Source organism: Tenrec ecaudatus, unplaced genomic scaffold, assembly GCF_050624435.1.
Source record: "Tenrec ecaudatus isolate mTenEca1 unplaced genomic scaffold, mTenEca1.hap1 Scaffold_521, whole genome shotgun sequence".
NCBI classification, from domain to species: Eukaryota; Metazoa; Chordata; class Mammalia; order Afrosoricida; family Tenrecidae; genus Tenrec; species Tenrec ecaudatus.
The window spans coordinates 40,695-112,783 of NW_027459435.1; the positions used below are offsets into that span (position 1 = coordinate 40,695).

The following is a 72,089-nucleotide window of genomic DNA, read 5'->3' on the forward strand; positions in this document are numbered from 1 at the left end:
AAAAGTCTTTGACTTTGGTTAGTAAGTTTTGTGTCTATTTAGATTATTAATTCTTTTTTACATTAATTGGTATATATTACAGTGCTCATTTTCTTATATTAAATCAACTCTAGGATAGATTCTACTTAATTATCATGTGTAATTATTTTCATGTGTTTTCTGACTCTATTCCCAATGTTTTCAAGAACTTTTTCATGTAGATCCATTATCAATATTGCTCTACAGTTTTCTTGAAGTATCATTATCTGACCTTGTTTACAGGTTATTACTGGTCTCATAGAAAATATTAATAAGGTTACTCTGACAATTATTGTTATGTTTCACCCAATAACGTGAACTTAGACAAAAAGAATAAAGTGTCTATTCATATTGCGTGAATACTCTCCTGTCTAGCTGCCAGAATCTTCAACTTTAATCTGTCTTACAGTTAGCCTTGAAGTTTCTCATGGAATTGAATTGTGATTCAGTTGATTGTAAACTTTCTGAACATCCTGAAACCCACTCGACTCTCATAGATCACTTGCTCTGGCTGGATCCTCTAGAGTGATAAATGATTTACACCCCTCTTGACGGGACAAATCGTCACTCACACCTGAGACTATGGATGGGACATCCTTGAACCCAAGCCAATAAGCCCACTACTACAGTGTGTGTTGTTTGCCATCAGTCAGCATTACCTAGAAAGCTTGGAATCCAGAATTTAGGTCAAGATGACAAAATGGTTTGATCAGTCATCTCTTTTCTGGATACATCTTGCATTTTTAAGCATCTTCCCTCACCTTGGCTCTTACCATGACCCCTTGCCATTCCATGACTGTAAGCTGCAGTCTTTCCCAAAGGCTTTAAAATCGGACATCTGTAAACACAAGAGCTTAAGAGAGTAGCAAATAAGGATTCCCCTGGCTTGTTTTCTTGTTTAGAATATCTCTATCTTGGCCAAGGTACCTCTAGGATGTGCTATGGGTGTCGCTCTGTCTCTTGTTGTCCACCTGTACAAAAACTTTCTCTAGTTACTACACTATTGTGCATAAATGGGCTACCCAACCATAGGGATTTCTTCACACAATAGATATTGTAAAGAATACCCAGGATGCAAGGGGATTGGAGTAGGTTTTACTTAATGAGAAGCTCAGCCTGAGTTGGAGTGGCAGATATGAGCGTGATTCAGCTTGATCACTTTCACCAGATATGTCAAGGGTTTTGGTCTGAGGTTCCGTTATGGGCTTTTAAAGAACATTCTTCATAAAATATTCCGTTCTTCAGTTAGATTGCTGGTGAAAAGAAGATATTTACCTTCAATGGAGCTTGAGAAATTTGAGGCCTTAAGTACTTCCACTTTGTGGATCCAAAGTTGATCATGATATTTGGGAAATTAGTAAAATTGCTCTGCAAAGATAGAGTGGACCCTTGTTTGATGCAAACCCTCAGCTTTGAGCAGGATTTTGATCCCAGGTGGTGGGGGTGGTCACTATTTAGCGCAAGAAGTACAGGCCAAGAAAGTGATATGCCTTTTTCAACATTGCCTCCTCTTCTGTTTCAGAACAAAGATTTGCCACAGAGAAATACAGTCCAGTCTAGGGAGCTAGAAATCTGGTACTAGTGTCTTGCACATTGAAGCATGACAAGGAAGGACTTCAACTTCTGACTGGGTCGTGAACCAAATCCATTCACCTGACTCCAAGCAGGGTGAGCATCCCTGGGGTTCCTGGGGTCAGCACTGGGCAGAGGAGTTTGAGGGGAAGCAGGAGGGATCTGAGCTTTCTGGGGTCTGAACCCAGGAAACACCAGTGTACAAGAACCCAGGCTGCCCCATTGGTCGGGGTCCGAGCAATTTGCGCATCTCCCGGAATGATAGAATTTGCTGATAATGTAACCATGTATAATTGTATTAGAACTTAAATTGTGAGCACTCCAATTTGCAAAAGGCGGGTGGCATAGTGGTTACAGATTGGACTGCTAACTGCAAGGTCAGCAGTTCAGAATTACAAGTCACCCCTGAGGAGAAAAACAAGGTTTCCAATCTTGGTAAGAGTTATAGTCTCCGAAATCCACAAGGGGCCATTCCACCTCCCTTTAAAGGGTCACTGTAACCAGAATCCACTCTGTGGCACTGAGTTGGGTTTAAGGTTTGCATTGCTGATGACAGTGACAACTCTGTCCATTTGCTGCCTCCCCAGTTTGATTAAGCCTCCATTGAATTCCTTTTGATAATTAGCCAAGAATGTAGATCATCTTACCCTTGCGGAAAATGCCTTACAAAATAGATTGCCTGCACTCCTCTCCATCCATCCCCCTCCAAGGGCCTGCCTAGATGTATCCTTGATGGAGCTCACCTAAGCGAGGACAGCACAGGGGCCATTGTTATGAGTCTGGCCTTGATTGCCTCAGTTTGAAGGCCCTGGACCAATCTTTTAAGTCTTTCTATCTAATAATGTGCATGTCCCAATTATGGTCCCATTCCTGCTGCTGCAGTCCCACCTGTATCTGATGTATTGCTTTGCCACCAATCATGATCTGTGACATGGCCTTTTGTTCTGTGTCCTATTTATCTAGGGTCCCGACTCTGAATCCTCAGTTGCATTTGAACTGCTAATGGCCTCCCTTATCCATATGATGTGTGTGCGTATCTTTTGTTGTCTCTTAAAGTTCAATAAATGCTCTCCTCAAATTATGTTTGACAAAGAAGTCACTTTTCCACCCTAACACACAATTTAGCATCATCAGTGCCTCAAGGTACAGTTCTCTGGGACAGCATCTTGACAGCCGTACCTGCAGGTGAGGTCAGGCCCTACAACCCCCTGGCTTCTGTCCTAAATGTACAAAAATTACAAAGTTCTCTTAGTTCTGCGGATAAATTCTCTCTCTGCACCTTAGCCTTGTACCAGACACACTTAGCTCTATGTGGGTTGGCAAATCTAGTTCCCCAGATAAGAACTCAAATGTACCCCTATTTCACCTCTAACCTCCTGCCCAAAGGCACTTAGCTCTCTTGTTCTGTGGTCTGGGAATGCCACTGCTCTGTCTCAGGCTCTTGGTTCTGCTGCCACCATGTCTCTGTTGCTGCTTCTTCCCTTCATGTCCACTCTTGTGTCACAGCTGCCTGTCTGCTGGATTGAAGAATTTCTGTGAAAGAATCTGGGATCTAAAGGCCCCTACTCCTGGTTCTTTTTTTTTTTTAAAGTCATTTTATTAGGGACTCATACAACTCCTAATACAATCCATACATATATCAATTGTGTAAAGCACATTTTTACATTCGTTGCCCTCATCATTCTCAAAACATTTGCTCTCCACCCAAGCCCCTGGCTTCAGGTCCTCAATTTTTCTTCTCCCTCCTCACTCCCTCCTCCCTCATGAACCCTTGATAATTTATAAATTGTTATTTTGTCATATATTTCTGTGTCCCATTTTTCTGTTGTATGTCCCCCAGGGAGGAGGTCACATGTAGATTCTTGAAATAGGTTCCACTTTTCCAACCCAACCTCACTGTGCCCTTCAAATATCACCACTCACACCACCAGTCCTGAGGGGATTATCTGCCATGGCTTCCCTGCATTTTCAGTTCCCATCTGCACCAGTGTACATCCCCTGGTCTAGTCAGACCTGCAAGTCAGGATTCAGACCATGACAGTTGGAGGGGGGAAGGAAGCACCCAGAAACTTGATCAAAGTTGTATTTTTCATCGTTGCTACATCACACCCTGACTGTTTCATCGCCTCCCCAAGACCCTTCTGTAAGGGAATGTCCAGTGGCCTACAAATGGGCTTTGGGTCTCCACTCCACACTCCCCCGCTGATTCACTATGGTAAGATTTTTTGTTCTGATGATGCCTGATACCTGATCCCTTGATACCTTGTGATTGCACAGGCTGGTATGCTTCTTCCATGTGGGCTTTGTTGCTTCTGAGCTAGATGGCCGCTTTTTTACCTTCAAGCCATTAAGATCCCAGATGCTATATCTTTTGATAGCTGAGCACCATCAACTTTCTTCACCACATTTGCTTATGCACAAATCTGTCTTCAGTGATCATATTATCGAGATGAGCGTGCAATGTAATGACTCTTCTCCATCTATCTTGATTGATAATTTGGCTTGGTAGCGTATTCTTGGGTTTGCATTGTTTTCCTTCAATTTTTTGAAAATGTTACTCCACTCTCTCTTCTTCATAGTTTCTGCTGATAGGTCTGATCATATTCTTATTTGGGAACCTTTATATATGATTGCTTGTTTTCCCCTAGCTGCTCTCATGATTTTCTCCTTTTCCTCAAAGTTGGATAATTTAACTATTATGTGCCTTGATGACTTCTTCTTGGGATCCAGTCTTGCTGGGATTCTTTCAGCTTCCTGAATGGTTGCCTTGTTTTAATTCACTAAGCTGGGGAAGCTTTCCTCCAAGAATTCTCTCACTACTGTTGCAGATGACTTCTTTGTTGTGTCTTCCTCCAGTAAGCCAATAATTCTAATGATGTACCGCTTCATAGCATCAGACTTAGTTCTTAAGTTTTCTTCAGCTTCTCTGATGATCTTATTAGATTTTTGTTCTCGTTTGTTGAAGTCTGCTTGGCTGTCCTCCAAGTCACTGATGCGGGCCTCTGATTCTTCCAGTTGCTTGTCGAGGTCCATGAGTGTGCTACTGGTTTTTGTTATCTCCTCCCTAAGCTCCTGTATTTCTCTTTGATTTATGGTTTTTACCTTTTCTATCATTTCATCATTTTTCTGTATTGTTTCCCTCATATCCCCTGACTCCAAGTAACATTCTGAAAATTTCTTTCTGTGGCAGCTCAATGTCTGCTTCCTCTATGCATGCATTATGTTCAGGACATCTTCTGGCTTTGCCTTTTGTTCCTCTCCTTTTTTTGTTGAGGTTTTTGGGGCTGATGGCTGCTTGTGTTGCATTGTTTTAGATGAGCCAGGTGCCATTTTCCAGGGAGTCGAAGAACACTGGCTCTCTCTGGGAGACTTTGAACTGCCTATAGCTTATTTCACTATGGAATTAACCTACCACTTTGTCCTCCTGTGGCTTCCCTCTCGGGGGAGTGACCCAGAAGGGTTGCCTGCTTTGGTGTTGCAGAGGTTGGGCAGAGGCTCCTGCAGTAACTTTTGTTGAGGAGTGTTGGCCGAGCTGCCTTATGCCCCACAGGCACAAAGGCTGGAAGGAGTTCCCCAGTCAGAAGTTGAGCAGAGTATCCCCTGTTGGGGGCCAGCAGGGATTTTTCCAGCCTGCTAACTACACAGGGTGGAGCTCACCTAGCTGCGTGTGGCTCAGGTGTAAATGCCCTAAGCTAAGGGAGTGGTCTGGAGGTTAGCAGTAGAGTGTGAGAGACCAAGAAAGAGGAAAAGAGGAGAAAAAAAAGTTAAAAAGCAAGCCAAATGTGCCCATGAGGGGCGGGGGAGGGGGAATATAGTGAAGAGATGGATAGAAAGCAACAATGTAGCTGAGCCCTTATCCAGGCCAGAGGAGCTGCAAGGGTTTAATCCTTGTTCGGAGGTGGTAGCAGCAAGCTGTGGCTGTGTTGAGAAAAGGCTGCTGCACAGCCCTCCAAGACTGATAGGGTGACAGAGAGGAGATGCAAAGGTCTAGTGCCTGCCCCAAGGCAGGTGGTGGCAAACTGTGGCTGTGTTGAGACCAAGCAGCCCTACAGGCTCCAAATGGTCCTGGCTCTGGCAGAGACAGTGGCGGGGCAAAGGTCAAGCCCCAGCCGGCCTCCACTGAAGTAAACCAAAAGCCCCCAGCCCCTCAAAACCCCATGGGTCTGTGCCTACTTGTCTTTATGATGCTCCTCCTGCATTCCAGCAGTGTTCAGTTATCTCTAAGTAACTCTCCTAGCTTGAATTCTGTGGAGTTCCTCTGGTGTTTGTTACTCCTTCGCCATCTTGCTGGAAGTCCCCCTGGTTCTTCTTTTTTGTTGGTAGTGAGATCCCAATTTCTGTCTCTGAAATAACTCAATTAGTTGTAACATGAATTCCAAAGTAACTAATCTGTAGGTTAGGTTTCAGACAGTTTATTTACATAACCACAAGGCACAACGGTACCAATGTATTGTTGGCCAAGCTGCCCGATTGTCTTATATGACAGCCCCAGTGGGTTTCCAAGACTGTAACTTTATAACGGAGTAAAAAGCCATGTCACTCATGCTTTCGAGGAGAAATTGGTGGTTTCCAATTGCTGACCTTGCAATTAGCAGCCTGACAGTAACCACTATGAGGGACAACTTTTCCTCGTTCACATTGGCAGGCGACAAACCCAGGTAAATAATTTGGAGGAAGTTAAGGGGGCATAGCTAGACTGTGTACTTGTATAGACCACCTGTCTGACTCAGTGATTCTCAACCTTCCTAATGCTGCGACCCTTTAATGCAGTTCCTCATGTTGTGGTGAAGCTCCAACCATAAAACTACTTTTGTTGCTACTTCATGACAGTAAGTTTACTACTGTTATGAATCAGGCAACCCCTGTGAAAGGGTCCTTCAACCCCTAAAAGGGTCTCAACCCATAGGTGGAGAACCACTGATCTAACTGCATTAGGTACTACAAATAATGGTATATTAAAAACATTATCTATATTGGGATTCAAAAGTGCACTCATTATTGGGGGATATATACTTCTTCATTTACATTTATATGTAATTTATATATGTATAGATATAAATTTCAATCTAATAAATGTCATATAAATGTTTATTATGGAGCCTTGTTTTTGACATGTGTTAAGTGTTGGACTTCTATCCTCAAGGTCAGAGGTACACACCCATTAGCATCCTGTCATGGCTTTAGAATCTTGGAAGCTCTGTACAGCAGTTCTCCTGTGTCCTATCTGCAGCTTATATGTCTAACTCTACTTGATGGTGAGTTTAAAAGTGTTTCTAAAGTTATTTTACAATTTATAGTTCTCCTATAAAATAATCTTTAGTTTATAATAGCTCTTTATATATCCCATGTAAAATGTTTCCAGATGCTTTAATTAACATAATCATCTTAAAGGTTCATTGATTTGTCATTCTCTTTGAGAGTCACACAGTAAGGAATTGGTAGTTTGTATGCTGTGGGGTAGGGATCCAACTCTTTGTTTATTTTTTTATATTTATATTTGATTGCCCAATCTCTATTTGTTATAAAATAATCTTTTATTCACATGTGTGAACATTATGAGTTTTAGATTTTATTGCTCATGGTATAAGCATGTTTCCCATTACTCAATAAGGGCACCGTTAACAGTATTGGGGACTTTGGGTGTTTAGAAGAAGGAAAGAACAGTAACAGCACCTGGACCTATTGGTTATGTGTTACACTGTATTCTCCCATCAGCCTGCCGATGGTGCATCACCAGCAGCTTAGAGGAAGGAGGAAGAGTGCCTTGTATTATTACTTTTGGGATTTCCTCACGAGAGATTGAAATTTGTGAGCATCATTAGAGCTGATCCAGATAAGACAGAGCATCCCAGTTGCCTGTAGTGTCCTAAGGACCAAAGAAAATGGCCAAGGCTCAGGTGCTTCTGATGTGTTTTATCCTTTTCTGTATTTTCTACTGGAATTGTAGGAGCCTGTATAATACTGATTCAGTTCATTGGAAAAGCAGAAATTTGAAATAGTAGAACTTAGAGCTAAACTTTTACTCTGATTTCAACATTTGGCTGGAGAAGATTAGGAATATATTGATCATAGGATTAACAATAAACTATTGACATTGAATATAATATAGCACTGAGGATTCTTTGGATAACATTATCTTCCAGCTCATAATTTATTATTCTATGGCCAGCATATCTTTCAAATTATATGCTATACATGGTTTTTAAGGAGAAATAAAATCACTTCTTTAGGAGAGTTCAGTAGTCCATGGGATTTTTGTTTGAGTAACTTTCTTTAATGCTTATTTCTGAAGGTGATATGTTAAATACTCTCCCACACAGCAGCATTCTCATCAATGCATCTAAAATGGGTCTTGTTGCATTAGTGGTTTAAAAATGAGACAGCATCTCACCTCCTCTAACTAGAGATGCAGGAGAGAGAATTAACTGTCAACATCAGCTCTGATTCATATGAGGCAGAGCTTAGACAGACCTGTACCCTCCAATGGTTTTCCAGTCTGACACCAGTATCTTTGCCACACTCCTCTCCTACTCAGCTGATTCTTTTTTTTTTTTTTTTTGCAGTGGCCATGGACTAATTACAGTCCAGAGTCACAGGTACAAGTTTTACTCAGTAACAGAGTATAATTTGGTACCAGAATTAGTAGGCTACACATTGACTTTCATATTAAAGAACCATGTAGGCACATTTGCTCTTCTTCAGGGAAGGCCTGTTTTCCCTGTCCCCTATCAGACATTTTTCCTTCTAAAGATAGGCTCATTTCTTAGTTCCATCTTTATATGGTCCTCTCAACTACTTTTGGATATCCTCTTCTTGATCTTGCCTGCCTGTCCCACTTTCTTGGCTGAAAAGCCCTTTCTGGACCTGACACCATTGGCTCTGTCACTCTGTCCCTTCTGCCCTGGTCATTGTCTCCATTGGTGCAGCTCTTGACCCATGAATAGTACAGTTCATTTTGCAGGAGCAGCAGTAGACCCATCCCTATGTGGTAGAGGTTCAAGATGGTCCATGATTTGCTCAGCAACATCTCACAAAACTCAAAAGTCATCAAGTAAATAAATCACTCTTCAAGATGTGGAAGCTGGTGAGTTCCAGATCTATATAAAGGTCAGGAATCAGTCTGTAGGTTTTTCCTCATTGATTTGTTTATAAACGCTGATGAACCAGATCATCAGGTCAGACCACAGTCCACTGCCTCACAAAGAGAAGTTGTTGAATCTCGTCAGCTAATAGGTTGCAGGGGCTGAGGAACCCAAATTGGAAGGTCAGACAGCAAGCTAATGGCTCATAGAGTGGAGGAAGCTCTCAAGTCAGGTCACACAGGCAGCTCATAGTTGCCATTCAAGGAAATGCCACATTAATTTTTTGGAAGCTGCAAATCCCTAATCCATGGGTTCATTCTGAACTGTGTGGCTGCAGGGGCTAATAAACCCAAATCAACAGCTCAGATGACAGGATAATGCCTCACTGTCTCCTCTCAAACCATGCCTGCAGGCAGTTCTCTCTCTCCCTCTTAATATGTTGGCTTCTTGGGCCAACCCAGCATCTTCCCTGCCTAGGCAAGATTAGGAAGGCTCCAGAGATCCACCCAGCAGAATTAGGCTGGGGGCGCCTTGGAGAGCATGTGGTGAAAGATGGCAAGTTCAAGAGGACCTTGCAATTAAAGTTAAGATAATTCACTCCAAAGGTGGCTGAGGAGAATTTGTCCTAAGGTTGTCAAGAGGAGCTTGTCCTAAGGTGGCCTTTAAGAGCTTAGAAAGTTGTTCTGCACTCAGTAAGGGAGATAATGTCTATGAACATTCTGATCTTGGTTCTGACTTATAGCTTCTTGTTCCTGATCCCGAGTTGTACCTTGTTCATTAATAGACCACTTTGATCTATTGAGTGTTGTGTGACCACAGCAACAGATTATCAAACCCAGAAGTGAGACAGAGTGGTGTGGAAGGATTGACTTGTTTTAGAGTTGACAAAAAGTGTTGGAGAGTTGAGGTATGTTTGACCTCCCCCATCTGCACTGTTCCCAGTACTTATTGCCACTGAAGGTACCGAGCCTCTAATAATGGTGATGCTGGTAGAAATCCTAATGCCATTTAATAACAAATAGGTCTTTATCTACCTTGTGTGATTATAAAGCTGAGCTATTTCTAGAACATTCAGATAATGTCACTGGAACTCAAAATTCTAATGTTAAGAGTGGGTGCATTATTTTCAGGCACTGGGGTCCCCAACACTCCAAAAGTGATCCTCAGGAGTGACATTGCAATTGTGAAAATATTAAAAGACAGAGAGCAGACAGCTGGACACAGGGGCTCTCTTCCCATGTCAGGCCTGAGAGAGTGAATATATTTTCCAGTGGGTATATATAATGGAGCTTACAGGTCTTTCCATAAGGCGTTCGTGTCATGCAGTTAGCATGTACATAGTTAATGGGTCATATCATAAGCGGGTAAAATTCTAAACAAGCAAGATGCTGAGTTACCATCTTGACCTAGTGTTAGTTGACTTCAAACTGGCCCTGTGCCCTCCCCAGGTGTTTGCTACATTTATGTTGGGCTGGCTCTAGAACCTGATTGCTCAGATATACAGATAACCTTCAGGCATAGTGAAGTAGCCAGGTACAGAAATGATTCCTCTACTATGGGAGCTCCTTTAAGCCTGCTCCTTAATGTGGAGCTAGCTATTGTGGGGGCACTGTATTTGACCTGGAGAATGTATTTGAAAACATTTATTTCTCAGAACACTGGAGATCTTTCTAAAATTAGGGCTAGTTTTCTCGGCTGATGGTCGTGAATGTAGAAATAAGGTAAAATATTTTTGTACCAAGTCCTCAGTTAATGACGCATTATGGAATGAACTACCACAATAGTTTTTATTATTGTTTTCCTTTTTTTACTGTAAGATATATTTTTTTTAAATCTTCAAATGGAAAATACTTCATTAAGTAGACCCCTCTTACTACAGGAACCACTGACATTCAACGATGTGGCTGTAAAGTTCACCCGGAAGGAATTGTAGCTCCTGAACTCTGCTCAGAAAACCCTATATCAGGATGTGATGTTGGAGAACTATCACAACCTGGTTTCCATTGGTGAGGAGAATTCTCAAGTCATTGACCTCGTCACTGGCTTTTCCTGTCTTATATGTTAAAAACTTTGCGGTGTTTGTGGTATTCTCAAAGAGGTAGATTCTCATTGCATTTTCTCATCCTAGGTTAGTGGGTTAGGTCTTCTACCCTTGAAAGAATGCTATTTACTTTGTTCCTTTGAACATTATTTTTCTAGAAATACAAAACTGCAGTCTTTACACACTTTACGTTAATTTTGGTGTGTCCAAGATTCTGTAATTTCCCTTAAACAGGTTATCTAATTGTCACCCCAGAAGCTTTCTCTCAATTGGAACAAGAGAACTGTGTTTGGTATTAGAAGCAAACTATAGTGGAATTTTCTCAGATGCATGGTCAAAACACCTTAAGGGGAATTGGCTGGGGTAGTTGATTGAACAGGGAGAAGGCCTCATATCTATGAAAGGTGTCAGAAAATGCATAAAAGTGTGTGCTACTTTGTATGTGAGAGTTCACTTGTCCAAGATGTTGAGGGAAGTACACCTGTAGCTCTTATGAGATTAGATTTCCATTTTCTTGTTTTACACTAAGTGTGTTTGCTTCCATAATTTTCTTTAACATTCTGAAATTTTCCCTTCTTTTATGTTTCCACTTTACTATGAAAATCTGTCTTGCACACTTCTCTCCAAACAGAGAACTCTGAATTAGTAACTGTCCTCTGAATACAGCACATTCCTCCCCTACTGAGTAAGAATGGATATCCATTTGCAGTATGCAGCACCATCTTGCATCTTGAGCTCCCACCATAAACGGGTCTCCTTTGTGCTTCCTTAGCTTCCCCCCTTGGAGTTTCTCTAAAGATTTGGTGTCCATATTCTCATTTGGTGTCCTGTTCCTTTAAAGTTTTCTTCATGCAGGTGATGTCAGTTCTTTCTGTTTTCTTAGAGAGATGGTCAATTTGCCTTCTCTGTTGGAATTCTTTAACAGACATATTTCCCCATATTTTACTCCTTTTGGTGAAATATATTTATGACTTCTGTTGTTTCCGGGTATCTAAAATCATCTTCCTAGCAAGAAAATTATCAGCTTAAAGTATACTTTAGCACTGTACCTTACATTTTTTTCTACCTGTAAGATTTTTTTAAGTTGTCTGTTCCTCCAATAATTTTTGTAAGTGGAAAGGGCATGTTTTTTTTAAATTAAGCAATGTCTGCTATATATTTCTTACTATGTAGTGTCCCTTCCTTAGGCCCACCCCTTCTTAACAGGTCCAATACACGAAAGATGACTGTTGCTGCTTCTAAAGAACATTTTTGCAGTATATTCCAATAGGTTTTATTGCTGTTATTCAAACAATGCATAGTACATTCAATATTGCTCTCTTTTCTTTTCTGTCTCTTGAGTAGCCTTTTGGTTTCCATGTGTAAGTTGCCTTTCATTTCATCCCACATCTCATCTGGTCTCTGTCATTAGTCTTCAGTCAGACTTTTATTCCTCATGTTTATTCTTTACATAGTCTCTAAGCTGTGCTCTAGCTACTTTGGCTAGCTTCTACTTGGATTTGAGCAATTTATGATCTGTTCCACAGTTAACCCCTGGGCGTGTTTTGACTTATAAGCTTCTCCACCATTTCTTTCTGTAGATGTGGTTGATTTGATTTTCATTTGTTCCATTCCGGAAAATCCATATGTGTAGTTTCCATTTCTGGTGTTTAATAAGGAATTTGCTATGAATTCATCATTAGTCTCAAAATGTTATTAGTGAACCTGTGTGTCATTTCTGTTACTAAGGTCACATTTTCCAACTACTGCTACTTTCCCCAAATTTTACACTTATCAGTGTGTATGATTGTTTGGTTGATCAATGTCAGGCTGAAAAATTCATGTGAAAATTTCAATATATATTTTTAAATATTTTATTGGGAGCTCTTATAGATATCATAACTTCCCATAGTTCAATTACATGGAGCAGTCCTGTACAATAGCTACCACAGTTTGAAAACTTTTTCTTCTTTAATTCCTTGATATCAGCTCTCCTTTATCCCTTCTCCCCTCAATTTCATTATTGTGGTGGTAAACAGAACCTGGATGAAAGTGTGAGCAGCAGCCTTATATCTGTACTCCTGACCACAGGGCTTGGAAGACCAGTTCTAGTGCTGGAAGAAAACCCCCACAAGTCCCAAAGCTAGAACTGCTAATGAGCAATCTCCAGACAGAGATTTCCCCCCAACTGCCCTCCAGGAAGATGTTAGTATACAGCTGCTACAGGTGCCTGACTTCTTGCTTCTCAGCTGAAAGATGCCTAGCTTTGAAAGCAATCAGGTTCCCTTTGTTGCTGTCACTTAAGGAATCAATTATCTCTTTCTCTCTTAAATGCCCACTGGATGGGTCCTAAAGGACTGGTGTGTAATTGAAGGGCAGAAATAAAAAGGCTTTGCATTCTTTCACCAATTTATATAATCTCAGGGCATGCAGCTCCCCCGCCTCCCACACAAACACAGGCAGACACCTAGCTACCTAACAAGGTAGGCAGGATCTTTAGCCTCGGGATCCCTGAAATAATTGGATGAGCAACTTAAGACCGGTGCTGAGGGTAGGTGGAGTGGAGTAATTGTCTCCTGAGCGGGGAGAACAATAACAACAACATGTCTGCTCTTGTCGTTAAAGCTGCTGGCAGATAGTAATTAGCCATGCGCTTGTATGAGGTATCATTAAGGTGGCACTACAATGAAAGGATAGTGTGGCGATGATATTTAACTAAGAGTATGTGACTGGGACTCTTCTCCAACTTTGTGAATGCTTCTATGTTTGCTTTAATTGGTGCACAAAACTGAATAACACTTGTACTAACTGGTCTTGCTTGCAGGCATATGAATATTAGCCTACCACTGACAAAATTATACATCAGGGAAGATATTGCAGTGTGCTTTTGGATAATGAATATGATGCCAATCTTCTTGAATTTGTCGATCTCAGCCTTATAAACCACTTGATTATCTAATTAAAAATAGCCAGTACCAGTCTATTAAAGTTGAATAATGCATACACTATCAATTTTTACCATTCCATTTTGTTTTGACAACTTGCAATTTTTCATGACAATATTGCATGTATGCCATTTTCCATTTACTAGAGGATATTAGCAGCTATTTTTTCTCATTTTCAGTCATGCCATGTCAAGCACTGAAGGTCCCCAAAGCTTTTCCTCCATCTACATCATTATGGTTGACTGTACTTTGAGGATTTAGTACTTGTTCAGTGTTATTTCATTGCCATTAAACCTGAGGGGTTCATGTTCCAGAAGTCGATCACCAGATCTTCCTCCCAGTCCCTATTTCTGGAGAATCCACTAAGACCTGTGCACCATGGGTGGTCCTGCTTGTATTTGAAACACTGGGTGGCAGTGCTTCTGGCATCACAGCAACCTGCACGCCACCACAGGACAGCACTGTAAGAGGAGTGCTGTGAGCTAAAATACAGGCTCCACAAACATAAGGAATGTGTTTCTGTACCATAATCCCTTTCATATATACCTGTAAAAATGGTTTTCTCCCAAGTAGAATATTCGCCATGTTTCGCATTCCCAACTTTATCTAGCACTTAGTTATCTTTCAGTAAAGATTGATTAAATGAATACATTTAACCTCTACCAAATGGAATTAGCAAGTCATATCACTCCTGTGGTCTATTGGTCTCATGTCTTCCTTCTGTTATGTTTGTTGTATGTATTCATGTACCTCTTTAAGCAAATATCAAACCTGTGTCCATTTATCACTTTCATATCCAACCTGATTTCTATAGTAACTATTTTTACCATTTGAATTGTTTACATGATTGTATTTCGTCCAATGGGCAATAAACATTAAGCATAGTGTTTTATTTATAGTCATAAAAGAGGGTTGTCACTAAAGATCTACTTTATATCAATGTGTATTTTATGGGGTCCATTGAAAACCAAGATATTTAAAAGAGTCAATGTTGTGTTCTTTTATAGAAATCCAGAAAGATGATGATCATTTGCTTGAGCACTTGCAATGTGAAAGATGCATTGACAGAATGGAATGGTGCTACAAATGTAATACATATTCTCAGCATAAAAATAATTTTCCTCCAAAGGAAACTTATGAGATGTTTGGATTACATGAAAAAAATGTAAAATCAGATTTAATCATTCTGGAATTAAATCAGAACAGAAGCAACAAAATACAGAAGATGAGAAAACTTTTCTCCACAGTGAACAAGAGCAATTTAATACTGAAATGAAATTCCCTGAGTGTGAACCACCCAGGTTCATGAAGTCACAGTGCATTCAGCATCAGGAGTCTGATGAAATTGAGAAACTACACACAGGCGATAAATGTGGAACAACCTTCATTGAAGACTCTGTGTTCTATGAACACCAGATTATTGGTATACTAGATAAGACCTACGAATGCAGTCAGTGTGGGCAAATATTCAAGAAAATGTTCAAACTCAATGAACATTATCAAAAAAGTCATGAAGGACAAAAGCTAGGAAAATGCTTGCAATGTGGGAAAAATTTTCACAGTGTATCATACCTCAAGGGACATCAGGAACCTCATGTGGCAGGAATGTCCTATGTATGCAGTGAATGTGGGAAAGGCTTCACTAGGAAGAGTGATCTCACTGCTCATCAGCAAACTCATACTGGAGAGAAACCCCACATATGTGGTGAATATGGAAAAGCCTTTATCAGGAAGACTCTTCTCACTGTTCATCAGCGAACTCATACTGGAGAGAAACCCCATGTATGTGGTGAATATGGCAAAGGCTTTAGCCAGAAGAGTAAATTTACTGTTTATCAGCGAACTCATACTGGTGAGAAATCCTATGTATGTGGTCAATGTGGAAAAACCTTTCTCACGAAGAATGTTCTCACCATTCATCAGTGAACCCATACTGGAGAGAAACCCCATGTATGTGGTGAATGTGGAAAAGCCTTTATTCGGAAGCATGCTCTCACTGTTCATCAGCGAACTCATACTGGAGAGAAACCCCATGTGTGTAGTCAATGTGGAAAAGCTTTTATCAGAAAGAGTAAAGTTACTGTTCATCAGCGAACTCATACTGGAGAAAACCCCCATGTATGTGGTGAATGTGGAAAAGGCTTTATCCAGAAGACTGCTCTCACTATTAATCAGCAAACTCATAGTGGAGAGAAACCACATAAATGTAGTGAATGTGGCAAAAGCTTCATTCGTAAAGGAAATCTCAAAACTCATATAAAAATTCACAGGAGTAAAACCCTATATATGTGGCAAAGGCTTTATCCAGAAGATTTCTCTCACTGTTCATCAGCTAATTCACACTCGGGAGAAACCCCATGTATGTCATGAATGTGGAAAAGCCTTTATCTGGATGGCTTCTCTTACTGTTCATCAGTGAACTCATACTGGAGAGAAACCCCATATATGTGATGAATGTGGAAAAGCTTTCAGCCAGACACAATGCCTTACAGCACATCAGAGATTTGACAAAAGGAAAAAAGCCCTTTGCATGAATTAAATGTGGAACATCTTATATGTGGACATCAGATCTCGTTAATCATGAGAAATTTTCAACAAGAAAAACTTTCATTGGAGTTAGTGTAACAAAGCTTTCAAAACAAAGGAAGAGGTGCTGGAGTTTGGCCTGGGCCAAGTGTGTGAACGGACAGTTGTGACTTACCATATGGGTACCCGTGTTCTGTGTTGCTGTCCCTCTACTGACATGGCCCACCATCTTGGCGACAGATGACCTTCCAGACTTCCACAGAGTGCATGTTCTTCCTCAGATGCATGAAGGTTCCCTAGACTATACACGGTAGTCCCTGGAGAAGTGCTGACAAGGTGGGGAAACCACAGCTTCTGAGAGGAAAGCCTCACTGCCTTCATTCCCTTGTCTCTGCTGAAACTGAGTTTGTGTCTGGGCTCACACTGAGTTCCCATCACTGTGTAACTTGCACAGTAATACATGGCCGTGACGTCAGGATTCACAGAGCTCAGTTTTAAATTAACCTGGTTCTGGGATGTATCCCTGGTGATGCTGACTCAGTACTGGAGAGCTAGATTATAGTTTGCGCCCCCCATTCTCCCATATTATCCCAATCCACTCCAGATCCTTTCCTGGAGCCCGGTGGACCCAGGTCACATGATAGCTGGTTAAAGACAATCTAGAGACCGCACAAGTGAGAGATAGGGTCTGTGAGGGCCTCACTAGTCCAGGGCCTGACTCTTGTACCTGCACCTGGGCCTATACAGCTGGGGATAGAGAGAAACCCAGTGAGTCATGTGCCCCGATTCTTCACTCCCAGACTTCATGTCTGACTCCCTGAACCACTCACCACCCTGAGTTGCCAGAAAGAGGAAAACCCACACATGCTTCATGTTCATGTGGATAAGATTCGTGACACCCAGAAAATGCTCTCCAGGTGAGAAGGATTATGAATTTAAGTCCTTGCATGTTGTGGTTTTATTTGGGTTCTTGTCAGGCATTTGCGTGTGGGAGGTGCATGGTATGTAAAGGTGGAAAGGGCTGAATGGGGCCCCTGCCTCTGGGACTCACACTAGAAAAGTGATGCTGGTGGAGTCCTTGAGAGAACACAGCCCTCTCTTTGAGGTCTTCACTCTACCAATCATGCGGACATCTGTGCAGATTTTAAGTTTAATGTAGCTTTACATCTATTACCATCAGAAGTACACAGATGATCTGGTGAAATTAAAGACAATCTCTATGCTTACCATGCAATGGAATCAAGACTAGGCCTACCTGAATCTTTTCATTCCTTTGACCACGTAGGGAAACAAGTATATGTCTCCCTAAAACTCCTTTCCCCTATAACATTTCAGAATATTTGGGAAAGGATAAAATATACTGCGTTATAGTCCATGTTTAATATTGGAAAAAAAGTGTTTCCTACCAACAAGGTTATTTGTGGGGAAACAGGAACCCACAGAAGTCTTAAGAAGGTCATATTTCTTCCCATGGATTAGTACCCTCTGTGGGTGATGGGTATTCTGAGCCCCCTGCTGACAGCAACCCATCACATACAGGAGAGGTGTTTCCTGGGCTTACACAGTCTTCCAACTTCTGTGGGGCACACAGTAACATTTTCTCTGGTCATAAGCATTCAGATTGTTGGTCAGGAGTGTTACCTGGAGTTGTCTCTGCAGATTTCCAAACACGGGCACTGGAGCTACCATAGTGGTCAGCACAGCAGCTCTAACTGCAGTCTGTATCCAGGCTCCTGTGGGGCCTAAGCACCCCTGCAAGTCAACTTTCTCCCTGAGGTTATTTTTACCTCTGGTCCCTCAGTGGGAAAAGCTTTAGAGGTAGAGAGTGCTACAAGTTGCAAACACTGTGAGCTGGATACAGTGAAAGGAAGTATGATCTACAGACATAGCTCTTTATACAGATTTTGATATTGAGATATACGCCACAAAAAATACTGGTAAAGAAAATCTGGCTCAAAGACAAAGATATTCTACAGGATTTAGGCTGCCTTCTTTACAGAGGAACGGGGAAGTATTTAAATCAGGCTTCTATTCAAAATAATTGAAACTGGAACGTTTTAGTTAATTATTTGATGTTAAGGGGAAAGTTTCTAGTCAGAATTATTTTGGGGGTGGTTTTCTGTTATGTTTGATGGGAAATTTTGCAGATGTTTTTAATTGTTGAAAACAATACTCTAATGCCACTGAACTACACCTGAGAAGAATGTTGCAAATAGTATTTTGTTGCATGTTTCATGAGAAAAATATGTTCCAATACATGACAGAAAGTTTTGCACACATAGCTGCAAACGGACAGAAATTCTTGCCAGTACAATATTTCAAAAACTTTAAAATATTGAACAGGAAAGGGATTGTGATATAAACCAATAACTGAATTTACAATAAAAAATTTCATAATGAAATAGTCTATGTTTATTATTTTATTTGATTATTTGTTTTTTGCCCAAACCATCTTATAGTTAGCTGTGGTCGTCATATAATCATTTGTCAATTTCACAGGATTAAGAGTGAAGGGGTGGAGTCTAGCCAGTTAATCAGATCATAGCCAATGTGGCCTCTGTGTTGGAGTGGCCTCCTGAGGATTCTGGGAACTCCTTCATTCCTCCTTGAATGTAGGAGTCTGTCTCTCTCTGTCTCTTTCTGTTGACTTCCTGGGAGACATTGCAGCTGACAAGACATGTGGAACTATGTGAGTGCTCTCAGCTGGAGAAATCACGTGGACCCATGCGAGCGCTGAGATGCTTACAATGCCACCAGATCCAGAAGACTTCCCACCCACTGGCCTGTGCTCTTGCTGCATTTGGCATCATTGCATGTGTTTTGTGAGTCTGAAGAAGACTTTAAAAATACGTATCGGACATATGGTCTAAGATTGGACTTAAGGAATTGATCTGGACTGGGCTGGGATGTTTTCTTGATATTTGAGTTCTCTTGTACATAAAGCTATTTCTCAAGGACGTGAGTGTCTATGAATTTGTTTCTCTAGTCTACCCATAGTAACATAGATATCATATCATCCCACAGTTCCATCACATCAAGCAGGAGGAAAACATCTTTCTTGAACTTTTTAATATCGGCTCCCTTTTACCCCACCCATTGCCCCACTGTATCTCCAAGAAATCCTTGTTTGTCTTGCTGCCTCTATACATTTATCAATTCTGGGTTCGTATACTGTTAAACAGAAATACACATAACAAAACTCAAGAGAATTACCCCCAATTGCAAAATACATCTGAGGTGAACCCAAAAGGAATTGCAAGTTGAGGAAGAAGGCAGTCCAAGTGTACTCTTCTGTCCTTCCCTGGAGTCCAGGACTGAACCAGTTGTGTTTAGGATCAATTATGTCAGTCTGGCTCCTGGGATGTGGTGACCTTGCTGGATCACTGCCTTTTCAGGGGCTTCTGTGTTCAAACATACTCTTTAGGTCTGGTGTCCTACAGCCTGCCCCTTCTACCTTTGGTTGAACACATGCTAACATTCCCCAAACTGATTGTTAAATATATTACAAGGAATACAAACGACGACGACAAAACTAACTCCCTGCCTTCCAGTAGATTCTCCCTCATAGCACAGCCCTATTTTGTCATCTTTGCTGGTGAGGAGGGAACACTGTTCTTTTAGCAGCTCAAACGAAGGATGCTTACAAAACAACATCCCTGCACTGGCCGCAAAGTGAGACTGCTGGCTGGGGGTAGTGAGACCCGTTACTGATGAGCCAGCTCCATCTCTTCTCTGTGTGTGCAAAGTACTGTTGCATGCAGTATTTGTTGGTAAACTGTGCTTTTGCTGGGGACCGCAGACAATGGTTTAACAGATTCATGCTGTTAAGTTGACCTTACATTACAATAGAGGGGGATACTATTGGAAGGAAGAATAAGGCTATTTTTGTACATCTACCTTTAAATTGAAGCAAAGCAAGTGAAAAAATATATTTAAAAGGAAAGCTAAGTGTTGGATCGGCCCTGTGAACAGCTCACTGCTGTGGGATTGCCAAATTTGCAGGTAGGTAGCTGGGTTGGGGCCTGGGATATAATACCAGGTGTCCTTTAAATTGGTTTATCCACAGAGAGCACAGCTGTGCTCTCAATCATGCCGTCGGAGTTCACAGCACCTTCCTGTGCTTTGCTTCCCTTGCAGGTGCTGTGGCAACTCCCGGCCGAACTGTTGATACTTCAGGATCATCCCACAGAAGCCTGCAGAGACAACTGGAGGCTTGATGGTGAACCACATGGTCTGCAGAGGGAGGAGAGCTCCCACTGGTGATAATCCCTAGCTATGCCCAGCTCCTTCCTGCAGATGATTAGATCAGGCCACGTGGAGAGAGTCTCAGCACTGGGGAAACAGGAGTGCTTGGAATCTGCCAGGTGCAGGGCTAGGTGTCGGTGGAGGTGTTTCTATATTGCTTTGAGAAAGGAATCACAAAATGCCTCACCGTGCTAGTAGAAATAGGACCTGGTATTTCCAGGTTTCCGGCACTTGTCCTGCACAGGCCAGGTACCTTTCAGAACTGGTGCCCAGACTGTAGCCTGATCCACTTCTGAATGTACACTCCTCCCTGGGCCATTCATTGTAATAGAAAATTGACACCCCAGGACCACGCATAAACAGCGGATAATTCTGAGCTGTTTAGGAAACCACTGTTATAAGCACAATAAAAGTGCACTCTTCTAAAAATAATTCACAGGGTACATAAGGGACTGTAGTGGATTGGTTATACTCCTCCCTTGCCCCAAACCACAATAACCTCTGGAAATACAGACTGGTATCTCTCATGAATATAGATGCCCAAATCCTCAACAAAGCCCTGGTCAATAGAATCCAACAGCATATAAATTTATTTTAAAAGACCAATATTCTCAGGTCAATGAATCAGGACAGAAAACCCAACAATAAAAACATCCACATACAACTGATTTTTACATTGGCCCAAAAGACATTAAATGGGAAGCAGGTGCCCTCCTCAATAAATGGTGCTGGAAAATCTGGATAACCACCTGCAGAAGAATGAAATGAAATATCTCATTCTATGTACTAAAATAACTCCAGGTGGATTAAACACCTACATGTAAAATCCAGAGCTAGCAGGATCATTAGTCCAGGGAATACATGGGTTGGCAGAATTAACAAAAGAAACATACTCCATAGAAGGTAACATAGATGAATGGGACCTATGAAAAAGAAAACACTTGTGTAAATCAATAGAGTTTATTTAATAAAAGAGTAAAAAGAGAGCCCACAGACTGGAAAAGGATATTTAGTAATGACACATCATATAAAAGACTAATGATTAAGATCCACAGAATTTTACAAGGTTATAGCAAGAAAAAAACTTTTGATAAGATGGGCTAAAGACCTGAACAAACAATTCATACAAGATGATAGATAAATGGCTAATAAACACATGTGGAAATGTTCTAGGTCTGTAGTCATTGAGGAATTGGAAATCAAAACAACAATGTGATACCAACTAAAGCCCAGTAATGTATCCCAATTTAAAAACAAAACATAACAGAACAATAAAGGGTGGACAGGGTCTGGTGGGATAAGGACTTTTGTACAACTGCTAGTAGTCATGTAAATACGTACAGCCACTATAGAAGGAGATATGGCGATACCTAAAACATATGGAAATTGAACTACCATCTGACTCACCAATACCATTACTGGGCATATACCCCAAAGAAATAAGAAAGAGATGACGAACAGACATGTGTTCCCCCATGATCATTGCAGCACAGTTCACAATAGCACGAAGCTGGAACCAGCCTAAATTCCCATCAAGAGAAAAGTGGATACATTAAAAAACAACTCTGATGTAAACACACAAATAATATGAATCCCTAAAAAGCAGCATTGAAACACTTCAAGTCGTGGAAGGATCTGGAAGACATGCTTAGTGAAGTTAGTCAAGCACAAAAGGACAAATGCTATTTAAGTTCACTCCACTTGGAAAAAGTCGCAGAAAGGGCACAAGCTCAAGTTTGCACGTCATCAGGCCCTCTGGCTAGGAGCTAGATCGCCTGGGAAAGAGCTGGACCAGTGCCATGAACCACAAATCCTCTGGTCAAGGTAAGTATAGTGGAGGTCATTTGGCCAGAGGACACTTCCTGATCTCCTGATAGCTGGGATCCATTGGTGGGGGAAAGGGGGCAGGATGCTGAGTAGTAGCAATATGGATCTGGGGTGAGGTCCCCTGGAGAGGGTGGTGGCCCTCTCAAAGGGGTGAGGCTTAGTGATGGTAGGGCGTGGGCAGCACTGAAGAGGGGAGATGGAACAGTCAATTTTGGGTGAACGTAAGTGCGTGTCTGCTCGGGTGTGGGAAAGGAGAGCTGACAGCCAAGTGGAGTAAGGAGAGACTGCAGGTGCTCTTCGGATCAACAGGTAGGGAGGGTATTTCATGACTTGCACTCGGAGAGCAGAGCTGACTTAGGACTCTGGGGTTACCTGGGAAGCCAGGTCAGATGTCACAGAACAGTGGGAAACTGAATCCTGACTCTCAGAGTACAAGTCATGCTGCAGAGCTGCTTCTGTGGGATCCCCAAATGGGAACTCCACTGGGGGAACTGGATTCTACCCCAGACTCACTGTAACCTGAGGAATTAAGCTGGAAAACACATGGTGTCTGGGGTTGAAGAAAATAGCTGTACCAAGAGCTGTCTACTATTGGTTGTCTAACAAACAAGTCTTGGTACAGCAAGTGTGCTGTGTTAAGACGTATTATCCTGGCAACTGTGTGGCTGTTCTGTTGCAGTCTGCTTATACTCATCTACATTAGGCTGTTTCTCACAGGTGTGCCGCCATTGGAGCTCACCGTCTTGAAGCAGTGTAATTTGTTTGGTTATTTTTCAGAAAATGAAACCTAGGGATGTTGTGCCCACAGGGAAAGAAAGCATAACAAGGTTTTAGGGTGCTTGAAGGGTGGAGGAGAAAAAAGGGAGATGATTTGAAGAAGTCTAGGAAGGAACCCTATCATTTGGAAAACATGTATGAGTATGCAAGAAATTGCACAATTCGTTTGGACAGAATTGAACTATGGAACAATATGACCTATACAGTGGTTGCCAAGTTAAATAATTTTAATTTTATCAAATAAAAGGTAATAAAGTAATAGATCAAGGAATGGGTTTGGGGCTTGCACTAAATCCTATCCCCAATTTAAGGACTATCAGTTCGAGCCCACAGGACGATGGCAACGTAGTCACACATGCCAGGGGGACTCTGCAGAATCCAGCCCAGGAGAGTTGCTTAGAGGGAAATTCAACGCTGCTGGATCGCAGGAGGTGCATCATAAAGATAAGTAGGCGCATATCCACTGGGTTTTGAAGGGCTGTGGGTTTTGGCTTACATCACTGGAAGCCGCCGGGGGCTTGACCTTAGCCCAGCCGCTGTAACTGCTGGAGCCGGGACCATTTGGAGCCCAGCCAATGTATTTGCCAGAGCCGGGGCCATTTGGAGCCTGTAGCAGGGCTTGGTCTAAACACAGCCACAGTTTTCCCCTGCCTGCCTCAGGGCAGGGACAGGACCCTGGCAGCTCCACCAGCAGGGATCAGGGTTCAGCTACATTGATTGTTGCTTCTGTTTATATCTCTGCTCTCTATTCCAACACAGCCGTGGAGGGCTGCACAGGAGCTTTTTCATGTCATGGCCACAGCTTGCGGTGCCTACGTGGTCTGAGCAGGGACTAAACCCAACACCCCACAGCCCAACAGGCAGGGATCAGGGTTCAGCTACACTGCTGCATCTGTTAACATCTCTGCTCTGTGTCCCCCCACTTCTTTGGGGGCTGCTCAGCAGCTTTCTTGCGACTCTTGGGGCTCAGCTGTGGATAGCAGCTGGGGCTTGGGGCAGGGAGTAAGCCCTTGTAGCTCCACAGGCAGGGAGTGGGACTCAGCTACATAGTTGCTTTTGCTTCCCTCACTTCCCTATACCCCTGCAGAGTCTAGTCTAACATTTTAATTTTTCTCCCCCTGCTCTTTATTCCTACCCTGCTCTCTCATGCTCCATTGCAGACATATGGGGCACTCCCATTGCCCTAGGGCATTTGCGCCTTGGCCACACCCAGCTAGGTGAGCTCCACCCTGCTTAGATAGCCAAAGGCTAGGGAAAGGCCTGCTTGCTCTCTAGGGGATACTCCTCAGACTTCTCACCAGGGAGTTCCTGCCTGAGTACCTGGGGACATAAGGCAGCTCAGCCAACACTTTTCAACATTCAAACCAATAACAGGAACATCAGCCCAGCCTGTGCAACACTGGGGCAGGCAGCCGACCTGCCATCTGGGGTACTCCCCTGATAGGGAAGCCACAGGAAGATAAAGTGGTAGGTTAATACCATAGCAAAATCAGCTGTAGGCAGTTCGAAGAAGCATTCCTGTAAGTCTTCCAGAGAGAGACTAGAAAATGGCACCTGGTCCCTCTAAAATAACTCAACGCAAAAAGCCATCACCCCTAACGACTTCAACGAAAAAAACAGGAGAAAAAAAGACAAAGGCAGAAGATGTCCTGAACATAACAACATACATAGAAGAAGCAGACATTGAGATGCCACTCAAAGAAACTCAGAATGCTGCTTGGAGCCATGCAGGATATGAGGGAAACAATACAGAAAAAGGATGAAACGATACAGGAGCTTAGCGAGGAGATAATGAAAAACAATAGCACAATCATGTTCCTTGAAAATTGATTGGAGGAATCAGAGAACCCTATCAGTGTCTTGGAGGACAGCCAAGCAGACTTTAATAAACGTGAACAAAAATCTAACAAGAGCATCAGAGAAGCTGAAGAAAACCTAAGAGCTATGTCTGATGCTATGAAGCAGAACATTAGAATTATTGGCCTACCGGAGGAAGACACAACAAAGAATCATCTGCTACAATAGCGAGAGAATTCTTGGAGGAAAACTTGCCCAGCCTAATGAATGAAAACCAGGCAACCATCCAGGAGGCTGAAAGAACACCAGCATGACAGGACCCCAAGATGAAATCACCAAGGCACATAATAGTTAAACTATCCAACTTTGAGGAAAAGGAGAAAATCATGACAGCAGCCAGGGAAAAACAAGCAGTCACATATAAAGGTTCCCACATAAGGATATGCTCAGACCTATCAGCAGAAACTATGAAAAAAAGGAGAGAGTGGAGTAACATTACTCCAAAAATTGAAGGAAAACAACGCAACTCCAAGAATATCTACCCAGCCAAATTATCGATCAAGATCGATGGAGAAGTAAAAGTCTTCCCAGACAAGGAAAAACTCAAAAATTACATTACAACAAACCCAGCCTTACAAAAGATCCTCGCCGACTCAGTATGGGCAGATGAACAACACTCACCAAGCACAAATAAGAGACCAATACATAGAACAACTTCACCCAGAGCACAACAAGGAGAAAAGAGACCCCAAGATAGCATTGGTTTAAGGATGGAAAGAAGTCAAGAATGATACACACAAAAAACACACACTAATGAGAAAGGAAAGTAGGAAAACTCCCAACACAAAAGGTATAAAATGGCATCACAGAGTCCACAGATGGAGATAATAACCCTGAAATCAGTGGCCTGAACGCAGGCATTAAAAGACTGAGACTAGCAGAATGGCTTAGAAAACACAACCCATCCATTTGCTGCCTACAGGAGACACATCTCAAGGCTACAGACAAAAATAGGCTGAGAATCAAAGGCTGGAGAAGGACCTACCAAGTACACAGCAATACAAAAAAAGCAGGGGTTGCAATCCTAATCTCGGAATAAATTGACCTCAAAGTACAAACCATAAAAAGAGATAAGGAAGGATACTATCTAATGCTCAAGGGAATCATAGACAATGAACCACTAAGCATTGTAAACATATATTCCCTGAATGAGAGACCAGCTGAATATGTCAACCAAACACTCCAAAAGATTAAGAAAAAATCACAGACCCGACAATTATAGTGGGTGACTTCAACACACCACTCTGAGAAAGATAGATCACAGGGAAAGAAACTCAACTATGATGCACATACCGGCTTGGGAGGAACTGGAGGAAATCATGCTAAGTGAAGTAAGTCAGGTACAAAAGGAAAAGTAAAACATGATCCTGCTGAGGCAAATATTAAAAAAAAAATGCTAATGTGGCATAGGGGAAAAAGTTACTATATACTAACATTTTTGGGTTGAAGACTGTGTAGTATGGCAGAGACCAGATCAAAACCAGGGATGCACATAGTAGACAACTGGGGAGGAGGTGGGGAAAGAAAAATAAAAGGATGAATATAAGGAAGAAAAGGTGAGCTGGGGCATGGGGCACTAACCCACCCAAGGGGAGGGTATTGTTTATATCTCCACAGGGAAAGTGGGACCAGACTTCCACCCAGTGCCGCGAGGTGTGAATGCAGCATTCCGGAGTGGAGTAGGGAACCAGTGGAGAGGTCTGGGAGGCTGGCCCCAACACCAAAAATTAAGTGGATTCCTGCCCCTCCCCCAAGAAGAATTTGTTTCAAAGGACGACATTGATTCTACAGCTCGGGCAGAAGGATATATCGGATCAGAGCACACGGGCGCAGATGAAGGGGAGGAGGAGAGAGTGGAGCACAGACTTGCCCACCAGGCCGTGAGGATGATGTTCCTGATTAGAGCAGCCAGTCCACAGAGAGGACAACATGGCCCCCACTATAAGACATGATACCCCTCAGTGACCAATGGCGCTACCGGAGAAAGCATCAGAGACACAGTGTGCAGATTGCACCTGACCTGATCCGACCACACTGAGGCAAATCACTGGGAGAGTTCAGCGGAACAGCAAGGGAATGGAGTGGCAAGGTCCCCAGGGAATGCTGAAAGTGGATTTGGGGCCAGGGCGTGGTGCCCATACAGACTGAACTGGAAAACACTCCTAAAGGCCAACAAACGAACCTTGAACTAACTACAAGCTTTTCTATCTTGATGTGTTTTGTTTTGTTCTTTGTCAGTGGTTTGTTGTTGTTTTGTTGTCTGGCTGTATACTGTTGCTTTGTTTTCCTCTGTCTTATTTTTGTGCATGTTATTATCTCCACAGGTTTGTCTACATGAGACAGGCTGGATGAACTATCTGGAGGAAAAACAAAGGGACCGACAGTTCTGGGGGTACCTGGGATAGGGGGAGATTGGGCGTAAAGAAGTGGTGTTAACAAACCCAGGGACAAGGGAGCAACATGGGATCCAAATTGGTGGCGAGGTGGGGAGTGGCTGGCCTGGTAGGGAATGATAAGGGCAAGGTTACTTAAAGAAGAGGTATAGCTGTAAGCCAGGTGGGGATGGAGCATGATAGTGGGGCAGGAGGAAAGTCAAGGGAAATAGAGGAAAGAACTAGGAGGCAAAGTGCATTTATAGAGGTCTAGACAAAGACATGTACATGCAAATATATATATGAGGATGGGGAAATAGATCTATGTGTCTATATTTATAGGTTTAGTATTAAGGTGGCAGAAGGACCTTGGGCCTCTACTGAAGCACTCCCTCAATACATGAATAGTTTCTTCTATTAAATTGTCATTCTATGATCCTCACCCTCCCGACACAATTGCTGAAGCCAAAGCATTTGAACAAGTAAATATGAAGAAAGTTGATGGTGCCCGGCTATCAAAAGAGATAGCGTCTGGGGTCTTAAAGCCTTGAAGGTGCACAAGTGGCCATCTAGCTCAGAAGCAACAAAGCCCACATGGAAGAGCACATCAGCTTGTGTGATCACGTGGTCCCGAAGGGATCAGTTTTCAGGTATCAAAGAGCAAAAAATCATATCATTGGCTGCACAGCTCCATGATACGATTGTCGAGGACAAACGGGTGCATAAGCAAACGTGGCGAAGGAATCTGATGATGCCCGGCTATCAAAAGAGATAGTGTCTGGGGTCTTAAAGCCTTGAAGGTGAGCAAGCGGCCATCTAGCTCAGAAGCAATAAAGCCCACACGGAAGAAGCACACCAGCTTGTGTGATCACGAGGTGCCAAAGGGATCAGGAATAAGGCATCATCATAAAAAAAAACCCAAAAACTTAACATCGTGAATGAAGGAGGAAGTGTAGAGTGGAGACCCAAAGCCCATTTGTCGGCCACTGGAGATCCCCTCACAGAGGAGTCTAGGGGAGGAGATGAGTCAGTCAGGGTGCGATGTAGCACCAATGAAGTATACAACTTTCCTCCAGTTCCTAAATGCTTCCTCCACCCCACCTCCCAACTATCATGATCTGAAATCTACCTTGATAGAGCAGAGGTTGTACACTGGTGCATATAGGAGCTGGAGGCACAGGGAATCCAGGGTGGATGATACCTTCAGGACCAGGAGTGTGAGGTGCGATACTGGGAGGGTAGAGGGTGAGTGGGCTGGAAAGGGGAAACCGATTACAAGGATCTACATGTGACCTCCTCCCTGAGGGACAGACAACAGAAAAGGGGTGAAGGGAGACGCTGGATAGGGCAAGATATGACAAAATAATAATTTAAAAATTATTAAGGGCTCATGAGGTAGGGGTAGCAGGGAGGGAGGGGAAAAAAGAGGATCTGATGCAAAGGGCTTAAATGGAGAGCAAATGCTTTGAAAATGATGAGGACAAAGAATGTACAGATGTGCTTTATACAATTGATGTATGTATACGTATGAATTGTGATAAGAGTTGTATGAGTAATAAAATGTTAAAAAAAGAAAATAATCTAAGAAGTTGTCCTAAATATAGAAGAGCACGGAAATAATATTTGTGAAAGCCTTATTAATTCCCTGTAGTGTGAAGATGCCTTAATACTGCATGCCATAAGGTAGTCTGACTTGAAAAACGTACTGATGAAGATCAGAGACTGGTGCCTTAACTACAGAATACAGCTCGATGAAAGAAAACCAAAATCCTCACTATAGGACCAATACAAATTACCATGAAAAATGGAGATATCATTGAAGTTGTCAAGGATTTCATTTCACTTGGACCTCAATCAATATACACAGAAGCCATAGACAAGTGATGTGTTTCCCTGGGCATATTTGTTTCCCAGGACCTCTTTAAACATTTAAAACGCAGTGTCTATTTGAGAACTAATATTTACCAGATCCAAGCTATTTTATTTTTAATTGTCTCATATGCCACTGAAAGTTGAAAAATGAATGAGGCTGTTTAAAAGTAAAATGATGCATTTTAATTATAGTGCTAGTGAAGAACTTGATAGTTTGATGCACTGTCAATTGTAGCTTAGAAGTTGTACAATTATAATGCTTGTCATAAATGGATACTATGAAAATTTCATTTTAAGTATATTAGAAATTTGTTGAGAGATCTGTCCATTAAAGGACATCATGCTTGATAAAGCAAAATATCATTGAAAAAAGGATGAACTTCAACAACATAGAACATCACAGTAACTGCAACTAAGCTCAAACTTGACAACTGTGAGAAGGAAGCAGGACCCATATGTGTTTCATTCTTTTTTTTCTCTAACATTTCTATGAGAGTGACATGATTTAATTTGACTTAAACAGCAAAATGCAATGCCAATGACAAACATTTTGCTTGATGCATAGTTAATTAAATTTTTCCCTTTACATATTGGCACCTGATAAGGATACCATTTAATACCACTTTTATTTAATAATATGCTGCAAGTCTTTATGGCAGTTATTGATCAACAAGTGTCTAATAAAAGCTGACAATGGTAGCAAAGATGTAAAACTGTAATTGGAGATGGTATCACTCTAAACATGGACAATCCAAGGCCCTACAAGAAAATCATTGCATCCAAATGAAATGTTCAGCAATTTCACAGGCCATAGGTCAATATAGAAAAGTCCATTTGGATTCCGTGTACCAACAGAGAACGCTCTGGAAAGGAATTCAAGAAAATAATACCATTTACAAGAGCCACCTATAAGATAAAATGGAAAAAACCTGGGCAGAAAAACAAACATCTGTACAAAGAAAACCTTAAAAACAGTACTACAGGATACCATAAGACATAAAGTGAAAAATTAGCCATACTCTTTAATAGGGAATTTTACTTTGTGAAAATATCAAACACACCACAAGTGATCTATAATTATAATGCAATTCTGATTCAGATCCCAGCATCTTTCTGAAAAGTTGAAAAAGAAAGGGAAGAGATTCTATACCTAGAAGCTCTGATGGTGTAGTGGATTATACAATGGGCTACTAGCTGCATGGTCCTCAGTTAAAAACTGCCAGCTACTCTTTCGGAGTAAGATGATCCTGAAAAGTTTTATGATCTCAGAAATCCAAAACGGCCAGTTAGCCCTTGTCCAATAGTAGTGGTTCTCAGCCTTTCAAATGCCATGACCCTTTCATACAGTTCCTCATGTTATGTTGTGGAGAACCCACACCATAAAATTATTTTCTTTGCTACTTCATGAATGTAATTTTGCTACTGTTAAGAATTGTAATATAAATATCTGATATGCAGGATGCATTTTCTTTGTTACAAATTGAACATAATGAAAGCATAGTGATTAATCACAAAAACAATATGTAATTATGTATTGTGAAATATTTATTTCTGATTACAAATAAATGAAATTTTGTCTTGAAGCATGGTGTAGCATGGTTAACAGTCTAATATAATGATAATAAACTGCATTGCTACATTTTGCGACTGTATGCATAAAAAGCCAGCGTGCGTGCAAATGCTGAGAAACCTTCCTTCTCACCAGATCAGAAGTTCTCAGTCTTTGCAAGAGCACAACGAAGTCTACTTTGGTATTTAGACTTGATAACCAAAAAGCTGGAAAGCCCTGTTTCACAGATATGTTGTTGGAAATGGAAGAAGATGGTCTCAGATAGGTATATGACTGCCAACACTTGATCCAGAATTTTGTAACTGGCATTGTAGCGAAATCAGTTTGTGCTGACTCACTGTTAATGAGTTCAATGAACACTTCTTGAACTGTCTCCGGAGCATCTTCATCTTTGACTGTGAATGGGTGTCTAGCAAGTGCAAATGGAATGTCAGGTAGATTTGGAAAGTACAATGAAATTTTATCTGCAAGCATGTGCAAGTGTTCTTTCATAGGCATGACCATCGTCATTCTTTTGTATGGTTCAATGTCATGTTCCTCAAAAAAAGCAGATACAACATATAAATTTTATTTTCATCCTTTTTTTGTGCCAAAGCTAAAGTTTCATTTGGAATGATCAGATCTTTTCAGAAAATCAAGTCATGTTGCATTTGTTCCTCACAGTGATCAATTTAACTCATTCAAGATGGAAAATGTGTCAACCAAGTAAGCTATTTTCTGTAGTTTACTTTGATCGCTGAAAAGTGCTTTGAACTGCGTTGTTGCCTTCTGATTTTAAAATGCTTTGAGTTCATCACAAAGCTCAAAAACACGTTTTAAAACGTTTACTCTTAACAACCATCTTACTTCCGTGTTAAATAGCAGAGCATTATTGTGCTCATCCATCTCGTTCTGCAGTTGCAGTCAACTGTTTAAAGTGCTCGCCTTTACAAAATTGACAGAACTTATGACACTATTCATTATTTCTTGTAACTCTTGTGGAAGCATCTCATTGCTAATATTTGCCGATGAATCATACAGTGAAGTCCGTTGACTTTTAGTGACTCATTCAGTACCAAACGTTGAAATGCAGGTAGGCATCCTAGCATAGCTGGAGCACCATCTGAGTAAACTCCATAAACTTTTCCCAAGAGATCTTATGCTCTTTCAGAAATGAACCTACTGTGTCAAATACATCATCTGCAGTAGTTGTTGTTTCAAGAGGTTTGCAAAAAAGAAACTCTTCTTTAAAGTTGCCATCATTAATATACCTCAGGTAAACCAGTAACTGGGACCAGGTTGCAATGTCTGTAGATTCATCAAACTGGATGCTAAATATTGGAAGTGACTGGATGCTAAATATTGGAAGTGGAGCAGATTTAATTTCCGGGATGACCTGATAAAGGATATCAGCAAACTTGTCACCTATTCTTCTGCGGACAGTATCATTAGATAAGGAAATTGACTGAATTTCATAACAAGTTTGTGTCCAATCATAACTCAAACAATGACTTTGGTCACTTGCAACAATAAATCCTCAGCAATGGTGTGAGGTTTCATAGCTCTGGCAACTCTGAGTGCCACCAAGTATGAAGCTTCATTGGCTGTTAACGTTTGGTTTGTGGTTTTGCCACCAGTGTCAAGTCTGGCTTTCTTGAGTCCATGAGCTTTGCTTCTAAAATAGTTGGTATAATTGTTGGCAAACACAGATGCTTGCTAACAAAATGGCGTTATAGTTTCTTTGGCTTCATATATTCAGCTGATAGAACTTCACAACAAATAACACATTGTGATTCCTCAATTCCTGCTGTAAATATTGAGATAAATACATACTGTAAAAAATCCTCGCTATATTTTATTTTGTTAACATTCTTCTCTACATGATTCATTGTCATGGCATGGTTTTCTAATGAAAATAATATAAAACAATCGCTTTAATAATACAAAAGGTGATACATGGCACAGTTCAGTCAATAGAGTTCGTTAAAGTTTCCTGTGATTTACCATTCTGTGGTTTTGGTTTGTTTGTGTTTTTTTACATACCTGTTACTCTCACAAGGGAGTAGTATTCATATCAACCATAGCTGAATTTAACAAGACCAATCAGCATCAGGATTAAGTTGCCATGGTACAGATATCCCATATTTTTGCAGTAGTTGATGATTTCACGGTACAGGATTTTACATTTACCCAATAATTATAATTCATGAAGTGTCGTTTTACCTCCAATACTACTGCTTTCAACACAGTAGCTGCTTTTAGCAGAGTAGCTAACTGCTTTCAACAAAGCAACTGATCTCTACAGAGTAGCTGCTCTCTACACATGTGTTACTGGTCCGCTTAAGCACATTATGGTGCCAACCCTTTCACATACACTTGTATTTGTATGGGGTAGGCGCGATGATGTCATCACACCAGTTACCCATATGTGGGTGTATCTGCACGAGTGCATACCCACCTGGAGATGGATGGAGGAGTGGTGTCTTGATTTCTAAGACCATTGGAAAATGTGTTTACTGATGATCTTAGGTGATCACTGTGAAAGGGTTGTGCTAGTCTGGGCACTTTAGAGAAACAAATCTACAGAAATTCATGTATAAGAGAGAGTTTTATATAAAGGTTAAGTGCACAGCAAGAAAACATCCCAATCCAGTGCTACCCAAGCTCACAAGTCCAAGATTAACCCATATGTCTGACACCAATCCATAAAGTCCTCCTATATCTCACAAAAGACAGGCAATAACACTGACTGAAGGAGGAAAGCCAAATCAGTGAACCTGTAAGCATCTCAGAGCTGGCGGGGGTCTCCACACGGCTGCTCCAGCACCCAGGGCTGCACTGCAGTAGGTCTATGTGGCTTCTCCTTGGGGATGTCTTGCAGGAAGTGAGCCTTGACAGCTGAAACAGGGAACTGGCCAAGGCAGCTGCACCCTAGTCCGACTATCGCAAAGCAAGAGACCCAAGAACTAGAAAGGTGAGGATCATCGAGCCATTTATCCTTCAGGCCCTCATTTAACCCCACATGTGTTTACCAGCCATGTTGGCACGAGTAAATACCTCAAATGTCGTTTGCTCATCCCCCTGCCCCCCCCCCCCCCAGCAAGTGGTCTCGAACCATAGGTTGAGAACCAGAGCCTTATAGGGTTTCTAATATTCTTAAGTGACTGGACAGCAGTGAGTTGGGTGTTTGGGGTCCAGCCTCTATACCTGCAACTGAGATAGACCCAAGGAAACAAGGACAATCACAATGAGCCATGTGATCAAGAGAAGCATCTACACACTATCATGTCTGAATCACTCAGGCGCTCTCCTCTGGAAACGTCTCAGAATAGACTCACTGTGTTTTGATTTTTCTAAATGTAAATCAACCAGATATTAGGGAAGAGGCTGGAAAGGATGTATTTCTATATAAGCCAATGGTCACACAACATAAAATGCTTCATAAAGCAAAGGCAGGTGAACCACTCAAGAGAGATTTGAAAACAGTTTCCCTTTGAAATTAATGGATTGAAACCTGAGGGCACAGACATGAATGACCCAGCAAACTGTAGTGAAGAGAAATCATTGTCCACTCCAATGAGGCCATCCCTACACTCTACCCCTGGTCTTTCCAGTTTTCCACCTCACCACTTTTTAGCACTTATTTCATGGAATATAATTGTTTTCCTCTTTTCACAACTTTTTACCTTACTCTACTATTTCCTTTCTAAAGCTTTACAACAATCCTCTTCTTTTTCTTCTTCTTCTTCTTCTTCTTCTTCTTCTTCTTCTTCTTCTTCTTCTTCTTCTTGTTCTTCTTGTTGTTGTTCTACTACTACTACTACGACTACTACTACTACTACTACTACTACTACTACTACTACTACTACTACTACTACCACTACTACTACTGCTGCTGTGTCATCTTTTTTTTTTAAATTAAGAGAAAATAGAATGATTCCTACTGAAATTCCTGCTAAATCTGTTGCTAAAATCCAAATTTTGTTTTAACAAAATAAACTAAAGAACACAGCAGACCATCCTATTTGTGCTCTCACTTGTACCTGCTCCTGGAACCTGGGCCTGTGCTATTTGGGCCTGAGCACACCCATTGCCCCAAATTCCCTTCAGTCCAACCCCACCCCTGTGCTGCAGAGTGGTTTGTGTGGGAATTCACATTGACTTCTCTCTCTGTGTCTTCTTGCACAGCCATACACAGCTGGATCCTCAGTGGTCACAGAACTCAGGTGCAGGGAGAACTGGTTCTTGGATGTGTCTGGGTTGCTGACTAGATCTCTGAGATTTGGTGTGTATTCGCTAAACCACTCTGACCTGTAGAAGCTCCTTCCCATCCACTCACAGCCTCTCTCAGGGCTGCCTGATCTGCTCCCATGTGGCACTGGTGCTGGAGACTGAGTCCCCAGTAATGGTGCAGATGAGAGTGAGGTACTGTGATGGTCTCACCACCTCAGGGCCTGACTACTAAAGCTGCACCTGGGACAGGACACCAGGAGTCTTAGGAAACAAGCTTTGAATATCCCATCTATCCATAAATCTGCTGTGACCTAGTGCATCTCCCTGCCATTGACCCGATGGGAGACCTAGGACCATCAAAACGAGCAAGCGGATGGAGACAGACATTTCTGTATCAAAGTCTCCCTGGCTCAGCAGGCTCTGGAATTCTGGTTCCAGAGGAGAATCTTGAGGGGAGTGAAGGTGGGTGTTCATATCATTTGAGAAAATAAACCACACCAGTCTTCTGCTTGTGCTAATGGACAGGGGTCACAGCTCCACAAGGAAGCTTCTCCAGAGCTGGGCCTTGAAGCAAGTTGGATGGCAAAAATATGTCAGAAATGTGAGTGAGGTGGCCCACAGGCATACACTGAATTTTTACCCTGCCCAGATCCCAATATTTGCAATCACAAAATTATCAGGGTTCCATTGTATATGAATTGTTTGATTTGAACACACGCATCCACTAATGTATGCATTACTGTATTCATTGTGAGTTCTGAGAGCTATGAAGACACCAGACAGTCTTCTGCACGGAGGGAAAATCAGTAAACCAAGCAAGAAACGAATGAGCTAAGAAACGAATGATTTCGTCCTCAAACTAAGCCCACTGCAAGTGCACCTATCCTGTCTCATGGGAACCTTATAAGACTGATTATAAATGTTCCTGAGAACTTCTTTGACCATAAATACTTACAGGAAGAGACAACCTCATCTTACTCGGGAGGCACAGTGGGCTGGTTTGCAGTGAGCAATCCAATACTTATCCCACTGTGTCACCATATCTTCATATATCTCTACACCAAGAAGCCCGTATAAAGGGCTGTATAAATGTCACATTGAGAAGCCAAGTGGTGATTTTTTAATACTATTATGTGACTATGAGCTCTGGGCTATGAATAAGGGGGGCCATATCCAAAATTATGGCCATTCACTTACCTTTTGGAATAGGATGTTGAAAGCACCACAAACTGGGCTATCAATATAACAAACATCTGTTTTGAGGGAAATACAGCCAAGGAATACCTTAGAAGGAAGGATGATGAGACTTTGTTTCATGTAATTTGGACAGGCTATCATGACACCAGTCTGTTGAGAAAGACATCATCCACGATAAAGCATGGGATCAGTGAAGGAGGAGGTGATGGATTGACACAGTGACTCTAACAATAAGCTTAAAAATATTCGTTATGGTTATGGTACTGAACTAGGCATGATTTAGTTCAGTTTTACATTGAATCACTTAGCGTTGCAATTGTCTCTGTGGCACGTAACATCATCAAAACAAATGAAAAGACACAATGTTCTTCCCAGATTGAATGACAGTGCTGGGGGAATGGGTATATGTTTTCTTTTCCTTAGAAAAGGAAATATGTAACAGAATACACTCTTTATAACTGTTTTTATGTTGAAGTTCCCCGTGCCTTCGTTAGTTATTGGTTGCAAAAGTCTTGTCTACATATTTATAGAACATTAAGCATCCAAGGTTGTTTGGGTGCAAAAACAGTTAAAGACTCGTATTGACCCTACATGAAAGAGAACTGTCTGAAAGGATTTTCTTTTCTGTAATAATAATTGGATAACCATATCAGGTCTTTAACCAACTGAATTGCCAAGGTTTTGAACTGTCTACCTTTTGGCTAGAAGTTGAGCATTTAATTATGCTCACATAGTTCTGTGTTTCAGGTTCACCTATGTACAATTCATATGCATCTATTTTTACTTTCTACAGGTGAACATTTCTGTGCATGATGGCTGGTCTTAAGACATTATGTAGAGTTCTTCAATGCAAGTACTGTTACTATTATGTGTTCCTTGAGTATTTACTATGGGATTCTGTCCTAGGCATTGTGTGATTTTAATAGTAACCCTGGGCACCATCTTCAGTGCCAGAAACACCTCCCAGAGTTGTGCAAACTAAGAGTGACTACTATAATAGCCAAATACCCCATAAAACATATCAAGGAATTGGCGCATTTGGGATATGGTGTGGCAGTTTCATAATCTCTTGACAACTTGGGAAGGGATGGAGTCTAGCCTATCAATGAGGTCACAGCTTGATGAATTCATTTGGAGGTGCAAAGGAGATAAATAGCTCACTGGAAGCCAGACCCAGATAGAATCTCTACCTGTTGAAATATTCCTGTTTACAAAGCAACATGGTGCTCCACTGATAATAGCCAGAGCCCTGGCACTGGAGCCCTGGCAATGTGAAGACCCATGCCAGTGCTGAGATGCTTCCAGCACCACCAGATCCACAAGACTTTCCACCCACTAGCCTGTGATCTTTGTCACTACATGTGTTGTGTGAGTCTGAAGAAGAATTTATAGATTGGTGTCAGACATATGGGCTAATATTGGACTTATAGATGTGATCAGAGCTGGGATGTTTTCTTAATATACAGTTACTCTTTGATATAAAGCTCTTTCCTATACACATGTGAGTGTCTTCCTGGATTTGCTTCTCTAGTCTGCCTGGACTAGCACATGGTGTTAGAGAATAATGTTAAATTTGTCATGGGCTGCCTGAAGTTCTGTCTTAGAGTAAGCACATCTTGTTTAATTCTTGTAAGTTTTCAAGTAAGATTTTATCTCACTTATTTGGGCATTACATTAGGAGGAACAAGAACCCAGAGAATGGTCTTGTGCTTGGTAAAGTAGAATGTCAATTAAAATGGGAGAGACTCTCAATGAGATGGATTGTCACAAAGGCTGCAACGATGAGTCCACATAGAGCTACCATAGTGGTCAGCACAGCAGTTCTAGCTGACCGGGCACTGCAGTCCTTATCCAGGCTCCCGTGCTCACCTCTTTCTTCACTTGGTCCAGAGTGGGTGGGTTCTTAGCATCCTTGCAAGTCAGCCCACCCCCTGAGGTTAGTTTTATGTCTGGACTCCCACTGACTCTCCCTCACTATAAAATACTTTGGACATAGAGTGTGATACAAGTTGCAAACACTCTGAATTGGTTGCAGTGAAAGGAAGTACGATATATACATGTAGATATTTATCTAGATTTTGAGATTGAGATATATACCACAATAAAATACTGATCAAGAAAGAAATTTGCCTGAAAAACAATCAAATATTGAACACCGGTTAGGCTTCATTCTTTCCACAGGAAGAGGAAACGTACTTAAAGAAGATTTCTATTCAAATTAATTAAAGCAAGAGAGTTATAGAGTTATTTATTCCACGTTAAGGAGGAAATTGACAAGTCAGAATTCTTTTTTATGGGTTTCAGTGACGTGTGGTAGGAAAATTTTCAGCTGTTGATAATTGTTGAACACAGTGATAATCTAATTCCATTTGTGTTAGTGTGGGTATATTAGAGAAACGAGTCCACAGAAACTCATTTGAATAAGAGAAAGTTTTATATAAATGGTAAGTTTACATCAGGAAAATATCACAACCAAGTACTACCCAAGTCCACAAGTCCAACATTAGCCCATATGTCTGACACTAATGCACAAAGTCCTCCTCCATGTCACAAAACACATGCAATGAGACCGATTGCAGGAGGAAAACTGGATCAGTGAGCAGTGTATGCATCTCAGCGCTGGCAGGGGTATCCACAGAGCTATTCCAGCACCCAGGGCTGCATTGGGGTAGGTACATGCGGTGTGTCCTTGGGGATGTTCTTGCAGGAAGTGAGCCTTGCCAGATCAAGCATGGCACTGGGTAAGGGATCTGCAATCTGCTCCAACCATCAGAAAGCAAGAGACCCAAAAACTAGAAAGGCAAGGCTCACCGAGTCATTTATCCCTCCGCCCCTCAATTGACCCCACATGTGTTTATCTACCAGGTTGGTACAATAAACCACCTCCCTCTCCATTGAATTATGCATGAGAAGAGTGATGAAAATATTAGTTTGTTGCACGTGTATGAGAAAAATAACTTTTAAAATATGACATAGTTTTTCAACCACAATCAGAAACTGACGGAAAGTATTGCTGGTACAGCAACACTTCAAAAAGCCAGCTAAAACATTGAACCCGAAAAGAGATTATGATATAAGCCCAAAATTTGAATTTGTAAAAATTGTTAGCAATGGAATAGTCTTTATTTAATATTTTAATTATTTTCTCACTTTTTTCCCCCTCCAAAACCATTTTTTGGGGAGCAAATACAGGTGTCATGTTCATCAGTAGTTCAAGTGCATCAAGCAGTATTGTATGACTGCTACCACAATTAGCTTCAAAACATCATCTTCCTTCTTCAACTAATGGCATCATCTTCCTTTATTCCACTCCCCTACCCCCCACTGTAGCCCCAGAAGCCCTTATTCTACTTGCTGTCTCTTTATGTACATCAATTCTGGCTTTCATCTACAGTCAAACAGAAAAACATATCACAGAAATTCAATAATGCTATCCCCCAATGACAAAACACATGAGATAAACTCTAATAGGAATTTAAAATTGAGGAAGTAGGCAGTCCAAGTATAGTCTGCGGCCCTTGCCCGGAATCCATAACAGACCTAGGTGTGTTTCAGATGTGTCAGTCTGGCTACTGGAATGTGAGGATCTTGCCAGTTGACCGCCTTTCTCAGGATTTTCTGGAACCAAAAGCACTCTTTAGTAGCTGGTATCCTGCAACACACCCTGTGGCTCATGCTGAACAAGCAAACGGCTTGTCCTTCACATGACATTAAATACACCAAGCAACAACAACAAAAACAACACAACCAACTCCCTGCCTTCCAGGAGGTTTCAGCTCACAGCACAACCCTATTTCTCTATGTTTGCTGTTGAGGAAGGAACACTATTCTACAACTGCAGCACAAACAAGACATGCTTGCAAACCTCCATTCCTGCACTGGCCACAGGTGAAGCCACTGGCTGTGAGGACTGCTGCCTACTTTGATGATGAGCCGGCCCTGTCTCTTCTCTGTGCGAGCAAACTACTGTTGCACACAGAGCCTGTGTGTGAGCTGAGCTTTTGTCAGTGACCTCACACACTGGTTTTACCGAAATCAACAGTTATATTTTGTGCAGTACACAAGAAGGGGAGTAATTCAACTTGAAGGGAGACTAAGGTTATTTTTATAAAAGTACCTTGTAAATTGAAGCACAACCAGCAAAATATATGTAAAAGGGAACCATTAACATGTTAATAATAATTTTATAAATAATATCATAAAAGGTGTCACAGAAAAGGATGATATAATTAAAATGAAAACACAATGTATGAAGTTCTATGGAGACCAGGATGATGGAAAAAATAGAACAATTCCTGATAATATCAAATACGATTAAACAAAATACAGAATACACAGAAAGCAATTAATGGACATAAACAAACAAAACAAGATACAAATTCAGAAATTTGATAACTGTAAGCCATTGGCACCAAGTGAATCCCAAATCACAGTGACTCTCGGACAGAGTAGAACTGCTCCGTAGGGTTTCAGACACTGTTAATCTTTTGGAGGAGCAAACAGCCTCATCTTTCTCCCTTGGAGGAACTGGTGGTTTCAAACTACTGACCTTGCACTTTGCATCCCAATATAAAATAAACAAAAAAGATGGCAAAATTAAAAAAAAAAACTGTCCCAGGGGAGGCTAAGAGTTAAGTGAGAAAGCCCTAATTCCAACAGGAAATCCTCCCTGTCATCTATCTGTGCCTGTCTAGGACTGGGTGTCTGTGCTCATGAATCCTGCGTGCCCCCTGCTGCCCAGTGTCTCCCCTGCAGGGGAGATTTGTGTCTGGGTTCACACTGACTTCCCCTCACTGTGTGTTTCCCTTGCACAGTAATGCATGGCCGTGTCCTCAGCAGTCACGGGCTTCAGCTGCAGGGAGAACTGATTCTTCGATGTGTTTCTGGTGATGGAGAGTCAGCTTTGAAAAGACGGGTTATAATATGTATTACCAATAGAGCATAGCTCTCCCATCCACTGCAGCCCCTTTCCAGAAGTCTGGCAAATCCAATGCCAGCAGTAACCACTGCTTGTGATGGAGAAACCAGAGACAATGCAGGTGAGGGACAGCTTCTGGGACGGCTTCACCAGTCCTGGACCTGACTCCTGAAGCTGCACCTGGGACAGGACCCCTGAAAACAAAAACAAATGTTCCATGTCAGTCACTTGAAGTCATAACTATCCCCATAGACCCAGGTCAGATATCTGTATCTCTCACCTTGGGGAACTGTCACCAAGCATAGGAGAACACATAACAATAGCATCTTAACACCACACCTCTGCTTTCCCAAGAGACCTACAGCCCCGTCTGAAGAGAACTGATAGCTTTCCCACCCCAAGGGTGAAATTGTACCCTAGTGCCTGAAATATAATTTGCATATGAGGATGTCCTGTCCTTATAAACAGAAAGTGATAGAGACCAGACCCCCTCTATCTTCTGAGCTCATGGTAGGGTAAATGTTTGAACTCATATGCATATTAGTCTATAACAGAAGAAGTTTTTACCAAGAGGTGTGTGGGAGAGGTCAAAGAGTGCCCAGAATTTCTGAGCCCAGTGTTCTTTCCTTCCCGGTCCTCATTGCTCCTGCCCTGCCTTGGGCTCCTGTATATCCTGTGCCCCAGAGAGTGGGCAGAATATAGTTTGTTAAAACCATCAATTGGACCCCAAGTCATCTTCAGACCTCACAATTTCCAAGGTCCTTTTTTTCCTGTATACCCTGAAACTTCTTAATTAACCTCCTCAGAGCCTTAATAGTTTTCCTTGTGTGGGAGTGACATCTTTGAGAAGCATGAATATCAGGTTAGTCCCAAGGAGTTGTGGTTGATAAGATCCCAAAGGTCCAACTCTTCTATGAAGCCATTCAGTTCCAATTTCCACCTACTCCACTCTTGAGGAGATTCCCTTATGTTTCTGGATTCTGTGAATCAATGAAAAATCCAAAAGAAATTAATGAAATTTTGAGGAAAGGAATCACGTGGTGGTGGGTTCTGTTCAGTCCAAATTCTGACACTCAGGAAAGGGTAAACCAGATGCTGTGCCCAAAGGACAAGCTCCACTCCCAGCTTTGCAGTTTATTTGCACACATCTGACCTGAAGCCTCAGGCAGAATGTTTCCAGTCAACATTGTCCCTCTGCTAATCTGTTGCAGCCAGGATTTCCCAAACTTGGGCCATGGTCATCACCAACCCCACTACTCTTACCTGTAATACCCACACTACATCCCAGAGCCCAATGATCGAGGTCAACCTCAGTGTAAGCAAAGTGATTCAAGTGTTACTGGGTCTCAGGGAAGAACGTGACACCTGGAAAAGTTGGGCCCCAGGCAAGACAATATTTTAATTCAGTAGCCTCTAAGAAATGCAAGATTCTGAATAGAAAACCACTCCCTTGTTTGCTAGAATATCCGGAATAGTGAAAAATCAGTCGAGTCATGATTTCAAGTACAAAGATGGAGAAAACCAGTAAATGAAAACTAATCATTTAAGAAAAGGCTCAGAGTAAGAGTCAAGTACAATATTGTCGACTTTGAAACCAAAGACCTTTTCCTGAAACCCACGAGGCACTCGTCATTATAATTAGGTCTATCCATCCAACTGATCCTCGACATTTAGAGATTAAACAGACACTCTTGTAAATGTCCCTTGCCCTGGGACTCTGGTTCCATTGAAATGTGAGCATCTCCAACCACAGACAGCCTCTCCATTTGTGCTCTGGGCACAGCCACGTCACAACTGCTCATGGGTCTCACCTGACATTTATTCCCTAAACTCAAAGATTGTCTAATTTTGGAAAATGGTACATATTATTGGCTATAGAAGCTGTGACATCTATAAACATGTAGTTTATAGATTCTTTCCTCATAAAGTTTAAATATTTTCCTCAGACTGAGGGTTGACAACACTCATTTGCTGATTAATTAGAATCTGTACACCTCCAAATTAATGTTTCTTTTTACGGTGGGGAAATCCAAGCACTACGTGTTGGTCACCTGGACTTCTTTGTGCCAGAATTTGCTGAAGGGCATAATCAATTACTTTAAAGTGAAGACACATTGTACTCACTACAATCCAGGGGTGAAAGCACAGGACACTCTAGCATTTTTCATTTGGAGATCATTGAATTGGTTCACTTTTCATATGCACACTGGCAGAGAGAGCATCACTTGATCCTGTTCATTTCATCAAACCCCCATCTCACTCTTTGCTCTTGGTGCTTGTCTAACCGATTCAAGCTTGAGACCGTGATGTAGCTTGTGTTAATCTGGGTAGACTAGAGAAAGAAATCCATGGACACACATATGTGTATAAAAAAGATATTTATATACAAGAGCAATTGAACATTGAAAAACATCTCAGCAAAGTCCAGATCAAGTCCATACATCCGATATTAGCCCATATTTCTGATATCAATCTGCAAAGTCCTCTTGAGATTCACACAACACATGCAATGATGCCAAATGCAGAAGATCACAGGCCAGTGGGTAGGAAGTCTTTGGATCCAGTATCATTAGGAATATCTTAGCCCTGGCAGAAGTCTCTGTGGCTTCTCTGGCTTCTGTGGTCTGGTTCTGTCCATGTGGCTTGTCTTCTGGAATGTCTCCCAGGGAGTAGCAGAGAGAGAGAGGTGTCTTCTTCCTCCAAAGAGGAAGTATCGGAATTCTCAGAAGGTCATGCCAACAGAGGTCCCTTTGGCTATCTTCAGATTGACAACCTAGACTCCACCCTTACACTCTCAGTCCTTAAATTGACACCAGATTAGGTGACTACCACATAGCTGCACACTAGTTCAGGTCACTGCCATGATCATATCATAATTTCATAGCAGTGATTAGTAGGGGTCTTCTTAAGTGTCAACCACATGACATTATTCATGTACACATCACTATCCTAACAGGTTTGGTACACATGTTCTCAATGATCTCCTATCTCCCTGTACTCTGAAGGAGCAACACATCGAACTCTTCTAGACTCAGATGTCTGGGTTTCTTTTGCAGTCCCCTATCTCATGAGGTAGGGCTTGGTCAGTCACTTAATCAAGGTGCACTGCATCTCTCAAAATTCTGAAAGATGGAAATAATAGAAAATATGGCTTAAGGAAAATGCAATAATATTTGCTCCAGTTGTCTATTGTTGTACAAGGAATAGATATACATTGCAGCTTAAAATTGAAAGAGCTTTTTGCTTTTTATTTGTTGCTTGATTTCCCTTTTAACTCTTTTGATGCACATAAATGTCTGATTTTTAGATCACTCTCATCTATGTTGCCTTCTTTGTGTGTACTTCCTTTGCTGTGTTTGACAGCGTATGAACGCCCTGAAATGGGGCACTAACATGTGTCCCTGCTTCCTTATAAATGGTCTTCATAGCTCTGGGATTCATATTAGGTCCTTGATCATTACACTTAAAACAACAAACATCGTATTTTGAGAGAGAGAGCTGCTATCAGGAAGGAAAAGGAGCAAGTTCTTACCTTCTCTGGAGAAGATGTCTTGGATGATATTTAAACTCAATAAGATTAGGCTGAAACATTTAAGAAACAGTTAAATGTTCCTTGGGTTAAAGTAAATAGCATCTCCCTGGAACACAGACTTAAAAAAATACTGTTTTCTTGCAGAAAAATCCCTTACGCTGCAGATAATAAACAAAACCTTATTTCCTTATATCCCTTGATCATGGCTACAGTAACAGATGAAGAGTCACTGCCCCATGCACCAAGATCCACCACTCCTGACTCTGAGAAGAACAAAATGACTTTAAGGCTCAATACCAATTGGTAAAAATCTATCTTTTAAACAAGCGGCCATCTAGCTCAGAAGAAACAAAGCCCACCTGGAAGAACATACCAGCCTGTGTGATTGAGTGGTCCCGAAAGGATCAGTTATCAGGCATCAAAGAACAAAAAAATCATATCATTGGCTGAACACCTCCATGATAGGATCGCTGAAGACAAATGGGTGCATAAGCAAATGTGGCGAAGAAAGCTGATGGTGCCCGGCTATCAAAAGAGATAGTGTCTGGGGTCTTAAAGGCTTGAAGATGAACAAGCGGCCATCTAGCTCAGAAGCAAAAAAGCCCACATGGAAGAAGCACACGAGCCAGTGCGATCATGAGGTGCCAAAGGGACCAGGTATAAGGCATCATGAAAAAAAAAGATATATATGTATATGTATATATATGTGTGTGTATGTATATGTGTGTGTATATATATATACACACCATATTGAATGAAGGGGGATGAGCATAGTGGAGACCCAAGGCTCAAGTGTCGGCCACTGGAGATCCCCTCATAGAGGGGTTTAGGAGAGGAGATGGGTCAGTCAGGGTTTGAGGTAGTACCGATGAAGAACACAGCTTTCCCCCAGATCCTGGATGCTTCCTCCCCCAACTACCATGATCCGAATTCTACCTTGCAGGCCTGGATAGGGCAGAGGTTGTACACTGGCGCATATGGGGGCTGGAGGCACAGGGAATCCAGGGTGGATGATACCTTCAGGACCAAGGGTGTGAGGGGCGATGCTGGGAGAGTGTAGGGTGAGTGGGTTGGAAATGGGGAACTGATTACAAGGATCCACAAGTGACCTCCTCCCTGGGAGATGGACGGCAGAGAAGGGGGGGAAGGGAGACTCCAGATAGGGCAAGATATGACAAAATAACAATGTATATATTACCAAGGACACATGAGGGAGGGGGGAGCGGGGAGGGAGGGAAAAAAAAGAGGACCTGATGCAAAGGGCTTAAGTGGAGAGCAAATGCTTTGAGAATGATTGGGGCAGGGAATGTGCGATGTGCTTTATACAATTGATGTTTTTATATGTATGTATTGTGATAAGAGTTGTATGAGCCCCGAATAAAATGTAAAAAAAAAGAAAAGGAAAAAAAAAAGGAAATGATTAGGGCAAAGAATGTACAGATGTGCTTTATACAATTGATGTATGTTTATGTATGGATTGTGATAAGTGTTGTATGAGCCCCTAATTGTTAAAATTAAAAAACAGTGTCAAAAAAATAATAATAAAAGCCACCGTAAGACAAAAAAAATAATCTATCTTTAAAAGGGCAAGTCTAAAGTCATGCCCCAGACCACCTCTCTATTTAGGCATGAAGTCTTCCATCTGAAGAGGAAGAGCTTAATGATTAGTAGCTGAAGGCACTGGGGAAAACCTTTGCACCAACGGAATGAACAACTTGGAAGAAAAGTTCTCTGCCCAATGGGAAAGGGTAGGCAGAATGTGCAGATCCGTAGAACCTTCGCAGACTAAAAGGAACAGGTAGAAACCACATCTCAGAGCCCGGTCCAGGAGGACCCCCTTGGAATGAGGCTCAGTCAAAAGACCAGAGAAATGCTCATGGCCCACACCCTGCCACAACAGTGACCCGCACTCAGTAAAAATAACAGCAGGGTGCATCAGGGAAGTTAATATCGAGATTCTCTCTAGCGATAGAGCAAGTGAACACAAAGCAAACACATTTTAAAAAGAGTTTTATAGAGGAATTTGAGTCCTTTAGTATTTTAAATAAAAACCAAGGTTAGCAGTGATGTACATTGTTTGTAGTTAACTACAAATGGATCCATGACTATATTTTAACAAACTCTGACAATTAAAGCCTAGCAGAACTTTGGTCATAATCAGTCCTCAATAGAAAACATCATACAGAACATAATATGCTGATATATATGGACATATTGAACATGCCCATCTATCCACAAATATTATGGGTAATACAAAATAGTAAGAAACGGTTGTAAGTGATACACATCAATTTGGGATACATGATTGACACAGAGATGGGTATTATAAAATTAAATATGAAACTCTAAAATTATGATAAAAAATCTACAGGAAAATGTCAATAAATGTGGTATAAATAGTATCGTTAACAAGGTCACAAAGATGACCTGATACAAAGAAAAACATAAAGTGGGTATTTATTTTTGGAGACTATTACTATAGAAAATAAAGAACATTCTATCCAATAATGTACATTACGTGTAAGAAAAAACAAGAATACACAGAAACGGAGATCATGTAGCATTATGCAGCTCATACGCCTTTCTTCTCCTGGACTTCAGGAGTCACATTGCCTTCTCCCCCACCTCCTTTCACAGGGATGCACGGCAATGGCCTGCGCAGCAATGGAGCTCAGTGTTCAATGAATGTGACTATGAACAGGGTCACTGGGGATGTGTACTTGATATATGGGAGGAGGAGTATAGTCTGCACACACCACTCCATAATACGCTGACTCGTAGCTGATGTAAGAGAATCAGGAGACAGAATAGTGAGACAAAATGTATACACTTTATACATTGGTCCAACCCCAGCACATTGGCCTGGAGACAGAGATCCAGGTGCTCAGATGAAGTATTGCCAAACCTTCTCGTTTCAGTCTCTGACCTACTCACCTCTGAGAGCTGCCCCAATATGACGAAACCGACATATTCTTGGGAATGAGGTCCATGGTTCTGAGATATATTATAAAGAGTGAATGAGACCTAAATTTAAATAAATACATCATGAAACTATATCTGGTTGGAGATTTGCATATCATTGGTAGCTTTCTAATATATTTTAAAATGGGTTCATCTGGGTTGAGATTGTTGACTGTATCCTCAGAGAACACAATCCTGTCCATGACTTTTCCATTCACCAAGACGAAGGTCCCATTCTTCCAGAACACAGAAAGTGATGGGGAAGATGGCTGAGGAGGTAGACTTGGCTTAGCATTGAGGATGACTTTAGGAATAAAGTCAGTAGTCCTCTACTATCGGGAACTTATATATTTATCAGACACACATAACAAAACCAAGAACATTTAAACTGTCAGATATACATTTTCTCTTCTCCATTAGATTATGGTAGAATTATTCAAAAGTTAGAAGATCAGCTAAATCTAGCAATCTTAGTGAATTCTTCCCAAAGTGGCTCCAATTCAATGATTGCTGTAAATAGGAATGGCTTTTGTAAGTCACTAAAGAGAAAGAGCTTTTCTTCAACAACTACACTGCTATGTCTACTTAAGAGTCATTCTACTGTGGAAAGAGTACATATCACTGTAAAGCAATTTACCTTTGTCACAGGAAGATATTTCTCATACAAAATGTCATCGTTAATAATGTCATTCACACCTAATTTTACATTTAATACAGATTCTTATACTGAAATATCCGAAAATCCTCACGTAAAGTTGCATGTCACTTGATACTGGGAATGTTACTGGTATCCCAATACAAAATAGTAGCAAAGCCACCAGAAGGAGAGTGACAGGTATGGACTCTCTGGGTGAAACAAGAAAGAGTGGCCAACATTCTGTGGGGCTGTGAAGGTGAAGATACAGCATCCAGCATGAAGAACTGAATGATCCCTTTTGGCCCTAGAGATCTCCCTGAATACTGAATTTGCACAGATAAGTTCGTGTCTCTCTGGATTATCACGGGTTGAAGGTTCTGAAGGATAGATCAACACAAGACATTAGCACACAGATAATAAAATGCAATGGATGAGCTTGTGTGTTTTCATATGGGGCTCCAGAAAAGACACACACACACGTAGGCTACCATCCAGATTAGGAAAACAACCAAACCAAACAACAGCAGCAACAAAACCTGTGTCATGTGAAGAATAATTTCAACATAAAACATGCTGACTGCCTAGATTTTAACTACATCATTAGCTAGATGATTGTCAGAATGCCTCACAAATTGTGTTGGAAGAACATGCTGTGAAATTTTCAGCAAATAGTCAAACACTTAAGACTCAACTTTGCCAGCTACAATGTTTCTAGAGTCTGATTGGAAAGTATTTATCTGAAAGTCATGAGAACTCTGATGCAGGGACCCCTGGCAGAGTCATTTCTTGTCCTTAAAGGTTAACAAGTTGATTGTTGCTGTAGGACAGAATATCTTTTCCTGTTACAATATAATTTTTTAATATAGATAACAGGAGTAGGCACAGAATTATTATTTTTAAATTAGACGGAGATTCCCCGAGGGAACTCTAAAATTTAGAGAATCCACACATGACAACAGGAAACTAGCGTTGAAGCTCGCGCTGCACCTACTCCTGGGTCTGAGTCCTGTGCTCTGAGGGTCCTGAGTGCCTCCTGGGGACCAGTCTCCTCCCTGCAAGTGGGGTTTGTGTCTGGGCACACACTGACTTCCCCTCACTGTGTCACTTGCACAGTAATACATGGCTGTGTCCTCAGCTTTCAGGTTGTTCATTTGAAGATACAGCGTGTTCTTGGAGTTGTCTCTGGAGATGGTGAATCGTCCTTTTACAGAGTCTGTGTAGTATGTACTACCACCATCATAGCTTATGGTTGCCCCCCACTGCAGGCCTTTCCCTGAAACCTGGCGTACCCAGTTCATGCCATAGTCACTGAAGGTGAATCCAGAGGCTGCACAGGAGAGTCTCAGTGAACCCCCAGGCTTTCTTAGGTCACCCCCAGACTCCACCAGTTGCACCTCACACTGGACACCTCTAAACATAGAGTCACTGTGATTAGACGACACACATAAAATCACAGACAATCGCAATTATACACACATACAGCAAGCTCTCAGTAATTGCCATGTAAAATTGTCAAAATGAAAGCCAACTTTGGTATAAAATTCATTATGTGTCCTCTGTACTAGTTCCTGTGTTCAAAATAGTAACTAAGACCCCGGAGACAGACTGTCTTCTGAGAAGGCCCACATCAGGGACTGTGGCTGGTTTATCAGCAGACAGTTACATTTGCATATCCCCTGATATTTAGAAGCAGATGAGTAGAAAATTTAGGCAATAATTCTCCCTCGGACCCAGAGAAATACAAACACTATCAAAGAAAAACTGCACTTTAACAAACTGTTTATCAAGCATTGCTTTAATTGTTCTATATTATCAATATTTTATAAAGTAGTTTTCTATTTGTAAACTTTATATTACATACAAAACAAACTTTTTAACTTTGTGGTATGAACGCTCACAATGCATCCTCTCTCATTCCCCTTAAGATGTGGATACACATGATCATAGTGGCCATTCAATTATATGTTTCTTGTGTGGGAATCTTACTGATTTTCTTGCCTTCCAAGGCATTCCCACATTTCAGTGACATTTGTACCCCGTGGACAGGAAGCTGTTCATAAGGCATGTCCACAAAACATGCAGAATGGTGTCTCTCTGGTTTCTGATCTGGGAGATTCAAGTCCCCCTTCTTTTGTCATGATCAGGAAACCTGGCTAATTTTCACTTTTCTTTATTTTCTAAAAGAGTCAGTTTTCATATCATTGGCTTACTGATGGTGTTCCTATAATTTCATTTATCTTGGTTCCTTTTATATTGCCTCCTCCCCTCTGCTACCTATTCTATGGATACTACCTATGCATACTCATCTTTTTCTAGGTCCATTAATTGGAAATGGAGGTAATCAATTTCAGAGTTTTGCTTCCACACTATTCAAATGTGTGTGGTTATGAACTGCCTTCTAAGTTCTCTTCAGATAAACCCCACAGTTTGTTGTATTGTGATTTCATTTTCATTTAACCCAGTACAACCATTCATGTTAATGATACAAATAATATAGTATACATCCATGTATTCGTCACTCACACTCACTCACTGCCATGAGTCAGTGCAGACTCACAGTGACTCACGGGGACAGGATAGAACTGCCCGTGAGCATTTCTGAAGCTGTAACTCTTTATGGGAACAGCAAGACCCATTTCTCTACTGTGGAACAGCTGGTGGTTCAGATCTCCTGAAATTTGAAGTCTCAGCTTAATGAGCAACCACTATACCCTCACGATTCATGTGTGCATGCATACATATATTTAATTGTGTTTATGCATACAACTTATAAATGAATTAACATTGAAATTGATGTGTGATTTTGTAATAAATATTAAGGAAGCAAAGATTATTGGAGAAACTATTTTGGAGGGAAAGGAAACCCTAGATACTAAGAGGAAGCTCCTTGCTCCTCTGCCTCCCCCATTGCCCTTGCCCAGAAGTCTGGCTCCTATGCTCTGTGCAGCCCATGTGATCCCTATAGACTGAGGTCATTATTGCAGGGAAGGTTGTGCCTGGGATGGCACTGAGTCCTCTCACTGTTCCTCTCACACAGTAATAGACAGCTGTGTCCCTCAGTGGTCATTGAGCTCAGTATTGCGGGGTGAACGACTTGGTGGATGTTCTTCTGGAGCTTGATAGTCAACTCCTTTGAGGTGGGTAATTGTTTTCTGCTGATCAACATATTGATTACAACCACTGCAAACTTTTCTGCAGGTTGTGGTAGATTTAGCTCCAGAAATATGGAACCACAAGAGACAGAAAATCTTAGGGGGAGAATTTGTGAGGGATTCATCACTCCTGGGCTCAAATCCTGATGGTGTACCTGTCACAGGGCACCCAGGACAGGGAGAAAAATCCATGATGACTACTAATATGAGCCTCTTTTATATCAACCATTTTAAAATATCTTGATATTGTGAGAAATACATAACCACCAGGCCAAAGAATATCCGAAAGAAAATAAAAACTTATGGACAAGTTAGGTAGTTCGTAGAGATCTCTGACCACAGTGTCATGTCTTTCATCATGTTTTGAAATTTAACCCAAAAATTGAAGGTGTGATCTGCGTGTTAGAGTCTCAGGAGGAAAAAGTAGAGAAGCTTTCAGTCTTTTCTCAAAAACCGAAAAGAGAAAGTGTAATGTCTTCATCTTCTCTGGGATTGGCCTCCATTTATTGAGAACTCAAGGTCCTTAAGCTGAAGAGCAGAGAAAATGTCTGGACACAGAAAGCATAGAGAGTGTTAAGAAATTCTGATTTCATTAAAACCCCCAATTGACAGTGGATATTAATTCTACTGTGTTTCCTCGTTTCTCTGAATATTCTCTTGAGAATTTAATCCTCTTTATTTTTTCTAACATCTAAATCAGCCCAGTTGAGACAATGTACATGTACAGTTTCGAGACACAAAATGGGCAAAAGAAATGAATAGATACATGACTAAAGGAGGCATTCACGTTGCAAAGATACACATACAAATATGTTAACTTCCATTACTCATTGGTGTTGTTATTATTTGGTTGATTTTGTTTTTCAGATCTTTTCGTGGAATAGTTAGAGAGGACCTGGCCATATTTCCCAGATAACATTTTTAGTACTTTCATGGAATCTTTTTTCTTCTTCTTTTAAACATATACCTTCAATCTAATCTGTGGTGTATTTTTTTGTTTCCATGGATTTTCAGTGTACATCACAGTAATATAGAATCATTGAAAACTTCAGTAGTTTCTCTGAGAAACATGCTATACTCAGCAAATAACCTGAGAAGCTGTACTAACTGAAAACTACGACATCAAGATTGTAGGAAGTCATGTTAATGATCTGTCATTTACAAATGACACAAAACTACATATTGTAAGGCAGCATGGCTTGTAAAACTTACTGATAAAGAGCGGGACTGCTGCTTTCCCTTTAGTTTAAAATTCAATGTAAAGAAATTAAACTCTCCACTATGTGACCAATGGAAAATATCAGATAAATGGAGATAATATTGAAGCCGTGAAGGAGTTCATCTCGCTTGGATCTGCAATCAATACTCATGGAAGCCACAGTCAATTAAATGATGCAGTTCGTTGAGCAAACCTGCTGCACAGACCTCCTTACAGGTTGAAGAGCAAGGATGACATTTTGAGGACTGAGATGTACCTGGCCCAAACTATGCGGTTTCCAATTGTCTCATATACACGTGCAAGTCAGACAATTAATGAAAAAGATAGAAAATCAAACGATGTACTTGAATTGTGGTACTGGTGAATAATTTGATGGTAGGGTGGACCACCAGAACAACAAACAATTGTATATTGGATGATGTTTAATGCTTAATAGAAATAAGTGAGGTGATTACTTCATCTCAAGTACTTTGGACATATGTCAGGAAAATCAGAGCTTGAATAAGGACCTAATGCTTTATAAAGCATAAAGTAATTTTTAAAAAGCTGACCTTTAACACAATACATTGGCAGAGTAACTGCAACAAAGGCCTCATGAATCACAGCTGTGAGGATGAAGCAAGACCCGTGCTTCATTCTGTTTTCTCTCATGTTGCTGTGAGTCCAAACTGATTTGATAGGCCCTAAAATGCAAAGTCAATGACAAACATTGAACTCAATGGAGAGTAAGTGAAGGCATTCTCCTTTCAAATTGGAACTAGATAAGGCTACCATTAAATACCAACCTTAGTTCATATTGTGCTGAAACTCTGTGGTAGTTACATAATCTGGTGTCAACTTGAGAATTTTGATAGCGAATGGGGTGGAATTTAGCCTGTCAATCAGGTGATAGCTTGATGACCTCATTTGGTAACACTATGGAAATAAATAGCTTGCTGGAGATGGGATCCACACTCACTCCCTTGTAGGATACAAATGCCTTCCCAGCTTTGTCTCCCCCAAAGATATGCCAAACATTAGAGGCTATATTCCAGCACATGGTGGGAGGTCATATGTTTAGAGATATTCTCCGTGAGGAAATCTGGTCCACTGTAGGTGGGGTTCACATCCTACTGATAATGTTTCCATGGAGAGCCAGAGAACAGGTCAAATCCGCTTGGTGACATGCAAAGTTAGGCTGCCATCCTGAACCTAGGATCTGCCCATCTTGTCACATATATACCCTTAATCCCTCCTATTCCTTTAGGTATGTACCCTTAGATCACTGCCCTCCCATTACTGTATAACCTATAGCACAACCTTTTCCTCTATGTATTAATCTGTAATTAGGGGCTTGCACGCCGCCCCCCCCCCAAAAAAAAGATATATACGCCTGGGTTAGCAGTAAAAAGCTCTCTCTCTTCGCTCTCTGGCTCTCTCCCCATCCCACCATCCTTGCTCCCCTGTTTCCTTTCCCCTTGTCCCCCTTCCCCTCCCCCTCCCTCCTGCCCTCATGTCTACCATCTCCACGTGGACCATCAATCTGGACTGAGGTGAGCATGCTATCATGAAACGTGTCTGATTCCATTATTTAAATCTCTCTTCTATCTCTCCTTATTCTCTATGACATTATTATAATCATTATATACTTCAACTGTACGATTGTGCCTATCAAACCCGTGATTCATTGTGGGGGAATGGCTTTTCCTCCACACTCCCCGCGAGACATTCCTACTGATAAGACACATGGAGCTACACTAGAGTCCTGCAGCTGGAGGAGCCTGTAGAGACCCCTGCCAGTGTTGAGATGCTTCCATTGCCACTGGATCCACGTCTTTCCACCTACTGACCTGTGGTCATTGCATGTGTTGCATGAGTCTGAAGAAGAATTTGTAGATTGATATCGGACATATGGGTTAATATAGGACTTATGGACTTGATCTGGATTTGGTTGGGATGTTTTCTCAATATACAACTGCTCTTTTATATAAAGGTCTTTCTTAAACAGATTTGAGTGTCTATGAATTTGTTTCTCTAGTTAATCCTGACTAACACAAACTCTGAACAATAGCTATCAATCAACAAATGTAAAACAAATGCATCCAAAATGGCATCAAAGAAATAAAACACTCTATAATTGCTGATAACTCTCTATAATTGCTGATGATTTTCTAAACATAGAAAATGCAAAAGCCCTAGAAGAATAATATTGAAATCTCTAAAAATTAAATCAGAAAATAATACAATTTATAATAGCTACCTAAAAGATAAAATAAATGGAATAAACCTAAGCAGAGAAACAAAATTCTTGTATAAAGAAAACTATAAGAAAAACACTACTCCAAGATACCAAAAGAAATGCAAATAATTAGAATAATAGACCATGTTTATGAAGAGGAAGGCTCAACTTTGTGAAAATAACACACTCTAACTAATCTATAATTATAATTTTATTATCATTATAATTAACTTCTGAACAAGATCCAAGCATCTATTACTGATCAAATTTTAAAGAAATTACTCATTAATTTAAAAAAATGAAATATATCTGTCATAACAAAGGCCAAAGCTACACACACACAAACCAAACTTAGGAAATCCAGTGGTGGTGTGAATTACACAATAGACTATTAATTACAAGTTCTGCAGTTCAAGACCACCATCTAATCCTCAGGAGAAAGATAAAACTTTCTGATCATAGAAGGTTTCAGAGTCTCAGAAGTTCAAAAGAGCAATGATGTTTTGTCCTTTACAGTTTCTATGAGTCTTAATTGATTCAACAGCAGTAAATTCGGTGTTGTTGTTTTTTCTTGGGGGGGGGGGCAATCCCTACAACTGCACCTGAGATTGGCCTGAGGGAAAAAGGACAATCACAGTTCAAGTGGACTACTGCTAGACTTGTCTCCGAATCCCTAGGACACTCTTCTCTGGAAATGTCCACCAGTAAAAAAAAAACAAAAAACACACACACTCGTGTTTCAGGTTTTCTGGATGTGAATTAGGTAGAATCTAGAGAAGATACTCGAACAAATTGGTGCATATATAAAGCCCAAGGTCACACAGCAGAATGTTTCACTAATCCAGGCAGATTAATTACCTGAAGAAATTATTTCAATTACTTGAGAGGACGGCATTGAAGCTGCACATAGGGGAGAGGGGCATTTTTGATGAGAGCAAATGGGAGCAAAGAATGGGGAGGAAGAGACAATGGAGCACATCCTGGCCCATCATGCCTGGAGGATGATATCCCCACTCTGAGCAGCCAATGGACTGAGTGGACAATATGGCTGATCCCACTAAGAGACACACCATCCCTTGATGGCCCCGGGTCCTAAGGGGTCAACACTGCAGACTCAGGGCCAGGACTGGCTAAGACTGACTCTGTGACAAACCACTAAAAGTGTGCTGCAGAGCAACTGTAGAAGCAGAGCAGGGAGCCCCCGAGGGAGTACAAAGGACAGACTGGGGTCCAAAGCATGGTACCCCATTGGACCTGACTGGGGGACATACCTAGAGATCAAAATTCAGACCTTGATCTATTTACAGGTTTTTCTCTCCTTTAAAATTTTTTTTCTTTTAATTAATTTACTCTTGCATGGGTAATTGGATTCCTTTTTTTGTTGTCCTAGCTGTCTTCTCACTCATCGCCTATCTTGCTATGACTTGATTTTGGTGCATATTATTATCTCTACAGATCTATCTAAATATGATAGACTGGATAAACAGTCTGGAAGAGAAAACTACGGGACCAATGGTTCTGGAGGGACATTGGAGAGAAGTAGGAGGGGGAAAGGAGGTGGTGCTAACCAACCCAGGGACAGGGGAGCAATAAGTGATCCAAACTCAGTAGCAAGGAGAGTGTGAGTGACCTGGTAGGGATTCAGCAAGGGCAAGGTAACCGAAATTACTGAAACCCAAATGAAGGCTGAGCATGATAGTGGGACAGAGGAAAGTAAAAGAAAATAGAGGAAAGAACTAGGTGACAAAGGGTATTTATAGAGGTCTAAAGACTGGAATGTACATATGTAAATATTTTATATGAGTAGAGGGAAACAGATGTATGTGCATATATTTATAGGTTTAGTATTAAGGCAGCAGATGGACGTTGGGCCTCCACTCAAGCACTTACTCAATGGAAAAACACTTTGTTCTATTAAATTGGCATTCCAGGATGCACACCTTCCCAACACGATTGCTGAAGAACAACATGTGCATAAGAAAATGTGGTGAAGAAAGCTGATGGTGCCTGGCTATCAAAAGATATAGCATCTGCAGTGTTAAAAGTTTGAAGATAAACAAGCGGCCATCTAGCTGAGAAGCATCAAAGCCTACATGGAAGATGCACACCAGCTTGGCTGACCACGAAGTACAGAAGGTACCAGTTATCAGACATCAAAGAACTAAAAATCATATCAGTGGGTGCCCACTTCCCTGATACAATCAATGAAGACAAATGTGTGCATAAGCAAATGTGGCGAAGAAAGCTGATGGTGCCCAGCTATCAAAAGATATAGCATGTGGTGTCTTAAGGACTCTAAGATAAATAAGTGGCCATCTAGTTCAGAAGCAACAAAGCCCACATGGAAGAAACACACCAGCCTGTGTGACCACGAGCTGTCAAAAGGATCAGGTATCAAGCATCAAGGAACAAAAAATCATATCATTGAAAATGTGGGTGAGTGCAGAGTGGATACTCAAAGTCCATTGGTAGCCAACCGGACACCCCTTACTGAAGGGTGGTGGGGAGGAGATGAGCCAGTCAGGGTGCACAGTAGCAACAATGAAACATATAACTTTCCTCTACTTCTTGAATGCTTCCTCCCACCACTATCATGACCCCAATCCTACCTTACAAATCTGGCAAGACCAGAGGATGTACATAGGTACAGATAGCAACTGGAAACACAGGGAATCTTAGACAGATGACTCCTTTAGGACCAGTGGTGAGAATTGCAATACCTGAAGGTTGGAGAGAATGTGGGGTAGAGAGAGAGAACTGATTACAAGAATCTACCTATAGCCTCCTCCCTGGGGGATGGACAGCAGAGAAGAAGGCGGGGGAAGATGTCAGACAGTGTAATATATGACAAAATAAAAATTTATGAATGATGAAGAGTTCATGAGGTAGGGGGGAGTGGCGAGGGAGGAGGAAAATGAGCAGCAGATACTAAGGACTCAAGTAGAAGACAAATGTTTTGAGGATGATGGCAACAAATGTACATATGTTTTTTGACACAATGGATGTATGTATGGATTGTGATAAGAAGTATATGAGCCCACAATGAAATGATTTTTTAAAGAAATTATTTCAAAAATATTTTTCCTGTGAAAATTAATGGATTGAAATTGAGGACACAACTTTGTATGAGTGTGCAAGATAAACAGTAAAGAAGAGTCAGTGTGAACCCCAATGCTGTCTTCCCAACCCAACCTGTGTTTCGTACAGGACCACTGGAGTCTTCGGAACAAGCATTAAAGGACCAATGGGTCTTTGAATCTGCTGTGACCCTCTGCATCTCCCAGCCACTGACCTGATGGGAGAACTAGTACTATCAGGCGGAAGAGAAAGGAGACTGACGTTTCTATATCAAAAGCTCCCTTACTCAGAAGGCTCTGGAATCCTCTTATCACAGGGCGGTGATGGTGGTGGTCTCGTTATGAAAGAAACCACAACAGGCATTTCCCTAGGAGTATTCCTGGCTGTTATAAGAGGTGGGGACTATGATCAGAGTGATAATTCACAGGCACCACAGCTCCACAACAAAGCGTCTCCAGAGCTGGTTGCTGAAACAAGTTGGATGACAGAGATGGGAGTGATGTGACCCACAGGCATGCCTTAAACCAGTAGGCTCCTTAGATTCCAATATTTGCAACTATAAAATTATCAGAGTTCCAGTGTACAGTATTGTTTGATGTGAACATATACTTCTACTATTTCATTCATTAATTTATTTTTTGTTAGGTCTGAGAGCTAGAAACATACCAGATCTTCTTCTACACTGAAGGAAAACCAAGAAAGCAAGCAGCTGCTTTAGGAAACGAACAAGCTCTTCCTCCAAAACCAAACCCCCTGTGAGTGCATCTGTTCTAATAGGAATGCTATAAGACTTGTTAGAACTGCTCCTTAGGCTTTTCTGTGACTGTAATTACTTACAGGAATAGACAACTTCTTACTCAGGAGGATTCCTTATCTGGTTTGAATCCCTGACCTTGTGGTGAGCAACCATATCCTATCCCTCAGCACCACCATATCCCTTCATATCTCTGCACCAACAGGCACATGTTACAGGGTTTCTTAAAGGTCCCTTTTAGAAACCAAGTCATGACATTTTCAATATTATTATATAAATATTAACCCTGGACTATAAATAAGGAAGGTCATAGAAAAAATGATGGCCTTCAACTTGTGATGTTGAAAAAGAATGATGAAAGTACTGTGGGGCGGACTGGCAACATAACAAATGGATCTGTTTTGAAGGGAGTACAGTGAGAGAGTTCCTCAGAATCAAGGATGGGGCGACTTTGTTTCATGTAAAGTTATGATTCCTGTCCCTTGAGAAAGACATCATCCATGATAAAGTAGGAGATCAATGAAGAACAAGGTACATGATGAGATAGATTGACACAGTGGCTGTAACAATGAGCTAAAAATATTCATTGTGATTATGGTGTTGAGGGAGACGTTTTTTAGTTCTATTGTATTTTCAATCACTGTGAATTGGAACTGACTCTTTGGTACTTAACATAATAAAAAAGAAATCAAAATACACAACATTCTTCCCGGGTTGAATAACAGTGCTAGGGAAATGGTATATGATTTATGCAGAAAAGCACATCTAGCAAAGGGAAATATGTAACAGAATACATTGTCTTTATAAGTGCTCTTATGTTGACGTTCACTGTGTCTTGGATAATTATTGGCAGCACATGTCTTGTCTGCATATCAATCGAACTTTATGCATCCAAGGTTATATGAGCGCAGGATTGTTGTTAGAGACTCCTAATGAAGTCTCCAACATGAAAGAGAACCGTCTGAATAGATTTTCTTTTCTGAAATACTGATTGGAGAAAGTTATCAGTTCTTTAACCAACGGAATCACTGAGTGGTTTTGAACTGCCAATCTTTTTGCTAAAATTGAGCATTTAATCATTGTGCCACATACCTTTGTGGTCCAAGTTCTCCTGAGTATAACTTGCATGAATCTACCTTTACATTCTGAAGATTAACATTTCTCTTCATGGTGACCAGTGTTAAGACGTCATATAGATTTCTTCAACGTCAGTGCTACTGCTATTTTTTGTTCCGTGAGTATTCACTGTAGTATATGTAGAATATGCTGTCCTATATATTGTGTGTTTTCCGTAGCAACCCTGGACACTATCTGTAGTGTCAGAAACAGCTGCCACAGTTGTGATAACTAAGAGCGACTCTAGTAAAGGTCAAATACCCTATGAGAAATATCCAAGATGAATTGATGTACTTGGGTTATGGTGTTAGAGAATAATATTAAATATATCACGGGCTGCCTGAAGGACAAGCAGGTCTGTCTTGGAATAAGCACATCTTGGCTGCTTTTTAAAAAAAAATATTTTATTAGGGACTCATACAACTGTTATCACAATCCATACATACATCAATTGTATAAAGCACATCTGTACATTCTTTGCCCTCATTGTTTTCAAAGCATTTGCTCTCCACTTAAGCCCTTTGCATCAAGCCCTTCCCCCCCTCTCCGCTCCCCCCTCCCTAATGAGCCCTTGATAATTTATAAATTATTATTTTGTCATATCTTTCCCTGTGTGGCATCTCCCTTCACCCCCTTTCCTGTTGTCCGTCCCACAGGGAGGAGGTCACATGTAGATCCTTGTAATCGGTTCCCCCTTTCCGACCCACTCACCCTCTACCCTCCCAGTATTGCCCCTCACACCCCTGCTCCTAAAGGTATCATCCACCCTGGATTCACTGTGCCTCCAGCTCCTATCTGCATCAGTGTACATCCTCTGTTCTATCCAGACTTTCAAGGTAGAATTCGGATCATGATAGTTGGGGGGGGGGAGGGGCGGGGGAGGGAGGAAACATTTAGGAACTGGAGGAAAGCTATATTCTTCATCGGTGCTACATTTCCTCCCCTAGACCCCTCTGCGAGGGGATCTCCAGCAGCCGACAAATGGGCTTTGAGTTTCCACTCTGCACTTCCCCTTTCATTCACTATGGTAAGACATTTTTTTTCTGATGATGCCTTATACCTGATCCCTTTGACACCCCGTGATCGCACAGGCTGGTGGTGCTTCTTCCATGTGGGCTTTGGTGCTTCTGAGCTAGATGGCCGCTTGTTCACCTTCAAGCCTTTAAGACCCCAGACACTATCTCTTGTGATAGCCGGGCACCATCAGCTTTCTTCACCACATTTGCTTGTTCACCCACTTTGGCTTCAGCGGTTGTGTCTGGAGGGTGAGCATCATAGAATGCCAATTTAATAGAAGAAAGTATTCATGCATTGAGGGAGTGCTTGAGTAGAGGCCCAAGGTCCTTCCGATTGGCTGCTTCTTGGAAGCATTCAAGTAAGCCTTTATTTCCTTTATTTGAGCATGTCATTAGGAGCACCACAACCCCGAGATTGGTCCTGTGCTTGGTAAAGTAGACTGTCAATGAAAAATAGAGAGTCTTTCAAGGAGGTGGATTGTCACAAAGGTTGCAATGATGAGTCCAAATGGAGGAATGATTGTAAGCAGAGTGCAGTTCCGAGCAGTATTTCATCCTGTTCTACATGGGATCTCTGGGAGTTGAAGCCAATTCCAGGGTAACAACAATTCAACATATTCAATATTATTTAGGTCATTCTGAGTTAAAATTACTACATAAATGTAGACTTGTGAGTGTTCACTGGAATGAAAACATTGAACATCCACCTGATGGCTTGGAGAAAATTTGAAGCTCACATGAGAATTTTTCCTGCACTAATATTTTTATAACAAGGCTGGTGGCATAGTGGTCATGTGTTGGTCTGAGATCTGTATGCAAGTGCCCACTGCAAAGAAGAAAGACAGGGCTTTCTACTCCCATAAGCAGTTAAAATTTCAGAAACCCACAGGGCGTCACTGTAAATTGTCATCAACTGGACGACAGTGAGTTTGTTTTTGTTTTGTTTTGTTTTATATTTCTAACTTTGACAACAAATAGCACTAGTTAATACCCTGAATGTAAACTGAGATTTCATCGATACCTGTTACTTTGAAGTCTGCCTTTGCATAAACGGTGAAACACAGACAAAACCCATTCCACTCAAAAGAAGGCAAGTTCAGACACATGAAGGTTCCCTAGAGTCTGTGCTTGGTGGTCCCTAGAGAGGTGCTGACAAGGTGGGGAAACCACAGCTTTTGATGGGAAACATCATTGACTTGTCTCTTTCACATCTGCTGAAACCATGACCTGATGTACTAAGGTTTGTGTCTGGGCTCACACTGACTTCCCATCACTGTGTCTCTAGCACAATAATACATGGCTGTGTCCTCAGGATTCATGGAGCTCAGTTTTAAATAAACTTCACCCTTGGAGGTGTCCCTGGTGATGCTGACCCGGGATTGGAGAGCTGGATTATACTTTGTGCCCCCATTATGCCATATTACCCCAATCCACTCCAGACCCTTTCCTAGAGCCTGGCGGATCCAGGTAACATGATTGCTGGTTAAAGAGAATCCAGAGACAGCACAGGTGAGAGACAGGGTCTGTGAGGGCTTCACCAGTCCAGGGCCTGACTCTTGTAGCTGCACCTGGGCCAGGACACCTGGGGATAAAGAGAAACACAGGGAGTCATGCGCTCAGATGCTGCATCTCCAGACTTCATGTAGGAATCTCTGAAGCACTCACCTCCCAGAGTCGCCACCAGAAAGAGGAACACCCACACAAAATTCATGGTCATGTGGATAAGATTTGTGACATCCAGAAAATGCTCTCCAGGGCAAGAAGAAATATGAATTTAAGTACATGCATGCTGTGGTTTCATGGGACTGGTATTTGCATGTGGGAGGTGCACTTGTATCTAAAGGTGGAAAGGGCTAAATGGAGCCCGTAGCTCTGGGACTCAGACTAGAAAAGCGATGCTGGTGGAGTCCTTGGGAGAACACAGTCCTCTGATGTCTCCACTTTACCAATTGTGTGCATATCGGTGCAGATTTCATGTTCAATGTAACTTTATGTGCATTCCCATCAAAAGTACCCAAATGATATATTGAAATTAAAGACAATCTCTATCCTCACCATGTTTGGAATCAAGATCAGATCAACCTGAAATTCTCATACCTCTGAACACAAAAAAGTGAATATCATCCCAAATTCTTCCTTCCCCTATTACATTTCACAATATTTGGAACAAAGTAAAAGACACTTAAATGTTGTATGCAATATTTAGAGTTGGAATGAAATTGTTTCCTAACAACAGGTTTATTTGTGAGGTTAAAAGAAACCAAAGAAATAAGAAGAAGCTCATTTATCCTCCCATGAATTAGCACCGGGGGTGGGTGTTGGGCTCAGTGTCTTCAGAGAGTCCCCTGCTGGCAGCATCCCATCACATACAAGAGAGTGTTTCCTGGGCTCATACTGTCCTCCAACTTCTGTGGGTACCACAGCAACATTTTTTCTGGTCCCAAGTATTCTTGATATTGGTCAGGAGTGTTACCTGGAGTTGTCTCAGCAGGTTTCCTGCCATGGGCAGTAGAGCTACCACAGTGGTCAGCACAGCAGTTCTCGCTGACCAGGCACTGCAGTCCTTATCCAGGCTCCTGTCCTCACTTCTTTCTTCACTTGGTCCAGAGCTGATGGGTCCTTAGCATTCCTGCAGGTCAGCTTTCTCCCTGAAGTTAGTTTTATGTCTGGACTCACACTGACTCTCCCTCACTGTAAAAAACTTTGGAGGTAGAGAGTGCTACAACTTGAAGACAATCTGAATTGGGTACAGTGGAAGGAAGTATGATCTATAGATATAGATAATTATATAGATATTACATTGAGATATATTCCGCAATAAAATACTGATTAAGAAAGAAATCTGCCTGAAAGACAATGAAGGTATTGAACAGAGTGTAGGCTTCACTCTTTCCACATGAAGAGAAAGATACTTAAAGCAGACTTCTATTCAAAATAATTGAAGCAAGAAAGTAAAAGTTATTTGTCCCATGTAAAGGAGGGAATTGTCAAGTCAGAATTCTTTTTGATGGGTGTCTGTGATGTGTGTGATAGGAAAGCTTACAGCTGTTGGCAATTGTTGAACATGATGATAATCTAAGGCCACTGAATCATTCATGAAAAGAATTGTTGAAAATTTATTTTGTTGCCTATACATGTACCATGAGAAAAATAAATTAAAAATGAAAGATAATTTCTTCATGCATAATCAGAAACTGATGGAAAGTCTTGCTGGTACAACACTTCAAAACACTAGCTAAAATATTGAACTGGAAAAGAGATTATGATATAAGCCAGAAATTTGAAATTAAAAAATTGTTAGCAATGGAATAGTCTTTATTTAATATTTAATTATTTTCTCATTTTTTTCTCCAAAACCATTTTATTTGGTGCTTATAATCATATCAATTCTTAGTTTAAGTGCATCAGGCAGCATTGAACAATTGTTACCAGAATCAGTTTCAAAACACCCCCTTCCTTCTTGAACTCCTTGGCATTAGCTCCCTTTTATCCCCGCCACCCCCTACTGTAGGCCCCAGAATCTCTTATTCTCTTTGCTATCTCGATGTGTTCATCAATTCTGGGTGTCATCTAATGTAAAACAGATAAACAAAGAACAAAAATTCAAGAATGTTACCGCCCACGACAAAAATACATCTGAGATAAACCCAAATAGGAATTGGAAATTGAAGAAGCAGGCAGTCCAAGTGCAGTCTGCTGCCCTTCCCCAGAGTCCATCACAGACCCAGGTGTGCTTAAGACCAAATGTGTCAGGCTGGCTACTGGAATGTGATGACCTTGCTGTCTGACTGCCTTTCCCAAGGCTTCTGGATCTAAAATTACTCTTTAGTAGCTGGCATCCTACAACACACCTACCTTCTTCTGAACATAAGCTAACTTTCCCCAAACTGATTGTTACATACATTACATGGAATATACAAAACAACAACAACAAAACCATATCACTGCCTTCCAGTAGATTCCACCTTATAGCACAGCCTTCCAGTAGATTCCACCTTATAGCACAACCTTATTTCTCTATCTCTGCTGTTGAGGAGGGAACACTGTTCTTCACTTTCAGCACAAAGGAGGGATGCTTGCAAACCTCCATTCCTGCACTGGCCACAGTGTGAAACCACTGGCTGTGGAGACTGGTGCCCATTCCTGATGATGAGCCGGCTCTGTCTCTTCTCTCTGGGAGAAAACTATTGCATCCAATGCCTGTGAATAAGGTGTGCTTTTTCTGGTGACCTCAGACATTGGTTGAACGGAAATATTCTGTTAAGTCGTCCTTACACTATAAAAGAAGGGGAAAATGCAAATGGATGGAAGAATAAGGTTATTTTTATCAAGCTACTTTGTAAATTGAAGCACAACCAGAAAAATATCTTTAAAAGGAAAACCATTAACATGTTAATAAATATAAACAATATCATAAATGATGTCACAGAAAAGATGAGATTATTAACCTAAAAACACAATGTAGGAAATTCTATGAAGACCATGGTAATGGGAAAAAAAACAATTCCTGACAATAGTATTAAATATGTTTAAACAAAATACAGAAAATAAACTAATGGACATAAGCAACCAAAATAAGATTCAAATTGGAAACACAATTAACTTAACTCACTGGCACTGACTCATAGTGACTGTCTAGAGTAGAGTAAATCTGCCTCTTAGAGTTTTAGGCACTGTAAAACTTTTTTAATTGAGAAATTGGCAATTTTATTATGAAATATATAATAGATAATATTATATCGATGTTAGATTTCTTATTTAATTTTCAATATTATTTTGTTAAAATAATTTTTGAAAGTATTCAAAATTAAAATATTTTAAAACATTTTTTCAAAACTAATATGTTTTAACATTTTATTTCTTTCAAACAAAAACCCTTTTATTAAGACCTAATCCAGACATCATCCCATTCTACAGTTAAATTGTATCCAGCAGTGTTTTAGAGTTAGAAAACATGTTTTTTCCTTCTTCAACTCCTATTAACTCCCCCATCTCTCTTGCTGAAACCCCCAGGAACCCTTATTCTGTAGAGTCACCCACCCTGTGCTTCATACATTAAGAAACATATAAAAATATATGAGGATCAAAAGTGCTACCAACAATAACAAAACACAGCAGAATTAATCCCTTAAATTTGTAAAAAATCACATAAAATGTTAAAACCCAGATTCAGCACAAAATTCATAAAAGGAGAGATCAAGTGAAAAGTTTTAACCATCAAAGTCAGATGTGTCACTCTGAAATTCTATAGTCATCTCTCCAATACTCTCTGATCACCAGCTTTTTCCACCCCTCAGTTACGGTCAGAGGGAAATCACAGGAGGTGTATTCCCTGTGGAGATCCTGCAAGTGTATTTTGAGCTTCCACTGTCATCCATGGCCTTCTGCATGCCAGAATCTCACAAGTTAAGCTCTGATACTATTTAAAAATTTTTGGTTTTGTTTTTTAAGCTCTGATACTATTGGCTTCTTTGGATTTGGATTATATAATTTACATTCCTTGTAAATCTTTTTAAAGCCTCATCTGTCTCCCTTGGAGTGGCTGATGCTTTTGAACTGCTTACCTTGTACTTAGCATCCCAATGTGAAATCCACTATGCCACCAGGGTGGTGGAGTTGTAAATAACCTTTATTTGCATATATTATATATTAGTTATTTATTATACTTTGTTCTCCTGATTGAAAAACATATAGCTGTAATTTAATTAGGACTGGTACATTTATTAAATTTTAAATGTTAAATAATTTTAAAATTATTTAACATTTAAAATTTTAAAAAACGGTTTCAGATTATTTTAGGTAATTACACTTAGCTGACCATTCTGCACCTCAGGCCATCAAAGATGCTGGGTGTTTTAGAGTCACTTTTACTCATGAAGACTTACAGCAAATAAGTAAACTTCCAAGTCCTGAACCATCCTCACTTGCTCTTAAGTTTGATACCATTTTTGCAGCCACTCTGTCTGTGCTTCTAACTGAGCGTTTTCCTCTGTTTTGCTGACACTCTACCAAACAGGATGTCCTTTCTCTAGGAACCAGTTCCCCTGATCACAGATTCAAAATACGTGTGAAGTCACACTATTCTCAGTTCTAAAAAGCATTCTGAGATATGAGTGTGGAATGTCCTCCTCTTATGACACATTTGCTTTCTTTTGGAAATCAAAGTTTTCATTCCAACAAGCGTTCACTTCCTTGGGACTCCAATGAGTAATCTTACAAAGGAGTCCGCGAACCAGACAGCTCATTCCAGTTCACCTGTTCCCCTCTGTGCCTGGAACACTTGTTTTTGCATCAAGGGAGACAGTGGAGAGCAAGCATTATGAAGGATATGCCACAAGTTTAGCCCCAGAAGTCACCCATTTATTTTCTCAGACTTAGAGATCTTTAGTCAATTATCACACACAGTGCACAGGGAGCATTGTAGAAAGAACTCCAGAGGCCTGCCCGGGCTGTAATAGATCAGCGAGCTGAGGACATTTGAAATCATGCTTTGCACTCATGAATCTGTGCGTGCCTGTATTTCATTGTCAACAGATTTTGAGTAACAGCTAGGATGAGAATGACCATGATAATCAGTTTGTAGAGAAGGAAACTCGGTCATACAAGATGAGTACGAAGGATCAGAGTAACTTTAATATTTGTTCCTCCGTTCAAGTATGCAGGGAGGAAATTAAAATTGAGAGGTGAGTGGAGAGAAAAAAAATTGTCCCTGGTGTGGCTGAGAGGTAAGAGAGGAAACCCTCATTCAACAGGAAATCCTCCCTGTCATGCATGTGTCTGTCTAGGACTGGGTGTGTGTGTTCAGTGGGTCCTGCACGCCCCCTGCTGCCCAATGTGTTCCCTGCAGGGGAGGCTTGTGTCGGCTCACACTGACTTCCCTCACTGTTCCTTGCACAGTAATACATGGCGGTGTCCTTAGCAGTCACGGAGCTCAGCTGCAGGGAGAACTGATTCCTCCATGTGTCTCTGGTGATGGAAAGTCGGCTCAGGAATGACGGGTTATAATCTGTACCACCATCATAATCTCTGTATCTCATCCACCACAGTCCTTTCTCTCAGGTCTGGCAGATCCAGTTCCAGTCGTAACCAATGCTGGTGATGGAGACACCAGAGACAGTGCAGGTGAGGGACAGCTTCTGGGAGAGTTTCACCAGTGCTGGCCCTGACTCCTGAGGCGGCACCTGGGACAGGACGCCTGTAAATAAAAATAATTGGAATATGTCAGTCACTTGCAGTTACAACCATCCCCATAGAATCAACACTGATATATGAGACCCTCAGGTTGAGGAACTGTCACCAGGCACAGAACTAACAGAAATGGCATCTTTAGACCACAGTTCTGCTTTCCCAAGGGACCCACAGCCCTGTCAGAAGAGAACTGATAGCTTTCAGTACCCAAGGCTGGGATTTTAACCTAGTGCCTGCAGAATGATTTGCATAGGAGGGAACCCTGTGTTTATCAATAGAGGTTCTTTTGTTTCTTCTGAGGCCATTGTAGGGTAATTCTTCTTTTGAACTTATTTGTGTGTTAGGCTGCAATGAGAGATCTCTTTTCCTAAGAGGTGTGTGTGAATGGCCAAAGGAAAACCCAGCATTTCTGAGCCCAGTGTTCTCTCCCTCCAGCCTTCATTGCTCCTGCCCTGACTGAGGCTCCCGTATATCCTGTGTGTCGAGGACTGGACAGTATGGAATTATCCTGTGTGTCGAGGACTGGGCAGTATGGAGTTCCTTGAAACCATCAGGTCCACCCGAGAGTATCATCATTGCCCCACACTCTCCAACACCCATGTCTTCTTTAGACACTGATGCTGTGAGGCAGAACTATGGGCTGTCACTCTACGTGCCAAAGCCTCTCTCGACCCTTACAGGAAGTTGGAAGCTGCTTAAGGCTAAAGGGCATGCTCACATTCAGGTCTTTGTGAGAGGAAGCCGGCACACCTGGTTGAGACGCCATCTAGGTCAGATGGGCTTGATTCAGCCAATGGGTTTAACCAGTATGGTCGACCACGCCTCCCAACTGGGGCCCTGAAAATGCCAAAAACTTTGAGACTACGCCTCTCTCCCAGCAGACACTCTGCAGTTCAGTGCCTCCCGGCACTTAATAATTTAAGTATAAATTATTTCAGGAATTGTAAAATCATGCTTTGTTTTGAATTGTTTTCTCTTCAAAAGATATTTGGCGTCAGATGTGCACACATACAGTTTCAACCAACTGGCATTTGGGGAAAAATACAACAGTGGAGAGAAACGGAATGTGTTGAAAGAAGCACATTGAGGGCAGAATTTAATGACATTGAGAGAACACTGGGCCTTCTGGGATTGATTTCAACTTATCCCAAGTTTGATGTGTTTCTCCCTGTCTTCTCAGGAAGAACGATGGATTTTCATTTTCAGGGCAGGAAAATAAGAGATATTTGAACTGCCCTTCCGGAGGAGTTCCCGGAGAGGCTCTCGGCTTGGGTAAATTGGGAAAGTCTAGACACAAGAGGAAACAAGCACTCAGCACCCCTGTCCTTGCTCCCATGGCAAAAACTGTGTCCCCTGTACCCTGAGCTCCCTCTGCTGCCCTCTTGGTCTCCTGACGCTTGAGATGTTTGTCCACGTTCCTTTCACCGTGCCTCCTGGTACTTTTCCCACATAATACATGCCAGTGTCTCCAGGTTTCAGATTATTGCTAAAACATGCTTAGCTGGCTGAGCTATCATGGTTGCAGTGTGTTGATTTTGAAGACGGGGCTGTTGCTAAAATTGTCATCACTAGGCTTCTTTGCCACATAACACACGCTTTGTTTCCCAGAGCCTGATAGATCTAGAAACTTGCTATCTGCAGACATGGCAGTGAGACATAGCCCTCTGAGAAAGCTTTCTGAGCCCATCACTGGTCTGTAGCAGCTCTACCTGCACCATTACACCTAGGAGTACAGAGGAGATCTAATTTAAAAGAGTTCTAAGATGAAAAGCACTGTGTTTGATGTTCAAGGTGCTCACAGGGTAAGACATCCATGTCACCAAGAAGAATCCAGAAGGGTGTCACCGCCACAGGTATCTCTGATCAACATGGGAAGAATATGAGTTTGAGTTGTGCTGCCATATTTTACACTGCAGGTGATCCACGTGTGCTGTGTTTGTGGAAGCAGAAGGTTGGCTCTGAGTAGGAAAGGCTGAGCAATGGCCCCTGGAGGGGATGTTCCTGACCTGCGTTCTTTGATTCAATCTCTCCTCTTCATCATTCACACTGACTGTGGACAAACAAGTCCTCCCTGAAAACCATGGTCAGTTTGGTAGAAATGCACGTGGTTGGCCTGAGCTGTGAGCCACAATGAAGGAAATTCCCGAGGATGCCATTTTCCTTGGTGACCTTCTTTCTTGGTAGCTCCATCCTATCCTAAGGACAAGGTTAGTCTATGAGAGATTCAGGCTATTGGGTAAAGTGAGGGTAAAATGATGACTATTTCTGAGCATCCACTTCTCTTAAAAAATAACAAAATGACATTTTATTGATAATTTATCCACATAATATACAATTCAGTAATTCAACCATATCAAAAGGGTTGTATAATCCTTACCACAATCAATTTTACATTATTTTCTCCCCCATAATCATTATCATTTATGTAACTTTTTATTTTGCAAAAATATACTCAAGAAAGCAGTTACCAATTCAACAACTTCTACATGTGTGCTTCGGTGCCACTGACCATTCTTTTTATGTTGTACAACTATTATTTTTATTCTTCTGTGAATTGCTACACACCCATTAAAATGAATTCACTGTCCCCTAAGCAAAAATTCTTCCTCCTTCACGCACAGTAAAATGTTTGGTTTCTTTTTAAAAATAATTTTTCTTGATATAATTTTCACACTTCCCTTGTTAAACCAGACCTAAAAAGAGTTCCGTATGCATCATCACAATCAGCTCTAATGTTTCCTCCTGCCTCCCGCACCCTCTGATCACTCCCCAATTACCTTCTCCCTCCCCTTCCAGATAAACCATTGCCTCAGTGGTTGTCTTTATGTATCCACTTCTTCTGTGCTCCAAACAGGAAACAAATAACAGAAACTATAAACAAATACAGAAAGATAGAATAATAGCGCTGGAGGCTCAGGGAATCCAGGGTGGACGATACCTTCAGGACCAGGGGCGTGAGGGGCGAGGCTGGGAGAGTGGAGGGTGAGTGGGTTGGAAAGGGGGAACTGATTAAAAGGATCCACATGTGACCTCCTCCCTGAGAGATGGACTGCAGAGAAGGCGGGGAAGGGAGACTCTGGATAGGGCAAGATATAACAAAATAACAATCTGTGGATTATCAAGGGCTCATGAGGGAGGGGGTAACAGGGACGGAGGGGAAGAAAAAGAGAACCTGATGCAGAGGGCTTAAGTGGAGAGCAAATGCTTTGAGAGTGATCAGGGAAAAGAATGTACGGATGTGCTTTATACAATTGATGCATGTATATGTGTGGATTGAGATAAGAGTTGTATGAGCCCCTAATAAAATGTACAAAAAAGAAAGAAAATGATTAGGGCAAAGAATATACAGATGTACTTTATACAATTGATGTATGTATATGCATGGATTGTGATAAGAGTTGTATGAGCCCCTAATAAAATATTTTAAAAATAAATAAATAAAGCATACAAAAAAGGGGGGAGCACCCACTTCTCTTCTCATTTCGTCCTCCTCATCTACCTTGGTGGTTGTGGAGTCTCACCTGTCACTTTCCAGGTACTCGATAGAAGTGCCCATGGTTTGTGACAAGATTTAGCTAGATCAGTGCTCTAGGTGATCTTATTCTGAGGACAGGATCTTATAACATGGCTCTGCACAATCCTCGCCTTCATGGGGAGATCACTAAAGATAAGGGCATTAGAGCAAAGTGTGGTGAAGAAAGCAAATGGCGCAAGGCTATCGATTAAATGGGGTCTTAAAGGTCTTGTCATCAAACAAGCACCAGTCTAAGTGAGGCGTCAAGTAAGTCCACACTGAAGAAGCACATCAGCCTGTGTGATCCAAAGATGGTGACAACAAAATACAAATATGATGAAGGGAAAAGTTTCAGAGCTACAATTGTGAACCTCCACTTTGTTAAAGGCTAAGTGGACAGTGGGAACTCAAAGTCCATCTGGAGAATATCTAGTCATATTAGGCCTTTGGCAGATCCTCTTGACAAGCTTTATTATCAGAGAGATGACTGCAAACTTGATCATAGTGGATCAGACCATGGCATAATATGATACTTGGTCAGTTGACCTACCTCTTGACCCAACCTGAATTTGCTCTAGGGTCAAGTATTTCTCACTTGTTCTACAACAGATCCCCACCCACCTCTGGACTTTAAAATACTGAAGGTGAACTTTCCTTTCTTACTCTTTACTTTCATTTTTATAATGTTTTTATT

At 41.3% G+C, this 72,089-nt stretch overlaps 1 long non-coding RNA gene across 1 annotated transcript; it reads left to right on the forward strand.

Moving 5' to 3' along the window:
- Positions 1–1,551: 1,551 nt before the first annotated feature.
- LOC142436642 (uncharacterized) lies at positions 1,552–15,734 on the forward strand. The gene is made up of 4 exons (XR_012782051.1): positions 1,552–1,686; positions 6,734–6,845; positions 10,552–10,678; positions 14,645–15,734. It is a non-coding gene; the product is annotated as an uncharacterized LOC142436642 (long non-coding RNA).
- Positions 15,735–72,089: the final 56,355 nt, after the last annotated feature.